Raw genomic sequence first — 69708 nt, 5'->3', positions numbered from 1 at the left:
GGCATATCACTAAGCACTTTCTCACTACATTTTTTGGCTGTGTATTCTTTCATGGCCTCTTTAACAACATTTTTGTCATTCTATGGAGAGAAAAGGAAGATAATTGAGTCATTCCTCTCTCTAATGGTAGATCAAAATTTGTTATCGCTGCTAGCTTAGAAAAGATCCAGTTTTCCAACTCCTTATTTTAGGATGATTGTCAAACGTGGGAAACTACCAAGCCTTTTGTTATGCGCCATAAGCGATCAAGGAACTTCACATTACCTTGTACTGTGACCAATATATCTCCTCATTTTTTTGATGCTGGACATCTATGACCAAAAGACTTCTGACACACTCAGGTTACTGTGCTTGTAATTCAGCACAGTGGGGACTAGGGGTATTCCTGGAAGGCTAGCCAAAACGGAAGTATACACACGAGCCACATAAACTCAAACTCAGTGTATTCCCTACTCCAAAATGCCTAAAAATGCTCACAGCCACTCCAATGCCTCCAGATAGGCAAAGTCACAGTGGAAAAAGACAGCGGTCTCTTTAAACCTGTTAAAGAGTTAAAATCTTTAAATCTGTTAAGAACAGATTTGGTTTAAAATATCTTAGTTTTGCTACTTATATATATTTTTTAAACTGTGATCGTGTGAACACGTTGCTAAGACCTCTTGCATGGCCATAGAAGAGGCCTAGCCTAGGTAAGTTTGAAAGCCCAGAAGAGGAAGCTCTCCTAAGCGTCGGGGTTATTTACCGTAAAGGTCCTTTAAAAGGCGGAGCCAAAGGGAGGTTGCCTGGAGGCTCGGGCTGAGCTGAATTTCTCGGGTCAAGGAGAGCAGTGGAGGCAGGGGGGCCTCGCCAGTCCGCATCACGGCGTGTGGCCGGCCCAGAGTAGCTTCCCAAAGATGAAACTGTGGCCTCTCTCAGCCAGACCCCACTCAGAGGTCCCCGCTGACCCATCCCCGCCCTCCTGCGACCCCTGCTCGGTTCCCAGAAAGGACAGCGACCTCCAACCAGCCCTCGCCCTCCGCAGGTCTCCGTCTCAGGTTTCAAAAGGAGCGCGCCCCCTTAGGCCCGCCCCTCACTTCCGGCCTGTAAACGCGTGGGTACCACCGATCTCGCGATAGCGCGTCTTCTCGCCGCTGGCTCTCACCCGGGGCAGCCTCGCCTACGTGTTGGTTGAGGTTGGCTGAGGTCGGCTGCTCTGTTGGCGCTTGGGATCGGGGCTTTTCCCCAGGCTCATTATGTGGCAGCATCGACTGGACTCTTAAGGCCACCGGCTCCTTTAAGTCCACCCGTCCCTGAAGGTTCCTATCAAGAGGCTAGGCGCAGGGAACCGCCTTCAACCCTGCGCCCACGGTCGTGTTGTGCTGCGCACGAGTGATAAGGACTCAGACATCCTAATGACTGTTCCAGGCTCCCACTGGGTGCGGGACACCGGGCTCCACACACGTCTTCTCAATGAATACCCACAATAACCCTGAGAGAAAGGCATGGTTTTTTAACCCTCGTTATACAATTGGGGAAACTGAGGCTCAAAAGAGTGAAGGAACCTGCTGAGGGTCACAGAAAAGGATGCGGCCGAAACTCGAAGTCAGTCTGGCTGCAGCTCTAAGGCCTCGTTACTGTCGTAGAGCAGTTTGTCAAGAGGTCCTTCGGTTCCTAGATTTCTAGAGGACGCTGGAGTTCATTGTGAAGTGCCGGGGCTTTGGGTCCACACAGATACAGGTGCATAGGAAAATCCAGGCACCTTCTTTGTTCTGTGACTTTAAACGACTTGCTTAACCTTTCTGGGGCTCATTTTTCTTCAACTGATGGATGGGGTTAATAATAATAGAATTATCGTGAGTGTTCAGTGCCTACTCCATAGTAAGCTCTCTTTAAATGGAAACTGCTGCTATTAAAAATCTTTTATCCTCTCACGTGTTATACAGTGTTCAAAGTGCAGGAGGTGCTTAATAAACCAGAGTGAATGGTGAATGAATGGAGGAAGAAATGTAAAGTCTGGCCAGACACCATGTGGTCCTTGCCTCCAGCCCCCTAATCTTATTTATTTATTTTTGAGACGAAGTTTTCGCTCTTATTGCCCAGGCTGTAGTGCAGTGGTGTGATCTCGGCTTACTGCAACCTCTGCCTGCCGGGTTCAGACGATTCTCCTGCCCCAGCCTCCTGGGTAGATGGGATTACAGGCACACACCACCATACCCAGCTACATTTTTTGTATTTTTTTACTAGAGATGGGGTTTCACCATGTTGGCCAGGCTGGTCTCGAACTCCTGACCACAGGTGATCCGCCCACCTCGGCCTCCCAAAAAGTGCTGGGATTACAGGCATTAGCCACCACACCTAGCCAGCCCCCTAATCTCTTACCCACTTCACTATGTAGTGCCACTTCAAAGGGCTTGAACTGGGAAATGACTGTTTCTCTTCTTCCCAAAACGGCTGTGTGTGTATGCATGTGCACGTGTTTTAACTTGGGTGTTTTTTTTTTTTTTTTTTAGGTAGAGTCTCACTCTGTCACCCAGGCTGGAGTGCAGTGGCACAATCTCGGCTCACTGCAAGCTCCGCCTTCTGGGTTCACGCCATTCTCCTGTCTCAGCCTCCCGAGTAGCTGGAACTACAGGCACCCGCCACCACGCCCGGCTAATTTTTTGTATTTTTAGTAGAGATGGGGTTGCACCGTGTTAGCCAGGATGGTCTCGATCTCCTAACCTCGTGATCCACCCGCCTTGGCCTCCCAAAGTGCTGGGATTACAGCCACCACACCCAGACTTAACTTGTTATTGAAGTAATGTACAGAAAAATACACAAATCCTGCGTGCAGAATTTTTAACACAATGAACAAAGTGGTGTAATCAGGTCCCTGAGGAAGAAACAAATCATTACCAGCTCCCCAAACCCTTCTCCTATTTCCCTCTATTCACTGCGTCTCCTGCAGGGATAACCACTATCATGCCATTTTATTTTATTTTATTTTATTTTATTTTTTATTTTAATTTAATTTTATTTTATTTTATTTTATTTTTTGGCAATGGAGTCTCACTTTGTCACCCAAGCTTAAGTGCAGTGGCATGATCATAGCTCACTGTAGCTTCGACCTCCTGGGTTGGGATTACAGGCCACTATCCTGCCTTCCAACTGCATAAGTTAACTTTGCCTGTTTTTGCAGATGCTACTGGGATCATACAGTGTGCTCTCATCTGGAACTTCCCACATCTCCACGTGCCCTCACCTTCAGTGAGAGTCTGAGAAGAAGCTGAGTGGGGTTGCTCCCCACATGGTCAGGGCTGCTGCCGATGCCACTCATCTCACTGTCACTTGCTGCCTCTCTGCCTGCCCCCTGGTCCGTGGTTCTCTGACATCTCTCTCTCGTTGAGGTGGGGAAGCATGTTCTGTTTCTCATTCTCAGCTCTTTCATAAGAAGTTCCCACAGCAGAGATGTCTGTACCCTAGTGAGCCTGTTTTTGCCATATACCCCAAATGTTTCCCTTTCCACCAGGAAGGCCCTGAGGCCTGAGGGAGTGAGGGTAGAGGTGCACCGAGCCCCGGTGGTCATGCGCAGCCTCACAACATTCCAAATGGCACTCCTCCCTCTGCCTTGTTCGGCAGACCCCTTCCCTGTCCAGTGAAACTTTTTTCTCACTCAGGGTGATGAGCTCTCTGGCCCCTGCTATTCCTCCCCTGCGGTCTGCCATTCACTACAGTCCCCCAGCCCACCAGACACTGGGGAACCCCAACTGTGGCCATGGTTTACTTCCTCTTCCAAGGATTTCTGATGCCATGCTGGTTAAAGAACATGGCTTAAGGGTCTAGGTATGTTACATATGAGGAGAGTAAGGCTCAGAGAAATTTAAGGAATTTTCCAAAACCATATAATTTATAAGTGATGAGAATTAGACCTCAGAAATGCCATTTGATGCAAGGATAGAAGGCTAAGTGTCTGCTAAAGGCCACCATTCAGTGAGACTAAAATGGGTGAGACGTCTAGGTACTTTACATATATTACATCTAGTCCTCAAAACAACTTCAGCAGATGAGTGTTTTTATTTCAATATAGCAGATACAGAAACTGAGGTCCAGAGAACTCAATGACTTTGCTTTAGGCCACAGGGATAGTGAGAGACTAAACTAGGATTCAACCCCTCCCGCCGCACAGGCTGACCCCAAAGCCTGGCTCTTTCCTCTGCACTGTGCCACGCTCACTGGAAGGATTTTGACAAGAGCAGATATGAGTGGACATGGAACTAAGACAGGACAGTTGGGGTACATTCCAGAGAGAGGGAAACATGGACCACAGAGGGGCTGTTTCCATTTTCTATTACTGAGTAACAAACCGCTCCAAAATTCAGTGGCTTAAAAATAACCGTTTACATCCCACAGTCCTGTGGGTTGACTACACTCAGCTGGGCAGTTCTCACGTGGGGTCTCTCAAGCAGTTCAGTCAGATGGTGGCTAACGATGGAGTCATCTGAAGGCTCAACTCGGCTGGATATCCAAGATGACTTTTTTTAAATTTATGTATTTATTTATTTATTTTTGAAGACACAGCCTCACTTCGTCACCCAGGCTGGACTGTAGCGGTGCAGTCTCAGTCACTGCAACCTCCACCTCCCAGGTTCAAGTGATTCTCATGCCTCAGCCTCCCGAGAAGCTGGGACTACAGGCATGTGCCACTATGTCTGGCTAATTTTTTGTATTTTTAGTAGAGATGGGGTTTCGCCATGTTGGCCAGGATAGTCTTGAACTCCTGGCCTCAAGTTATCCGCCTGCCTCGGCCTCCAAAGTGCTGAGATTACAGGTGTGAACCACTGAGCCCAGCCCCAAGATGACTTTTTAAAGTCACATGTCTGGCACCTCATCTGAATTGGCTGGAACTGAAGGGGCCTGCCCAGGCATTACTCTCTCTATACAGCCTTCCCATGTGGCTTGTTTCGCGTTCCTCATAGCATGGTGGTCTCAGGGTAGACAGACCTCATACACGGTGGCTGGCTTGCCCCAGAGTGAACATTCCGAGAGACTGAGGCAAAAACTGCAAAGCTTCCTATTCCCTCTCTTCAGCAGTCATGCAGCTTCGCTTCCACAGCACGCTCAGTGAAAAGGAAGCATGGACCGGCCCCTTCAAGGGGAGGGGACAATACACAGGTGTGAAGCATGATTCAAGGGGGACCATCTTTGGGGCCCAGCTATTACAGGGGCTGAGGCAGGAAGGGACAGCTCAGGGAACTGCACACAGTCATGCTTCAGTGGAACATGCTGTGCAAGTGAGAAAAAACTGGAGATGATCATTTGTGGCAGTGGTGGAGGGCTTCAATGCCCAGGAACCTGCATGTGGATACACAATGGAGTCTTTAGCTGCCCAGCATCTGAGCTCCCTTCATATGTTGGTGGAGCATCCCTAATGTGAGTCTTTGTGAGAAGTCAGATACTTGCTCCCCTGGCCCCTAGCAGGAAGATCACAGCCAAATCAATGCTCCCAGTCACGACTCTAAATCTTCAATAAGTGACCCAAGGAGGAAGAGGACTGTTTATAATTCATCCCAGAGGTGGCAGCAGGAAGTGCTCAGGGTGGTGGTAGCCATGTGGGAAGCAGCCCCCAAGCCCCTTAATCAGGCTGCACTTGGGACACGATTTAGCTAAAGTTCTAGCTGCTTAGCTTCTCTTGGCTCCTGCTTGCTTCCTGAGCCTGATTCTTGAGGCTTCCTGTCAATTCTTTGAGTTCCCTGATGTCATCCCAGTAAATTCCTCTTCTACTAAGTGAACCAGAGTCTGTTTCTGTTGTTTGCAATTAAGAACCCAAATTGGTACAAAGATCCATTGAGAGCTTTAGTCAGAGGAAATGACATGATCAGAGCACTTCGTGGGAGAGAAAAACAGAACAATAGGATAGGGATGGATTGAAGCGGAAGAAAGAGGAATGAGAGAGGCTAGTTGGAAGGCCATTGTGATGTTTGAGGTGTGTGGTGAACTAGAATATTGACCGTGTGAATGAAGTGGAAGAATAAGCAGATCTTGGCCACTGATTGAATATAGAAAAGAGAAGAGAAGGTGAGAGTCCAAGTTTACAGCAGTTTTGAGGTTCAGTGACTAAGAAAATGATGATGTGACAAAGAGAAACAAGCAAGTTAAGGAGAACTGGTTTGGAGGGGAAAGTCATTGATTCACTTATTCAACAAATATTAAATGCCTGGTCTGTGCAAGCACTGTGCTAGGCATTGAGAAAAGAGCAGTAAACAAAACAAAGTCTCAGCCCTTAGCAAATACATACATAAGATAATGAATCTGCATTAATAAAGCTTGAGCCGGGCATGGTGGCTCACGCCTGTAATCCCAGCACTTTGGAAGGCTGAGGTAGGTGGATCACTTGGGGTCAGAAGTTCAAGACCAGCCTGGCCAACATGGTGAAACCCCATCTCTACTAAAAATACAAAAAATGAGCTGGGCGTGGTGGCAGGCACCTGTAATCCCAGCCACTCAGGAGGCTGAGGCAGGAGAATTGCTTGAACCTGGGAGGCGGAGGAGTCGGAGGTTGCAGTTAGCCGAGATGGCACCATTGCACTCCAGCCTGGGTGACAGAGCAAGACTCTGTCTCAAAAATAAAATAAAATAAAATAAAAGCTTGAGTGGGTGGTGTCACAGACATACAGCAAAACATGTCTAGCTGGCAGCTGGAACTTCAAGAAAGATCACAGAAGACCAGGTGTGGTGGCTCACGCCTGTAATCCCAGCACTTTGGGAGGCCAAGATGGGTGGATCACCTGAGGTCAGGAATTCAAGACCAGCCTGGCCAACATGGCGAAAACCTGTCTCTACTAAAATACAAAAATTAGCCTGGCATGGTGGTGCACATCTGTAATACCAGCTACTCCGGAGGCTAAGGCAGGAGAATTGCTTGAACCCAGGAGGCAGAGGTTGCAGTAAGCTGAAATCACACCACTGCATTCCAGCTTGAGTGACAGAGTGAGACTCTGTCTCAAAAGAAAAAAAAGAAAGATCATAGGAAGAAGTTTGGGCCTGAAGACAGAAGTTAGTAGTCATTTCTATAGACATTTATTTATTCATTCATTCACTTATATTTATTGAGTTCCTACTATGTACTTAATACCATTCTTGGCATTAGAGATACAGCAAAAAACAAGACAGTCTCAGCTCTCATAGAGTTTCCATTATAGAGTGTGGAGGCAGAGCATAAAGAAATACACAAATATGGTCAAATATGTGATCTATACTATAAAGAAAAATAAAGCAAGGTAAAGGTAGGAGGAAGTTTGCTATGTTATACAGGATGTTCTGCCAAGGCTCCTCTTTTCTATGTTTATTTTGTGTGGGTTTTTTATTTTTCTTTTTTGAGACAGGGTCTTGCCCTGTCAATCAGGCTGGAGTACAGTGGCTTGATCATAGCTCACTGTAGAATTGAACTCCTGGGATCAAGTGATCCTCCAGCCTCAGCCTTTCAAAGCACTGGGATTCCAGGCACGACGCACCATACAAGGCCCCTCTCATAAGGAGATATTTCAGTGAGGTTCTGAATGAAGGAAGACAACATTCATTTGGTTATCTGGAGGAAACTTATTTCAGGCAGAGGGAGGAGGTGCAAAGGCCCTGAGGCAACACAGTGTTTGGATTGCTCAGAGAATTTACAGGAGGCCAGTGTGGCTGAAGTAAAGTGGATGAGAGAGAGTTGGAGGAGAAAATGAGGTGAAAGAGGTAGCAGGGAGCCAACCCTATCAGGCCTTGTAAGTCATGGTGACCTGTAAGTCTCAGCTCACTGCAACCTCCCCCTCCCGGGTTCAAGAGAGTCTCCTGCCTCAGCCTCCCAAGTAGCTGGGACTACTTGCACATCACCACGCCCGGCTAATTTGTACTTAGTACTTTGGCTCTTGTCCTGTTAAGATAGGAAGACTTTAGAGACTTTTGAGCAGAGGAGGCACATCACATGACTGACACTTTAGAAGGATCACTTGGGCTGCTGGGTATAGAACAGACTGCAGTTGTGTAATGGCAGAATCAAGGGGAGCAACTAGGAGACAGTTGTAGTCAATTAAGCCAAGAGATGATGATGGCTTGGACCAGGAAGGAATGATGGAGGAAGTGACATGTGATCAGACTTTAAATAGAAACTGATGGGGAACTAACACGATCTGCCAATGGGTTTGATGACTCTAGGATTTTTTTAATGGGAATAGCTGGAAGAGCATTTGCCATTTACTGAATAGAGAGGATTAAGAAGTACATCTAAAGCTCCAAGAATGGCCAGGTGCAGTGGCTCATGCCTGTAATCCCAGCATATTGGAAGGCTGAGGTGGGTGGATCACTAGAGCTCAGGAGTTCAAAACCAGCCTGGGCAACATAGCGAAACACCGTGTCTATAAAAAATACAAAAATTAGCCAGGAGTGATGGTGCACACCTGTAGTCTCAGCTACTTGGAGGACTAAGGCAGGAGAATTTCTTGAACCCAGGAAGTCAAGGCTGCAGTGAGCTGTGTCTGCAACAAATGCACTCCAGGCTGGGCAAAAAGTGAGACCCTGTCTTAAAATAAATAAATAAATAAATAAATCAAGCAAGCTCGCTCCAAGAATAGTGAAACTGTTTCCAGCCTTCTTGCCTGCCTGCTGGTCTTTCTTTTTGAATAATTTCACTCAAAAGCCATAATGTAGAGCCAAGCAAGACAAGGAACCCATGCAGAGGCAGAGGGGACATTGGGCTGGCATAGGTTATTAGAGCCCAAGATGGAAGAAGACAGTGTCTGCAAGAGGAGTGGAGGGAGCAGCAGCAGTGACGATAAACCAGTTACCTACAAAGGATTAGTCCAACAAGAAGAAAGAGAGAAGTTACAAAAATCGAAAAGGAGAAAACAAAAATAAGCCCTGTGGTGTTTGATTGGAATCAAAGGTGAACTCATTGTTTTTTACATGGAAAGATCAATAGATAGATAGATACATAGATAGATAGATAGATAGATAGATACATAGTAGACATAAATGTGTGTATAATAATACATATATTTCCTAGGACTGTCCACTGAGAGGTCTGGAAACAATGACACTCCAGAAACAATGACATTCCAGGAACAATGAGCACATCTAGCACCCAGATCTTGGCTTCTACACATCATTCTCTATTAGAAGAAAGAAGCATCCGTTGGAGCAATGGCTGATTCCAGAGCTGTGGCAGAGAAATTACAAGAGGAGCCTGGAACATCTCGCTGTGACAGAAAGTAAGCAAGTGCTCAAAGAATTATGGCAATAGAAACCAGCTTGGCAGCTGGACAAAATCTGGGAAATTGAGCATCAAAATAAATAATGAGGTAATGAGGAAAACATTCAACATCTGTAATATTGCTGTCAACGTTGCATAACCTACATCTAATCATGAGGAAACAACAAATAAGCCAAAATTAAGGGCCATTCTACAATATCACTGTACTATGCTTCTAAATTGTCCTGGTCATGAAAGCAAAGGAAAGACTTAGGAATCATCTCAGACAGAAGGAGACTGGAAAAGACGTGGCAACTAAATGCAATGAATAATCCTAGACTGGATCCTTTGGTTATAAAGGACAGCATTGGGCCAATTGATGAAAGTCCAGTAAGGTCTGGGGGTTATATAGAACTAATGTATTTCCTGATTGTGAGCATTGTGTTCGATTATGAAGGAGGATGTCCTCATTTGCAGGAAATATATATTAAAATATTAGGGAGTGGCCCGGCTCGGTGGCTCACGCTTGTAATCCCAGCACTTTGGGAGGCCGAGGTGGGCGGATCACGAGGTCAGGAGATCGAGACCATCCTGGCTAACACGGTGAAACCCCGTCTCTACTAAAAACATAAAAAAAAATTAGCCGGGCGTGGTGGCGGGCGCCTGTAGTCCCAGCTACTCAGGAGGTTGAGGCAGGAGAATGACGTGAACCCGGGAGGTGGAGCTTGCAGTGAGCCGAGATTGCACCACTGCACTCCAGCCTGGGAGACAGAGAAAGACTCCGTCTCAAATAAAATAAAATAAAATAAAATAAATTAGGGAGTAATAAGGCATCATGGAGGCAACTTACTCATAAGTGGTTCAGGAAAGGGGGAAGTTCTTTGTATATCATTGTAACTTTTCTATACCGTTGAAATTATTTCAAAAGAAAAAGACAAGGAAGGAGTGAATGAAATCCCTGAGGCAGTGGAGAATGAGAGGAGGTTGAGGCAGTGCAATATCAACCACTGACACCAAAAGGTTCCATATATGTAAGGAGAGGGCAGCTAATAATGTGTAATGTTGCAAAAAGACAGAAGAGAATTTTTTAAAAGGTATTAAACTTTCACAAATTTTCTACATTATTAATCACGGCAGCATCTTCAAACATGTGCAATGCAATGGAAAATAAACCCATTATTCCATTCACAGACAATGCTGAATGTGCATATGGATTTGGCTTCCACATGGAAGCAATTAACAACTTCTTGACTTCCCTGGGCCCTGGGATTCAGAGATTGGAAACTTGTTCTCACTACAAACCATTACACTTTTAAAAAGAAAATCACAATGACATAATTATATTAGCTCTTGTCAAGAGGCCAGGTCCGCCAATTCCTAGTTTTAAACGGGATCTTTTTAAAAATTTAGTGTATTCTGGCCAGGGGCAGTGGCTCAGTCTCTGTAACCCCAACACTTTGGGAGTTGGAGGCGGGAGGATAACTTGAGCCCAGGAGTTCAGAGCCAGCTTAAAAAACAAAGCGAGATTCCGCCTCTAAAAAAAAAAAAAAAGACTGTCGTGGTGGCATGCGCCTGTAGTCCTGTAGTCCCAACTACTCGGGAGGCTGAGGTGGGAGAATCTTGAGCTCTGGAGGTCAAGGCTGCAGCAAGCCTTGATTGCACCACTGCACTCGAGCCTAGGCGGCAGCAGGGCGAGACCCTGTCCCAAACAAAATTGCATAAATTGATTTAAATAAAATTTAGTGTAATCTAATGATATAATTTGATGCTCACATTTTGGGAGAAAATAATCTGTATATAGAATTATTAATGTGCCCAAGTAACACACGTTCATTATAGACAAATGGAAAATGCAGATAAACAGAGAACAAATTTTAAGCCACCTATACACCCACCATCCAAAAATAATTTGTTAGCATTTTGATGTCTATTTTAGATTTTTAAAATGCAAATCGCATGTATAATTTTTTGCCGTTAAAGAGGGACCCTGCCCTGTGCTATTTTGTATCTTGCATCTTCTCCTCCACCCCCCATCCATTTAGAGCAAACACGGTCTCAGGAACTAAATATACTTCAAACGCCTCATTTTTAAGGACGCGGCGAGGAATTCCATTGAGCAAACGGGCGGTGACTTATGTAATCATGTTCCTATTTAAGGACTTTTACGTTGGGCGCGGAGAGATAGTGCCGCAGAACCTGCGGGACGAAGCTGAGACAACTGGAAAAATGGGAGGTTGGTGGACAGCTAGCTAGGTCGCTGAGCTGGGTTTTAAGCACACAGGGACGGAGGAAAGAGGGCCAGCAAGGCCGCGGCCGGCGGAAAGCAATGGGCCCGTGAAGTCGGATTTCGGCGCCGTGCGAGGCAGAGGGCTTGTGGTTCCCGAGTCAAAGGGCAGCGGATGAGTTGAACCCGAGACCCACCCAATTAACTGGGGCTACGCGCCCCAAGGCCTGAAAGCTGATGCGCCGCCGCTTCTCACCAACAGAGGGCGCTGTGTCCTCAGCACTTCGCGGTGGGCGGCTCCCAGCTGCTGGCCAGATGTAGGCAGCTGGACCGCGGGAGGCGCGAAGCCCTACCCGAGCCCCTGCAGACCCGCAGGCGGAGGAGGGAGGGGCGAAGAAGGGACCGCAGGGGGCAAGGGTGGTGGCAGAGCACTCCACTGTCGCTGCTCTGCAGACTCCCGGATTGCCTTCCCCTGTAGGGCAGAAGAAGGGCGCGTCCACCCAGGCAGGACGTTTTCTGATACCCACCAAAGTGCAGTCTGGGCTGCCCGCGGCCCTAGGCTGCCTCAGCATGACCGAGAGGGGTCCACAGGGCGGGGCGCAGGGCCAGGAGAGACCCACGCGGCAGTCTGCAGCGGGAGAGAGCTGGACTTTAAGGCCTTGAACTTATGGAGAATCCAGCCCTTGACTCCAGATGTTTTAACATCCACACATACACACAGACCGTCTCTGAGCTCTTTCTGCTCTGGGTGCGGTGTGCATTGGAGGAGTGAGAAACTGAGGCACAGCAAGATGGAGTACTGAGCAGACCCTTTCTCCCCATATTGTCTGGGGAGGAGAAGCTGCGCTAGAATCAGAAGCTCCAGTGAAGGACCCCGGGGCCAGGGACAACCCCAGGGACCCCGCCCCCTTGACCTGCCCGCTGTCCCCACCGCTGGCCGCTCCCCAGGCTCCGGCTGGGGTAATCAGCTGCTGCGTGCTGCTGTAATTGGCGGCGCAGACCCGGCCTGGCGGAGGACGGGCGGGCGGCGCAGGGGCGGGCGAGGGGCTTAATTGCAGGGCTTTGGCCAGCAGTCTGGGCTGCAACTCCACTGGGGGGAAGGGAGCGGGCCCCTTAGCTCTTCAGGCCCGGCTTTGGAGGAAGCCAAAGGCCTTTGGGTAGGTAGCCGGGGATCCCTTCCGCGGAAACTGGGGTTTCGTGGGTTGGGGGGGGGTTGAACCCCAGCAAGGGTGAAAGGAGGAGGAGCGGGATGCCTCGGGAGAGCTGCGGGGGTGGTGGGGGCAGATTCCAAACTCCCCACCCAAACCCCAGAAGCCCTGGTTAGTCTAGTCCGAGACTCCTCCTTCATTCTGACCCCCCTCCCCTTTCTGCTGCCCCGGTTACCCCCCTTCTTGTATCCCCAGGGCGCTCCCACCCTGGGGAAGAATGTGCCCTCCTTGCGCACCCTTGCCATGGTAACGGCACACCCCCACCCCCGCGCACCGCAGCGGCCCGGCCTGGCCCCGCGGGCGGCGAGAAAAGGGGGGGCGGGCGCCTCCCAGCCCCGAGGACACACCTCGGCTGCCCTGGTTACCACAGTAACCGGGGGCATTCCAAAGTGCGCAGCCGCGAAGTGGCAAAGGGCTTCCTCACCATCCTATAGCCCCCAACCCACCAGCAGGGGTTAGCCGCTCCAGGGAGAGACCTCCTACGCGCCAACCCTAACTTCAAGGACAAGGTCCAGAGAGGAATCATGGGGTGTCCCAGCTTCCATACACCGCGAGTCTAGGGAGCAAAGGCATCTGGGGCCCTTGAAAGCCTGGCACCTGAAAAGGGATACCCCAGTCGCCAGCTTGTCCTCCTCCCCAACCGGAGCCCGAGGGAGGCGCTGGCAGCAGGAAGCCGGGGAAGGGCCCGGAGGAGTGCAGGCCCCACAGCCGAGCGGTGATTACAGGGACCTGTCGCTCCCGCCCCCAGCTCTCACTCTCATTAAGTCATTTTTTCCCCTGTTGGAAAGTCCCTGTGCCTTGAGCGCAGGGGCTGGGGCGACCGCAGGCAGCTGCCGGCAACCACATGAGAAGTGGGGGGAGGAGGAGAGAAGGGGGCTGTGACTACAGCCTGGCCACACTCCAACGTGGAAGGCCCCCTGCCGGGGGCTAGCTGGGGGCACATTAATTTGGGGGAAGTAGGGGGAGCTCCGGAATGACCCTGACCTTGTTTCTTACCCGCCGGGGCACTCCTACAACTCCAAGTCTACCTTTGAGTGCTTCTACCCTGGACCTTGGGTGACTGCAAAGCGGGATGCCTGCGTTCTGATCTCATCCCAGCCTGGCTGCCTCTCCCTGACCCTTAACCCCACCACTGCCTTCTAATCTGTCCACCACCCTCATTCTGTTAGTTCCCTTCCTCCTCCTACTTTTTCCTCCTGCAAGGAGGTAACCTAGCATCCATCAGGTGACAGGTGTTGGTGGCAGGGGAGGTCCTCTCCTTCTCTGAATGATCTCTACCCACCTTCTGTTCTCATTTCCAAGTCTCACCTCTGATCCTTCCCAGGCTGTTGGCAAGTTCTTCCTCCCGTCGAAACTGCACCCTCCCACTTTATTCCAGCCCATTTCCCCTATTTCCTGTCAGTTTATTGATCCCTGTCACACCCTTCATCCAGTATGCATAAGCTCAGTGCCGTTTGGGCCCCATTTTCCCACTCTCCATCACCTCCACATTTTCCTAATTTAGGTCCCTTATCAAGTCCCATACACCCCCTTTCAACTGTGGGCATCACCTTTGGTCCCAGAACTCGTCAGCTTCTGGGCTTCACAAGTTAGGCTAACACATATCAGATCACCTTGACTTATGTCATTAAAACATGTCCCCTCCCTACAACTCTGGGTCCAGCCTCCTGCCCCACCCAACCACCCACCCCTCTCTCTGCATTCGACACATGCTCTGCAGCATGGCTGCTCCTACCTTCTTATCCCAGTCCTGATCCTCTACCTCTCATCTTCAGTCTCCCCTCCCCCAGCTCGGTCCTCCTTAAGCCTTGAAGGCAGAGGAGCGTTAGGCAAGGGCTAATGTTGCAGTGGACACTGCTGGGCATGGCAGCACCCCCTCAACCCCAGGCCTCCATTTCCCCCACCTCTTCTCTCCTCCTCCCTGGGATGGGAGGGAGGAAGGGGGTGGAAAACCCAGCCCCCACAGCTCTCTCCTAGGTGATCAAGAGGAAAGGAATGAGGCAGGTGTGTCTGGCTGCTCCTGCCTACCCCTCCTCCTGGGGGACTCTCACCCGCCCGCCTGTGGGGCTGTCTTTTGGGGGATGGGGAAAGAAACCCTGTCCTCCAGAGAAGCAGCAGAGCTGAGCATTCGGAAGGCCCCACTGCCACAGGCATGCCTGTGAGCTGCTGGCATTTGGAGGGGAAGGAGATGAGGGGCAAGCTCATGGAGGCAAATCTCCCAACTGGTGGGCCTACTGGGGTGTATCACTAAGAGGCCCCCACTTCCTTCTCACTTCTACCCAGGGGTAGGGAGACATGGATGGGGTGGAAAATATGGAGGATTTGTGCTGGCTGATCATTGGGGAAAGGAACAAGTCTTCGTCCTTGCCTGGTTCATCAAGAGGGGTGCTATTCTAGGGTAAATTGAGGCAGCCAGTAGGATCCTCAAGTGTGAGCAGCAAGAGGCCTGGATGCAGTAGGTAAAGTGTTCTTTCCCTGAGATCCTGACCTCACTCCCCTCTCCACTGCCCTCCTCCTTGAGGGTCTGTTCCAGAAAAACATCAGATCCTAGAGCCAAAGAGAGTGCAACACTGGACCCAAACTGCTCAACAGTGTCCTCATACGGACATGAGGGTGGGGAAGGATTGCTGACCTGCTAAGGAGCACCCTGATATAGGGATCCGGGAGCACAAGAGGCCCAGGAAGAATGTGCCCCCTGCACCTTACTTACATACCCTGCCTGGACTCAGAGAGACCAGAATCCAGACAGTGAGTCTCCGGGCCCTCCTCCGCCACCCTTTTCCCAGCCGCGCCTCCTGGCCCCACCTGCTCCCCGGGGCGCTGGGCTGGGCTGAGCTGGGTCTTGCCCAGGATTACTCCTCTGAGTGCCTCCTGTCTCTGCAGACAGTTGCTGCTGGGCACGGCCACTCGTCCTGGCTTGTGGCAGAGGGCTCAGGCACAAGGTGGGCGGTTAGAGCTCTGGCACCAGAGCCCTTCTCGACATCTCCACTGCTTCCAACCAGTCCAAGCCCCATCTCTGATTTAGAAGATGGTTGTTATTCCTCACTAGCTTACCAGCTGTCACCCCATCCCCCTTCAGCCAGTTCCCCATCAGCGATCCATGTGAGACTTGGACCAGGACACTCCCCTGCTTAAGGATCTCAAGGTTCCCATTCCTCTTTAATAAAACCCCAACTCCTTACTTTGGCTTAGAAAGACACACGATGTGACCTTTGCCCACCCTCTGAACACCTCTCCTGCTAGTCTGTCCCTTGATTTCTTCACTGCAATCACAATGGCCCCTTTGCTGTTCCTCCAGCAGGCAGAGATCTTTCTCAGCTCACACTTTCTGCCTTCACATGGCCTCTGCCTGGAATGCCCTTACCCCATACTCTTTGCATGGCTTATGGTGCAGGTCCCAGCATGGGTATCACAACTCACAGAGGCCTTCCCTGAAAAAACAGTGGCTTTGTCTGAGGAGCCCCACTCCCCATAAATCCCCCTACACCCAGCAGCCTGCACGCAGCATTGTCTGAAATGACCTTGTTTGTATATTTACTTGTTTATTGCCCATGCCTCCCCCCAGCAAGAATGTAACCTCCAAGAGGACAAGTGTTGTGTCTCGCTTACTCACATCTGTGGCCCCAGTGCCTCGCATTGCCACCCCCACGCACCCCACCACCCCCAGAGTGCCGCAAAGAGAGTGCAAAATAAATATTTGTTAAATGAATGATGAGGGGAATGGTGGGGGAGGCTGTCTGGGCCCTTTATGGAATTACTTCAGCTCAGTTATGTCTATTTCTTTTTTTAATCCTCCTCTGTCTGCCCGTCAGCTTCCATTCATTCCCCACCTCCCATCTCCAGGGAAGGGGTGAAAGGATGGAGACAGACTGAGGGGTTGCCTGGCTGAGGCTTGTTTTAGGGTGTGGAGCAACCCCCAGCCCAACTGAACTGTCTGGGCTTGGGGGAGGGAGGAAGAACCCAGTCAGTCCTAGAGCCCACAGAAGTGAGTGGTGGGGTTCAGACAGGCCTTGGACTGTCCGGCGATCACAGACCTCAGAGCTGAGGGGTTCCTATAAGATCATGTGGTCCAATCTCTTCTCTCAAGAGCCAAGGCGATGCTGCCTTGCCAAGACCGTAAGCCTCAGAGGGCCAGGCTCCAGGAAGGGACCTCTATCAGGGCCCAGGGGACCCCGGGCCGCTCACTTGCAGACGCTGACCCACTCGGTGATGCGGCACTCTTCGCAGACCACGAAGCAGCACCAGTGGAAGCGGCAGTGGCAGCGCTCGCTGCGCGTCTGGCGCAGGATGTTGTGGCCACGGCCGCAGCACATGCTGCCGCAGCCATCCGAGCCGGCGCTGCTCTTGTTGCACAGGCGGCCCACGGTGCCCGCCGAGTCCAGGCGCGGCTCGCGCTCGCAGAAGTCGGGCGACTTTTCGAAGTAGACCAGGTCGGCGGGGCTGGCCCGTCGGCGCGGCCCGGGAGCGCCCGGAGCCGGCGAGGGTGCCCCCGCTGGGCCCGGCTCCAGCTGGCCGCTGTTGCGGTTGTGCGGCCGGATGAGCGTGGCGCGGTGGAAGCGGCTGCGCAGCAGCGCCCCCACGGTGCGGAACTCGGGCGTCACCTGCCAGCACGTCTTGAGCTGGCAGCTGCCTGACGTGCCGTGGCACTTACACTTCCGCCGCATGTTCTCCATCACTGCCTGCGGAGGGAGGCACCGTGAGGGGTGACACGGCGCCCAGCCCCACTCCCCTCCTCCCAGCGCTTAGCCTGGCCTGCTTCTGAAACCCACCCCCCATTATACAGAGGCAAACGCTGAGGCCCGGAGCGAGGGTCCCACAACCAGGCAGTCAGAAGAACTTCTGTACTTGCTCTTCTGCCTCTGCCTCTCCCACCCACCTCCCGCCAGGCCAGGCCCCGGGGGAATTCCCACCTTCCGGCTCCCCTCCTCTCCTGCCCGCCTTTCCAGCAGCTGCAGGGGGCCCTTGGGGCTGGAGGCTCTTGCTTCCTGAAGGGGGATCCCAAATAGGCAGGGAAATTCCCTCTCCTGCCACCCCTGGGGTAGGGGCCAGGAGCAGGAGGGTGCTGGCCCCGCTGTATCTCGCTCCAGGCTCTGTGTGTGTGTGTGTGTGTGTGTGTGTGTGTGTGTGTGTGTGTTTGTATGTGTGTGTGTGTGGTGGGGTGGGTGGGGGGCGTTCAGTGAGTTTCAGAAAGCCTTGGTCCCCCTCTCAGTCCTTCTCCCTCCCGCTCCCCCTACATCTCTTTGTAGAGAGCCAAAGGAGGGGGACAAGTGCTGGGGAAACTGCCCCCGATTATGCTGCCTGGGGCTCATTCTGCACTATGCTGAGACCCCTGGTTCCTCCTAGGAAAAGTCAGCGCCAGCAGGGGCCAAAGCTCTACCTGAATACAGAACGGAACCGGAGAGAGCCAGGCTCTCCTGCTCAGTGAAAGTGGAGAAGCTCTCAGGCCTCCAAGGGAGGTGGTTATGGGAACGCAACCTAGCCGCCCCCAACCCAGCTCACAACCTGCTCTAGAGTCTCCTCACTAAGAACCCTTTGACATTTTCACCAGAAACCCCGTAAGAAGTTGGCCACATCCCTTCCTTTCCCTCAGTCCACTCCGAAAACACACCCTGAGACAGGGACGGCAATGATCCAGGGCCCTTAAACTTGGGCAGTAGGGCCATAAGAGAGGGCGCCTTCCCCTCGAGGTCTGAAAGGGCTCCACAGCGTGCATGCGCAGCCTGTGCTGTCAGCACCACGTGGGAACCAGACCAATGCCTCCCCAGGCCAACAGCTCCAGAACATCTGCTTCCCACGGGCAGCAGCCATTAATTAACCAGTTTAACGAGGAGGAGGAGGAGGAGGCACCGTTGGTATGGGCTGGGATGGCGGTGAAGCTTGGGAAAAGAGCTGTACAGGGCAGGCTGGGTGGGAGCTGGACAAGACCCAAGGGTGTGTGCCTCAGTTTACCCCGCCTCTAAGTCAAGATGGGAATTGCTGAATCAGCTTTGTGCAGGAAGATGACCCATCGTGGGCTAAGAGGCCAAGAGAAAGGACAGTGAGATGGAGAAGGTGCCAGCCAGAGTGAGAGGAAGCCAGGTAAAAGGCCTCAACAGGCTGGGCAGAGTTAAGAGAAGGGATGATGGAGATGGAATGCTCAGGAAAGGACAGTGCTGAGCTACCATGAGAGCCAACAGGGCATCAGAATGTGGACTCAACGCTGTAGAACAAAAGAGCACAGGCTCAAAGGTCAACTGCCTGGGGATGAATCCTGCCTGGACCACCTTCTCACTAGTTGCATCATTTTGGGCAAGCTTCTTGGTCAATCCGTGCCTCAGTTTCCATATCTCAACATAAGGTTAATAACAGTGCCCACTTCATAGGTAGTTGTAAGGATTAAATAGGTTAATATGTAGGAAAGTGCTCAGGAGAGTGCCTAACACATAGTAAGCACTCAATAAATGCAGGCTATTACCACTTTCCTTTCTTCTGCTGCTTTTTTATGTATGTGTGTATGTATTTAATTTATTTTTAATGAATGACCTTTGAGGTAGTAGGAGCATTTGAGGACAGAGGATAAAGGAAGAAGGCACCATAACACAGTTCCCCAGTGGCCCCTAGGAACTTCACTTACACCCCTTCCTTTGCAGGAATCCCTCATTCTACACTTCACAGAAAGGCTGGGAGAGGAGATCACTGGATCATGGAACATTAGCATTGGGGGGAACCTTAGGGATGATCAAGCTCAACCTTCTCACTCTATAGGGGAGGAGTCAGATGGGAGCTCCAGGCCTAGACTCCTGAAGTCCTGACTGCACCCCTGTCCTTTCTCCTGGGTGATCACCCGAGGAAGTAGGAGAAGCAGGTTGCTCAGCAGGTGGAATGCTGATCCAGGGCAACAGGGCTTGTTTCTGCCCTGTATCCCCAGGCCTAGTCCAGTGCCTGGTGCACAGTGCATATTCAGTGCATGTTTGTTGAATTAGACAGGGTCAATGAGAAGATTGCCAAGGTGTGACATGCGGGAGCAACGTGGTCCTCAGAAGAGAGGTAGGCCCGGGCAAGGGGTAGGCCCTAGACAAAGAGATTTGAAGCAGACCCTGGGGTGGGGCTCTCACCTGCCTCCCAACTCGGTTGTTGTGAAGCCTCATTCTCGCGTGGATGTCTCTGTGAGGCTCCCGGGAGTCCAGAAAGTCCTTAGAGAAGCGTTCCCCGAAGCCCATGTCGGGGCTGCAGCCACCCCACTCCCAGGAGTCCTGCAGGCCTGGGCTGGCTGTGGGCAGGGCTGGGTGTTCCGGGACCCCATGGCTCAGGCCCTTACCACGCTGCAGTGCGTCCAGTTGTAAGCGGTGCAGCTTCCTTCGGAAGGCCTCCTCGTCCCCTCGCCGGGACGCATCACAGCCACAGGCCTTCAGTTTGCCCAGGGCACACGCATTGGACACGGCGTGCACCACACCAGCTGCCGCGATGGCGTAGGCAAAAGCGCTCTCTCGGAAACCTGTGGTTAAAGACCCAGAACACATGGACTCTGGAGGGGCCTTGACACCCCATTCTCCAGCCCACCTTTCTCATCATTCCAAGGAGAAACTGAAGCCCAGTATGCAGGAGAGTCTGGCACAAGGACACAGAGTCAAAGAAGGGCAGAAATCATGCCAGAAGCCAGTTCTTCTGCACACAGAACCTGGTGGGGTGGGAGGGAGGCTTCCCAATAGCCCTCTGCTTTTTGTATGCCCTTCTCCTGTTCTTTAACATCACCTTTAGCAAACTCAGAATTTGTGTGTCTACATCTCTACTGTAGAGCAGAAAGTATCTGGTAAACACATTCTTTTTACAATCAGGGACTTAATCTATTACCTCTCACGGTGGTATCTGCAATTGTAAAATAAGCCCACAGAATGAGGGCAACATTTAACCTAAAGAATTCGTTGCCAGTGATATTGCTGGTGGGAATGTAAACTAGTACAACCACTATGGAAAACAGTGTGGAGATTCCTCAAAGAACTAAAAGTAGAACTACCATTTGATCCAGTAATCCCACTACTGGGTATCTACCCAGAGGAAAAGAAGTCATTATACAAAAAAGATACTTGCACACGCATGTTTATAGCAGCACAATTTGTAATTGCAAAAATATGGTACCAGCCCAAATGCCCATCAACCAACAAGTGGATAAAGAAATTGCAGTATACATATGCCATGGAATACTCCTCAGCCATAAAAAGGAACAAAATAATGGCATTCACAGCAACCTGGATGGAATTTGAGACTATTATTTTAAGTGAAGTAACTCAGGAATGGAAAACCAAACATTGTATGTTCTCACTTATAAGTGGGAGCTAAGCTATGAGGATGCAAAGGCATAAGAATGACACAATGGACTTTGGGGACTTGGGGAAAGGGTGGGTGTGAGGTGACAGATCAAAGACTACACATTGGGTGCAGTGTACACTGCTTGGGTGATGGGTGCACCAAAATCTCAGAAATCACCACTAAAGAACTTATTCATGTAACCAAACACCATCTCTTCCCCAAAAACCTATTGAAATAAATAAATAAATAAATAAATAAATAAATAAATAAATAAAATGATATTTCATAAAATAAAATGTACACAATTTTGGAAAAAAAAGAATAAATTGTCAATGATGAAATTCCAGGCCTTAGGAGATGTCAATGGGCAGCAGAGTAAGTAAGAGGAGATGGTCACCTCCTAATGCTCCCTGCCCCAAGATAGCCTGCTGGGTGCGTGCCCATCTTAGGCATAGCATAGGATCCTCCCTAATGACCAGACTCCAGAGGCAAAGAAATGGGTCACCAGAGCTTCCCCTTCCTTGTCCACAGGACATCCCTGAAAGCCACTCAGAAATGGGCGCTACCCAGCCACCTTGCCTGTGACCCACCCAGGTCAGCTGCAGAGGCTGTTGGAGGTACGCTAGAGGGAAGCCCAGGGTCCTGCGTGGGGTCTGGCATGTAGTAGTGTTGAACATGGAGAAGGAAAGGCAAGCTGAGGCAGATACCTTCCACCAGATGTTCAGGAGGCACAGATTTTCCCTGACCAAGCCACTCTTGGGGGCCGCGGCTGGGCCGGCCTGGCCACTGGCTTGTCCACACTGCCTTCCTTCTTGGTGCTCCAACCTGAGCCATTCTCTGGAAACACCTGGACCTGTGGCAGGGGGAGGCCTACTTGCAAAGGAGGGTCCCATTCTCAGACATGCAAGCTATCTTTTGCTTATTCTGCATCTGAGAATGGACCAGCTAGGAACAAGTTCTGGTACAAGTCTCCGACCAGCCTCTGCACACCAGAGAGAGGGCAGGCAGCAAGAGAAGCCAGAGGCCTAGGCCAATCCCACCTTAATCCTCATCCACTGCATCACAGAGCCCTGTCCTCCCCTTCCTGCCAAAACAAACAAAAAAAACCAAAAACAAAAACAAAAAACAAAAAAACAAAAAATAACAGAAAGAAACAGAACAAACTGTTTAGTAGTTAAGAACTAATTCCTGAAACCAGTTTACTTCAAATCTTGGCTCTTCCACTTACTAGCTGCTAATAGCTATGTGACCTTGGCCAAGTGATTTAACCTCCCTGTGCCTCAGTTTCCTCATCTATAAAATAGAGCTATTATCTGCCTCATTGTTGTTCCAAGAATTAAATGAATTGGTAATTTTAAAGTGCTTAGAATAGTACCTTACTAATCGAGGAAGTATTACTGAAACATAAGCTATTGTTGAGAAGTTCTTTCTGCTATCTGACCTCACTCACTCCTGCTGCATTTTTTGGGCCATTGTTTTTTGCTTCACCCTGATCAGGGACAAAGCCCAGCAGCTCATGACCCATTTTAGAATAGGTCACTTGGTCCACCAGATGCCTATGAAGCAGACTGTCCCTCTCTCTTTCCAGCTCATGGCATCTCAGTACATTTTTCCATAAGGAGCTCAGCTATGAGCAGAGAAGAGGGGCTGGGGATGGGGCTGGAACCTTCTATGGGGATGCTGGGAATTAGCAGGAGCTGCAGAGGAGCAGAAACTGCCCTGGGGAAGTGGAACCTAACGGGAAGGAGGATGGAACCAAGCTCCTGGGAAGCACACCCTGCATTTATCCCTTGCCTTTTATCTGTGGAACTCCGAGCACTTCTCTTATTGCCGGGGAGTCATCAGCCTGCTCCTAGGACACAATGGCAATACTCAGACCTCCAGAGGCAGCCCAGGCCTCAGAAATCACCCACGCACACACACTGCCACCACTACCAAACACATACACATTATGCAAAAGGAGAAAACACGGGTCACAGAGGTTATGGAGCTGCATCCAGACCCAGCTCTCCCAGCTCCCAGGTCTGGCATCTTTCTGTTGTAGGACATGTGACTCCAAGGGAGTCCTGCTTCTGAGAAAGAAACCCAGGTAGCTCAGTTTCTAGTTCCTATTGACTTGTCTGTGCATGGCACCAGGAAAGAGGATGAGGCTGGTCCAGGGATGTGTACAGGGCCAACCACCATCTTCTAGGCCCTGTCACATTTAAGGGTAAGCCTGAGGAAACTGGAGAAATGTACCCCACTGCTGCAGAGAACACCCCTACCCCATGCAGCTAAAGACACCTTCCCTACACCACCCTGTGGCCTCTGACGGCTGTCATAGCCACGTGCAGAGGTGGCAAGGCAGGGCCTGTGTGGCCACCCTCTGCTGCAAGTATCCAGGCCTCATAGAAGCCCAGCCCACTGGGTCTGCCCCCAGCTCCTGTTCAGGGCCCCAGTTTCGGTTCTGGCCCCAACTGTCTGGGGCAGACACAGGCACTGTGCCATCTGGCCAGCTGGAGGGGGAGCGGGTGGGGCCATGGCCAGCTGGGCTGCCCGGAGCAGGGAGGCGGTGGTGGGGGGCGGTGGGGGGCGTCTCGTTAAGACACACAATTAGCCGCCCTGCCTTTGATCTGGGACAGGGACTGCCAGCATCTAAGTGGAGTCAGCTGCTGCTACAGGCCACAGCAGCCAACGGCTGGGAAGGGGCTGGGGGAGGAGGTTTGTAGGGTAGGGGAGGGTGGAGGAGAGAGGATTCAGGAGCCAATGGGAACTAGAAGGGGTTAGAGAAGCTTGAGCCCTACCCATTCAAGTCAAAGAGGGAGGGAAGGGGAGAGGTCTGGTCTCCATTCTCTCCATGCAAATAATCTGTGCATTGTTCATGTGCCTGGGCAGAGAGAGAGAGACTAGTGTGCATGTGGGAACATTTAGGCATGACACTGAATGGAGCCACACATATGCAAAAACAGGAGTAGGTGTTTGGTGTGTGTGTGTGCGCGCGCGCACGTATGCATATCAGTTTCCTTTCTTGGCATGCTCCCCCATTGCACCAGCTCACCTCTCTGGGTACACAGTGGGACTTAGTGTTGGCCTTCCAACTTGGGAGATAGTACAGAAGGGGATTGGGTGCAAACTTTAAAGTCAGCTGGCCTGCATTTGACTCCTAGATCTATGGCTCACTTTCAAGCTGTGACTAATGGCAAGTTATCCAGATTCTCTTAGCTTCATTTGTACAATTATAATAATAATAGGACCTACCACATGGGGACTGTTTGAGGGTCCTAAAGCATGGATAAAATGCTGTAGAGCAGTGCCTTACACACAGCAGGTGCTTAGTATATGTTGGCTAATTAATTGGGTATCATTAGAATAATTGAACCTTAGGTGATCCTGGGATATGAGTGCCCATGCCTTGGTTTCCCCATCTAAGCACCACCCCAATCCCTGGAGGCCTAGGCATAAAACCAAGAGGATAAATGTAAAAACGAGGTGGGAGAAAAATGGGCCAGGGCTGTGGAGAGCAGAGCCTGGAAACCCACACTGCTGGCTTCCCCTGGGCTGGGAGCACGGCTGCAGGGCCTCATGCCCTCTCTTTCCATCCATTCCAGATGGGTCTGGGCCTTAGGGAAGACAGTACCTAAACTGTGTGGGAGTTCCCAGGGCTTGCTGTGTGAATCTACCACATTTCCCTCCATCAAGCCTCTCCCTGACCTCTCCTCCCCTCTCACTCCAGTGCTGAGCCCAGCTCCCAGCAGCCCCCTCCTCAAATCTCCCTCCTGTCCTCATGTCCACAGTGAGAGAAGAAGGGGTTCTCTGTTCCTCACAGTGATTCACTCCCCTCTACCAGATGTTCTGCCCAGTACCCAGCCCAGGAACCAACCATCTAGGTTCTTAGCACAAAAAGCTGGGGCTACCAGTGCCATTGGCACTAAGGTCATTACTGCTTCTGGACTAGGTGAAGCAGCTAGCATGGGCTTGGTGCCCTCCCACAGCTTTTTCTGACCCTCTCTATTCCCACGGGAGGCCCCTGTCCCTGTCCCCCATGGCCTAGGCTCCAGCACCCCCCATCCCCTCTCCTTGGCTGGGCAAAGCCCTATTGCATGCCTCACCTTCTCAGGCTTGTCCACTTCAGATGCTCAAGCCCTCTTCCCCCTCCCTTTATCAAAACCCCATCCCTCCAGCCCAGCTCATTTCAGAGAAGGTGTCAGGACAATTAGATGATAGTAACAGCATTAAAGAAGGCCCAAGGGACCCAGGACCCCAACCCAATCAGTGTCTGAAGTTTAAACATGGCAGAATCCACATTTAAGAGGATCCTAACCCATTGATAACATGGGTCAGAAAAGGGGTCAGCACCCAGATATTCCACTTGGAGGAAACGGAGGTCACCTGACCCCACACAATGGACACCCATAACTTGGAAAGAAAGGAGATTCCTGGTGGAAGGAAGTAGACCAGGGGCTGGTTGTCACCGTGAGTGGCTTCACGGGATTCCAATTTGTCTAGTCCTCCAGAAGATGGGACAAGATGGACTGGGAAATGACTGCCCCCCAGGAGGATGAACCTGCAGGTGGAGTCAGGGGTGCAGTGGTGGCCAGTGGAGGAGAGGATTGGCAGATTTATTTCCAGAAGCCCAGAGTCCCTTCTGAGAAGTAGAAGGCAGAAGGTAGAAGGTAGAAGCAGAGGTAGAAATGAGGTGTGAGGTGTGGCAATGAGGGGCGTTGATAGGGAGCTGGGGAGCGGAAGCCACAGAGGTAGGCCAGTGTCCTGAGGCCAAGGGAAAGTGCCCAGCCACTGTCCCACTCCCTCCCCATGCTGAGCACCTCCCTGCCCTGGCTAGCCCCGGCAAGTCGTCCCCCTCCAGCCCTAACCTCCCCCCTCCACCCGTCCCCCCAGCTCACCTCGCGCTTATTAAACTGCAGGTGAACCCGGGAGCGCCTGGCACCCAGCCAGCCCTGCGCTGTTCTGCCGCTCTGAACTCTCCCCCAGGCTTCAAAGACCCCAAGGTCCTCCAGCAGGCCGCGCGGGCCTGACCCAGCGAGCCACTCAGGGCACCTGGATTCACTCGGTCTAGAGGGAACAGGAGGACAGAGGGGACACCAAGGCCGAGGAGAGGGATGCAGAGCTTGCTTTGCCTCACCCGCAGCGGCAGAAGTGAGAACCTCCGCCCCTATCCCAGTCCCCAGCGGGCAGAAACCAAAGCCAGGGCTACGGAGTCCTCATGGGGTACCCGAGGGCCCCGGAGGGAAACGCGGCTGCGGGGAGCGCGGGCGACCTAGAAACCCGAGGGTAGGAGCGGGCGCGCGGCGGCGGTGAGCGCCGGCCCGGCCCAGCCGGGGCATGAATGGTGCAGAGGCCTGTCACTTCGTGTCGGCGCGCAGGCGGCGGGACAGGGAGGAGCGTGCGGCCGGAGCTGGGCAGGACCTGGGGGTCCCGGGCAGCAGCTTCTGGAAGGCTGGAGGGGCCCGGGCTGCGGCGGGGCGGGAGGGGGCGGGAGAGCGGGGCAGGGAGGGGGTTGCCCTCTGAGAGCGGCGCGGCTGGGGCCGGGAGCCGTCTGCCACGGCCCGCGGGGATTAGTTCGCGGCTGCATGCCGCCACACGCGTCGGGCTGGGCTCGGCCGGGTAGAAACAGCGCCCGGGGCGCGCGGGGGAGGGAGGAGGGAGCGCGCGGGGGCGGGGCGGGGCGGGGCGGGGCGGGGCGGGCGGCCTGGGGCTGGGCTGGTGGAGGCTGGGGTGGCCCCTGACTTGGGGGCCCAGGGGATGCAAGCAGGGGTCCTGGTGAAAAGGGAAGGGCCGCGGCTTTCTGGGTTTTCCGAATTTGAGATACAGCCTGACTCCCCAAGAAGCCTCAAGTCCCAAGGCTACAAGGTGTATGTGTACCCCTCCCACTCCACCTCCACTGCAAATTGGACAAGACCTAAGGAGCTAGGGCTACAGGGTGCCCACAATGTCCCACACAAGCCACTGAGAGGAGAGATAGATACCCAGCTAGGCCCATCCCAGAGGCAGGGCCCCCATCCTTCCCAAAAGATATGAGTCAAGGCCTGGGATACCAGACCAGGAGGTGGGTGTGAGCAGAAGTGAGTGACAAAACCTCCTGCCATCCCCAGCCCAAGCCACTCTGGGATTGTCAGGGTGGGTCACCCAGAAGTCGGGGAGGAAGGACAGGGAATGGACTGCGGCTTCTCTGAGCTGTTAGGGGAAGAGGAGTTGACAGGACTACCAGGACTGCTGGCAGGAGCCACTGCACACAGGCACACACACACCCAGCACCTCTGATTCAGAGAGGGTTTTCCAGAGGCAGCAGGGATGACACACAGGCTGGTGGTGTCCCCCGCTGGGAAGAGCTTCTGCAGAAGGGCAGACTTTTTACCTGTCCAGGCTGCCTCCACCTGCACAATTGGGCAAAGTCCTCAACCCCTCCTCATGCTGATTCTGGGTTCTTCCTCATGGGCTCCTCATCCTAAATGTGGTTTACTAAGTAGAGGGTAAGTAGAGGCAAGCGACAGGTACAGATATTTCCTGGGTTTGAGATATGCAGTGTCAGTGATAGGGCAGGATGACCCAGGAGTCCAGTTCTCAGGCATGGAATCTGCCACCGTCAGCCTACACAGCCCAGTCTGGAGACACATTTGCCCCATTTCTCTGCCTCCATGGCCTGAGACCAGAAAGAGGAAGGAGAGCAGCACAGCCAACAGATGGGCGTGTGGGGATGGGAGGATGCCAGCTTGAGGCAGTGGGTTAGAAATGGCTGGTAATAGATTCTGAGGTGGAGATGCTGGATGGGGCAGGCAGGGGCAGGGGTGAGGGGCAGCTACCTCTGCTGAAGATGGGACTCTCATAGGGGATCTTGTTGCGAGTCTCCAGGCTTGAGCAGTTCCAGCGCTGGTCCCTGAATTGGTGTTGGCATTCGTGGATGGCGATCTGGATGCCCTGTATGGCTGAGGCAGCCACATCAGGGTGACGCACACATACTTCCGTCTGCCGCCGGCTCAGGCCTGGCAATGTTAGGCACACTGTGTTGGCATTGAGCACGGGCTCCGGGGGGAGGCGGAGGTCCAGAATGTCATTGGGTGCTGACCTGCAGACATATGGGATGGAGTGGGTATGTGTTTCGGGGGGACCAGGAGAGCCCCATCTAACAACACACTCTGTCCCAAAGGCCGTAATCACTCCCTCTTCCAACCTCTGCTTCTGAAGGTTGGGCCCATCAGTACACTCCTACACATTCCTCTCTCCTTGACCTCCTCACAATCATCCTGCCCAATGCAACTCACTCAGCTAGCTGCACACCCGCACAGGTAAACATGCAAATGCACACACATCCACCATGCTTGTGGCCACAGTATTTCCTATGCACATCCCCAGGCATAGATGCCCATACACACAGGGTTCCCCAGGAGCCCACTCCCACAGATATGTTCCAGTCACATTCACATAGACACACTTCTGCACACATTGTGGTGGACACACTAACCCAACCCCAGCACACTTACGCACATGCACGCTTTATCAGATACAATTACAGACACAGACACAGTCAAAGACACTCCCATTTACACATGTGTTCATCTTAACATACATTGACCCATGAGCTCTCACATGGCACACATGGGCACACATACAAACTGCTGTTTACCAACACAGTTTGCTGGGATCCTGGGCTCGATTGAACACACACACACACACACACACACAGCTCTTGCAGCTGCAGTCTCTCACTGACCCCACCTGGGCTACCCCCTTCCAGCCTCCCAACCCCTGCCCCTACCTGGGGCTGAGCTGCAGGGAGTGAGGCAGCTTGTGCTTACTCCTGGGGTGAGGCTGCATTCCCCCAACAGGGCAGGAACTCCAGACTGGCACTTGCTCCCCCGCAAACACACCTCCCCTCCTAGTTGCCATCATGCTCCTGGGCACAGCCTCGCCTCCCTGGACTGCCCTTATCCTGTCACCAGTCCAACCCCCTCCTATGAGGGAGCTCACTGCCTTTGGTTGGGCACCAGCACTTTCCTATGACCCTGTCCCTCCCTTCTTCCAGGGTCCTCTACCCCAGCAAGAGCATCAGAGGCCCCTGCCGGCCCGGGGTCCCAACTCTCTAGGAGGGCGGAGCATGAGGTGAGGGCTCACCTGGGCATGGCAGCAGCCAGCAGCAGTAGGAAGAACAGGAGCACCCAGAGCGCTGGCCGCGGCTGGGGCTGGGGTCGGAGCCGCAGCCAGGGGCGAGGGTGGGCGCTGCCCATGGCGCGCAGGCCCTGACGGGCTGGGAGTGGGGGGCTCACAGCCCGGTGGGACTGGAGAGCCAGGGGTGCCGGCGCATGATCGGCGGGGGGTCGGGGCGGCTGCGACACACAGCTCCGACTCGGGTCAGGGCTCCCGGAGCAGACGGCGCCCGCCTCCCCGCTCCATGGGGCAGCACCCCCGGGCACCGCCCTCGGGGGGGGCGGGGGGTGAAGAGCGGGCGAACCGGGCACCTCCTGGCACAGGGGTCCGGGGAATTTCCCGAGGCCCCCCCGCGACAACTCCCGGTGCCTCTCAAGGGTAAGGGGGGCCCGGAGGTGCAGCGGGCTGGGGACGGGAGGCTGGGGTGCCGGGGAGCCCTCCAGCGCAGCGCCGGGAGCCTGCGCTTCCGAGGGCGTGCGAGGCTGGCTGGCGGGGGCGGCGCTGTCTGTGTCGGGTCCCACTGCCTGGAGAGTAAGTGACTGTCCCGGCTCGGGGAGCTCTGCCGCCTTCCCTTTCCTCCTCCCACCCCCCCATTTAGTGTCTCAGGGCTCTACCCCACGTGACGTCACGCGGCGGGGCGTGGAGGCGTGTACGAGTCCCGAGGCCACTGCGTCCGCTGGGGACTGGGGGTGGGAGCGTCCCTGCTGAGGGCAAGAGAGGGAAAGGTGTTGGAGTCTGTGCGCGCGTGCACAGGAAGATGCCTGTGTGTGGAGCGCTCTGGGTTGTGTGGGGGATATGTGTTACCGCGAGGTGTGTGTGCCTGGCAGAGACGCAGCTGTTGGGGAGCGCCCCCATCCCACCCCAACACACACATCTGCAGGCGCTGGAGGGGAGGGGCTGGCCTCTGTGTTTCGCCTCCTCCGCCAGAGGAGGGACTTCCCCCAGGCCTGCCTGGTGTGAGGCAGGTGTGGGCTCCTGCAGAGGAGTTTGGCAGCCTCTGGCTTCTTCTCCCCTTTGCTGTGTGACCTTAAACAGGTGCCTGCTCCTCCTGCTCGCGGAGACCTCCTCTGCCCCTTTGCGGAATGCGGCTCATGGGGACCACCTTGTCTCCTCAGTGAGCCCCGGGAGGCAGCAGTGTCAGGCCCCCAGAAAATGCTTGCGTAGGAGCGCCCTGGGTGGCACGCCCTGGGAGGAGGCGTTAGAGAGACTTTTAACCCTATAAATGGCCGTTGAGATAGTTTATTTAGCTCCCCTTTATTTCACAAGAAAATATCGAGGCTCAAAGAGGTCACACAGCAAATCAGCGGAAGACCAAGAACCGAACGCAGCTCTCCTGATTCCCAGCGCAGCAGCTGCCGCCCCAACACTGAGTGTTACCTGCCTGTGCCCGCAGATACTCTCAGTCTTGTCCTGGCCCTCCCTGGCCCCACCTGCACATGGTCCTCTAGGAGCTCCCTAATACCAGCCTCCTGGCTCAGGTCTACTTCTCGCTGAGATCTTCCTGTCCCTCCACCCCAGCTGAACACTAGGCCCCTCCTCGATATAGTGCAAGTGTGCTGGGCCCAAGCAAGGGCCTGAGAGCCAGAGGGCAGGGGAAAGGCAGCTCTGCCTTCTGTTTCTGGTGCTAGCCTGGGTCCTGGTAGTGGATCCTGCTCCTGCCCTGTGCCCTTGGCATCCTCCTCTGTAAAATGGGCACAAGCCTTTACACAAACATGCCCCTCTCTCTGAAGAGAGCCCCTGCTGGCTTAGGAACAAAACTATGGGAGCCTCTGGGCTCAGAGACAAAAAAGGGCCCATTCCTGGAATTGCCCATCCCTGGGGAATTGAAGGAGGGGGTGGGGCCCTCCTTGTCCCCAGACTGTCAGGTGGTGGGGGCGGCCTGAGCAACAGCAGGCTGACGGCATACTCCCCCCTCCTTTCCCCCTCATCTCTGCCGGCAGCCACCGCAGCTGTCAGGAATTAAGGGCTTGAGGCTGCTGGGGGTGGGGGTGGGGCAGTGGGGGGGAGCAGTCTGGCTGGACTGCAGGAAAACAGCCAGGGGCAGCAAGCAGACTGCGTCAGCTAGAGCCTTATTTGACCCCAGCTGCCCCCTGCCCTCCCCACTCTCCCCACCATGCTGCAGAAACGGGGACAGCTTGGGACTAGCATTTGGGAAGGGTAAGCGGTAAGGGTAAGGGTGGGACCAGACTCAAGACAGGAGACAGGCACCAGCCCAGGATGAGAGAGGACACCAGCAAGCTGAAGAGTCATGTTCTCATTGGCTTTTGGGGAAACTGAGGCCCAGAAAGAATTAGGAACGTGACACAGGGAAGGGATTCATAATCAGCTTATAGATGTCCTTATTCCCCATCATGCACTCACACTAGCATTTCCCACGCTTGATGCAGCACAAGTATCCCCTGGGGTGGGCCATTGTGGGAATGCGGATTCCAGGCCCCATGAAGTTGAATCAGCCTTTCCAGGGAAAGGCCTGGGTGTCTGTCTTTCTAGCTAGCATCCCCAGTGATTCTGGTGGGGACTCCTTTTGGGAAATGCTGCTGACCTGCTTGAGGAGCTGATTTAGTTTCCTTTGGCATCTCTCTGATGAGGGGGGTCTCTTTGCTTCCCCACCTCCACTGTCCGTGAAATACAGAGGTGCAAAGGAGACAGAGAAAACCTTTTCTTAAAAAAAAAAAAAAAAAAAAAACTCAGGAGGCAAATAGTGATACTGAGGCTTGCACTCGGACATGGCTCTGCCCTGGTGTCAGGAGGGTCTAGGAGTGCCCAAGTCAGAGCACTTCTCAGTGAAGGGAGGGGAGGGTCTGTGTCGTTCCAGAGCCTTGGCATGTATGTAGGTGAGGCCCAGAGACTGTCTGCCCCTGGGATCCCAGCCCCAAATGACCCACACCATGGCCAAACCCCTATCAGCACCCCCTAGTCCCCACCCTGGCCCTGCCCTGGGCCCTGGCCCTCAGCCCAGCCCCAGCCCCCGCAGCCGCCGCCTAAGACCACAATTACAGGGGCCACTGGGGGGCGGGGGAGCACTGGGGATGAAAGGCAGCTTGGAGAATGGTTCCAGCTGTGGCAGCTCTGGAGAAGGTCACAGGGAGGAAGGGCCGGGGAAGCATGGGGGTGAGAACAGGTGGGACCCTCACAGCCCCAGCCTAGCCCAGTCCAGCCCCAGCCCAGTCCTGGTGCCCAGCTGGAGAAGTTTGTCTTGGTGAAGAAGAACGCCAAGGAGCCACAGACCAATAAGGGGGCTCTTCATCCCATTGTCCAGGCTTCAGGGGCCACCAACCCTCAGCAAGATAAGGGGGAATGGCTTGCTGCTCCAGTCTCCCCAAACTCCCAATATGTTTGGTCATTGAAAGGGAAGGGAAATGTTCGCCGAGCCTGTGGCCTCAGGCTGATCCTAGGCCTTCCACTCGGCCTCCTCACCCATCTGCCTGTGTTCTGCCTGTTCCTGATGTGGTCACACACACATCTGGGGTGCCTCTGTGCACTTCCCCCATCTCCCCAGTTCCACATGTCCCCTGCCATTCAGCCAGTAGGGGACTTTGATGGCTCAGACTGCCTGAGGCTGAGCAGCTGGATGAGCAGGGGTGGGTGGTGGTGGGAGCTCTACTTCCGGCCCCTTCCCAGGCAGCAGGGCAAGAGCACAGATCTATCTCTGGGCTCAAAGAAGATAAGGCTAGAAGTCCCAATGGTGCCTTCTGGTCATCACTCCCACCCTTCATAGAAGGCAGTGCCCAGACGCCTTCAGGGCTTGGTCACAGAAGATGGACCAGTAACATGTGGCCAGCAGTTTAAAGATGGAAGTGCATTCTCACAATGTGCTAAAAAGCAATCAGGGACCCCTATTAGGTGATACGAAGTGCTCAGATAGATTAACTGACTTGACCAAGGTCAAGCTAGCAAACAAGGCATTTTTCATTGTACCATACTACTTCCTCTGAATTGCTTTTAACCTGCCTAGAATGGTGCCAGTTCATGCCACTTCCCCAGCTCCCCTCCCTGGCATTGTGGAGGAAGATGTCCAGCATCATCCACCCTATCTCACCCCCTGCAGGACCCAGCAGTGGTAGAGACCGGGAGGCTGGCATCCCAGCCCTAGGTCTGGGCCAGCCCAGACGTCCCAGACAGTCTGGAAGCCTAGAAGCTTGACCCAAAGCTGTCTGTAGGTCTCCTTGCTTCCTTTCAGTCCTATCCTCTCCTGCCCACAACTCTGAGTTTCCCAGATGTCCTGCAGGTCCTGTCTGTCACTCCCTGTTAATAGAGAAGCTGGGCTCCGCATGCCCCCTGGTGGTCTCTGAGAGAAGTGCAGGAGTTTGGGTTTTGGATTTGTTTGGTTTTTTTGTTTGTTTGAAGATAAGAGCAGAGCTTTGGGGAAGGCAGATCTGTGAATATAAATCTTGCCCTCAGGGAGCTTCATTTCTCCTCTATGTGGACCATAATATATTTCCACTGTCTCCTTTGGTAAGTTAACAGAGTTTCCTTTGGTCGAGGAGTTCTAAGTCCAAATTCTCCATGACTTCCCTGAGGCCCAGACATTTGACCCAAGGGAGCCAAGAGGAGGCAGAAAGGAAAACCCTGGTGCCTCAATCTTCCCACTGCAGCCTGACACCCCTCCCCACTATGAGCCTTGAGGATTGAAGCAGGCTAGGCCACCGAGTGAATGCAGGGGCATTGCGGGGGAAGGACGGGGTCCTGGAAGCCACGGTGAGGGTCTGTCACATCCAGAATGAGCTCCCTTTCCTTCTGTTTCATTTGAAGAACTGTGCTTTGCTCCCTGTGCCTGCCCCACCCCCCTGTGGTTCTAGAGAGGCTGTCAGTCCCAGGCATGGTATTGACATTGTTGGTCAGGAATAGGCAAATGACCAAGCTGAACTAACCAAGGTCTTCCTTGGGACTTCTGTTGGAGACAACTGGGAAAGTCATTCTTCTGTTTTTGGATCTAAGACTGCATATAGAGCTGTCATGGAGAAAGTCTGCAGGAGGAGACAATGAGGACAGTATGCCAAGAGAGGCAGAGATAAGCAGAAACAATAGATGCAGAGGCGAGGGAGAGGGAAGGAGATGAGAAAGAAGCCTGTGACACCATGTGAGCCCCTGGGTTCAGCTGTACCTGAATTCAGACTAACCTCTGGACTTCCCTGGTATAAGAACCATTCATTATTTCTGTTTGGCCTCAGCTAAAAGTCAGGTATCTTCATTTGCAATCACGGCCTGCCCAATATCTGCAAAGCATCGTATGTCTATCCCCATTCTCACAGTAACTATCATTTATTAAACATGTGTTTGACAAATTATGTGTCATGAGCTATGCTAAAGGCTTTCATATCTCAAAAAAAAAAAAATCCTCCCAACAATCCTGTGAGGGTGTGGGACAGACTATGATGGCTGCAAATTATTTGCCACTCCTCCCATTGAGAGGTGGAATTAATTTTCCCTCCTTTTGAATTTTGCCTGACTCTGTGAACTGTTTTGACCAATACAGAGTTACAGTGATGCTATGTAACTTCCAAAGCTGGACTTGAGAAGACACTTACAGCTTCTGCCTTCAAGTTTGGTACACTCTCCTTTGAAAGTCAGTTTTGGCCGGGCGTGGTGGCTCACGCCTGTAATCCCAGCACTTTGGGAGGCCAAGGCAGGCGGATCACGAGGTCAGGAGATCAAGACCATCTTGGCTAACACGGTGAAACCCCATCTCTACTAAAAATACAAAAAACTTATCCGAGCATGGTGGTGGGTGCCTGTAGTCCCAGCTACTCGGGAGGCTGAGGCAGGAGAATGGCGTGAACCCAGGAGGCAGAACTTGCAGTGAGCCGAGATCACGCCACTGCACTCCAGCCTGGGCGACAGAGCGAGACTCCATCTCAAAAAAAAAAGAAAGTCAGTCTTATGTAAGAAGTCTGACTATCCTAAGGCTAACATGCAGTGAGGAAGCCCAAGTTAGCCACATGGAGAGAATGAGAGCACAAGAGAAGCTCGGTGCCCTAGACATATGAGTGGGGGCTTCTTGGACTGTCCAGCACAGCACAGTGGAGACTCCAGCAGAATGCAGCCATGTGAACCCAAGCCAATGGTTCTGCTATATAGAGCAGACCTACCGAGCTGAGTTCTGACCAATCATGACCTCAAAAATCCTCAGAAGTGATTACTTTGGGGTTGTTTGTTATGTAGCAATGGATAACTGAAACAGAGCGAAATCCCTTTGTATAAAGAAAATGAGGCTAATTTGGCCTCTGTTGTAAAGTTCTAAGCAGCAGCACCAACTGCAAACCCAGAGTGTCTGACCCCAAAGCTCATTTTTTGTCCTCCATACCTTGATGGGGGAGTCATTCCCCATTGCAGTATTTGGACTGGAGGAAAGTTGGAGGCTCTGGGTCCTGGAAGTTGGGCTATGCCCTCCCTCTTTCTCTCTGGAGGAAGATGAGAGCTCAAGCTTCAGCTCTGGAGAATCCAGAACTGCCCTCTGTCTCCTCACTTTCACCAGTAGCTTCCCAAGAAGAACCAGAAGGAAGGAAATATTGTTGGGTGCCAAGAGAAATGTTGGGACAAACTTGCTTCCTCTCCCTCTAAGTGTGATTAGAAATGCTGTTCTGGGCAGTCTTTTCAATGCGAATGGGAGTGAAGTTAGTTTTGATGGTAACAAAACCTGGTGAAGCTAATAACATGTGTTCATCACATACTACAGTTGATAAAGTGCTTTAATCCCATGGGCTTAGGCATCCCCAAAAGTCTACCCAGAAATTCCCCAGGGGTCACAGAAACAGACACAATCCCCTAAAAATTAAGACAAGGGCGAGTTTGAGACCTGAGCATACCATCAGAAGCTTCTGATGCCCCTGTCCCTTTAAAGATGAATTGCTAGTTCTTCTCTGGCTTGCAGATCCAGGCCCTAGATGTGTGACAGGAGTGAACAAGAAGAATGCCAAGGGGGGATAGCGAGTTTCCGGGAGAGGCCAACCTGGTCGGGAGATAGGGACTCAGGTGATAGCCCCTGAGGTGCTAGTTCTAGCAAAACCACTTTCTTCTGGAGACTGGCAGCCTGAAGATCGGTCTCCCCCCAAACTGTGGGTCCAGCCCTAGTGGTTTAAATATCTTTATTGATACTAACCTCACCCACTATCCCGTGGCCAGCAGTTCTGGGGAGCCCAGTATCCAGAGGCCTTTAGACTGGCTTTTTGGTTTCCTCCTAGAGGCCAAGGGGAGGGAGGGCCTGTACAGTGTCCTTTAAACGCTCCCCGAGGGCCTTTTCGGGGCCGTCTGGCGCCCTGGGCCTTCGTGGGTGGGCGTTCCTCTCAAGCCCCTCGCCTCACCATTTTCAGAGCCCTGGGAGTTGGGCTTTGGCAGGGAGAGGCTGGGCTCGAGCGGCGAGCGGTGCCCGGTGCCGGTGCCCGGTGCCGGTGCCCTGAGGTCCCGCAGGTGCGAGCCATCGCTGCGCGAAATCAGTCTAGTGGCCGGGCGGCGGGTCAGAGGCAGAGGCTGAGCTCCTTGCGCACACGGCAGCGGTGGCACTGTACTACGCAGCACCAGTGGAAGCGGCACAGGCAGTTCTCTTCGAGCTGCACGCTCTCCTGGCGGTGCCCGCGGCCGCAGCACAGCAGGTCGCAGCCGCTGAGGTCCGGGGCGCTGCTATTGCAGGCGCGACCGCGCGTGCCGGGGGAGCCGGTGCGTCGGTTGGGGGCGCAGAAGTCGGGCGAATCGGCGGCGTAGAGGAGGTCCGCTCGGCCCGGCGGCTTGAGCGTGCGGACGGCGGGCAGCAGGGCCTTGCCGTCGTTGGTGCCCATGACGCGTGAGGCGCCGTGGAAGCGCTCCAGCAGCCGCGCGCCCACCTCGCGAAACGGAGGCAGCTTCTGCCAGCAGGTGCGCAGCGCGCATGATCCCGACAGCCCGTGGCATTTGCACTCGGTGCGCGTGTGGCTCCGCACGGCCTGCGGGAAGCAGAGGGGCGGACGCATGTGGACAGATGGGGGGTGCAGGGAAGGGCCCAGCAGATGGACAGAAAATAAGATTGGGAATGGGAGGTGAAGGGAAGAGAGGAAAATGCAGACAAAAGGAGACCGCAAGTTCAGGAGGAGGAAATCAAGGAAAGGACAACTCGGAGGGGAGGAGCAGGAGGAATGGTGACGATGGAGGAGTATGATGATGACGAAGCGGGGAGACGGGGACAATATGCAGCGCAGAGATTCCAGGGTCCAAAGCCAGGGGGTGGGGGGAGAAAGCAGAATGGACCGCAGGGGTGAGATTCTCTCTGGAGGAGGGGGGAGGTGGCAGCTGTCGAGGCCTAGCCCTCCTGCCAACCTGGCCCCCTCCTTCCTACCCCTCACGGCCCCCAGGCCGGGCTGAGCAAAGACGCAGAGCCAGCCGCCTGGGCGTCTGTCTCCGTCACCCCTCCCCAACCCTCTTGGCAGGTATGTGGGCCTGTCCGGACATTCCTCTTCGGGCCCCCTCCTCCCCCTGCCCGATGCCTCAGGCCCGAACCCTAGAGGACACGGTATGTATGGCGATGTCCCTGGAGAACCCTAGAACTGAAGCATAGGGTGCAGGAGGGCCCGCTGGGAATGCAGTACTGAGAGTGGAACCCAGACGGCCTCTCCCCTATTCACTGTCTGAAGCAGGGTCTAAGATTCCCAAACCCACCAAGCATTGATGGTTCAGAAGACCCAAGAAGATCATTTCTGGAAGCTCAGAGTCCAGGGGCTAACCTGACCTGTGTCCCACTCCCACCTCCTGAGTCTGCCCTGCCCCCTCCTGGAACCATCACACGCAGACAACCTTCTTGCCCCTTAATGAGAGCTCCTGGGGCTCTCCTCATTACAGAGGGGAGAGGAGAGGCTGCCACGGCTCTGGGCAGGTGAGACCTGGGCTGGCGTTGCTGGGCAAGTGCCCAGAATTGGTCACAGCTGTCTCCCTCCAACCTCCACCTGACTCCCTCCAACCTCCACCAGGGTTGGTTCCTTGTCCTTCGCTCTTTTCCATTGCCCCTCAGTCCTGTTCTAACTCTTTCTAGGCCTCTCTCACTCCCCCTGGCTTCCCTGTACCAAGACCCCAGACCTTGCATTAGCTTCTATCCTGTCTTCCATCCCCACCTTTGTTTTATTCCCCTGCCCCTGCCTAGGCATCCAGATCTCCTACCCACTGCAAACTTTGCTTCACCTGTTCTGTCTTGAAGCTGTGCCCTCTCTGCCTGGGGTCACTAAAGACCCTCAGTCCTATTCCCTGAGTGTCCCTTCCCCCGTTCTGCCCACTGTACCGCCCAGCATCTGGCCTTCTTAGACCCCCACGTGACTCCTTCTTGGAAGCTGGACACCTCTCCCCCCACATGTCCATCCATGCTTGCAGCCCATCTTTCCGCCCGTGCCCACTCCCCTACACATTAACGCCCCCCTCCACCTACACACCCTCACTCCTGCCCACACTTCCTCAAGCACACTCCTGCGCGCACACTCACATTTCCGCACACACTCACTCCGTCCTGCCCGTACGCACCAGCCGGCCCGCCTCGTTGTTGTGCAGTTGCACCAACGCGCGGATGTCTCCGCGTCCCCGCTTGTGCCGCGCGTCCATAAAGAGCCTCGACTTCTCGTCCCCGAAGTCCACGTCGTCGCCGCAGCCTCCCCACTCCCAGGCGGCGCTGCCTTCCGGGGAGCCCGCGGGGCCAGGGGGTCCGGGGGTGCCGGGCAGGCCGGAGGGCCGGGGAGGGGCCCGCCCGCGGGGCGCCTGGCAGCCGCACTGCAGCAGCTCGCCCATAGAACAGGCCTGCGTGACAGCGTGGCTGGCGCCCGCCGCAGTAATAGCAAACACGAAGGCCGTCTCCCGAATGTCTGTGAATGCAGAGAGGTGCAATCAGCGCGGGCTGGGGCGGTCAGCTGGGGCCTGGGACCTGAAACCTGCGGCGGGAGGGCTGCCCCAGGGGCCTGGGAGGCAGGGTCCTTGCAGGGTCCTTGCAGGGTGCCCAGACACATGCGAGGGGGAAGTGGGGCTCAGGAAACTTCAGCGAACCAGTTCTCCTCTCCTCGGGTCCCACAGTGGGGAGAAAGCAGCCCCACTTCCGCCCCCTCACCACACTGACCCTGTTGCAGGATGCGTCCAAAGGCCTTGCTGTGGCTGGAGCAGTTCCAGCGGCGGAAGCGGAACTGGAACTGGCACTCTCGCACCCCGAGCCGGGCGCCCCGGGCTAGCTCTGCCACCACTTCCGGCTCAGCCTGGCACAACTCGGCCTGCCGCCCGGCCAGCCGCCGTGCCTTCCTGCAGATGCTGGTAGGGTCCATAACCAAGGGGCTGCCCACAGCCCTGGAAAGCAGAGAATCGCAGGTCAGGGGTGTAACCCAAAAAAGGTCTTGGGTGGAAGGGAGGGAGACCAGCCCCACTCAGCCCACAGCGGGAGCTGTGACATGCCCTCCCACCCTACCTCCAAACTGAACTTGAGATTGCCCTGTCTGGCTCTCCTGCTATTCCATGTCTGTGTCCCCTCTTAACTAGAGTCTAGTCTGATAATTGCTACAGAGCAAAGATTCAGTCTTATCTTCCTGCACACATCTTTGTAAATAAATCCTTATAGAAATTTTACTGAAGGCCGGGCGCAGTGGCTCACGCCTGTAATCCCAGCACTTTGGGAGGCCGAGGCGGGCAGATCACGAGGTCAGGAGATCGAGACCACCCTGGCTAACACGGTGAAACCCCGTCTCTACTAAAAATACAAAAAATTAGCCGGGCGAGGTGGCGGGCGCATGTAGTCCCAGCTACTCGGGAGGCTGAGGCAGGAGAATGGCGTGAACCCGGGAGACGGAGCTTGCAGTGAGCCGAGATCGCACCACCACTGCAGTCCAGCCTGGGCACAAAGCGAGACTCCGTCTAAAAAAAAAAAAAAAAAGAAAAGAAGGAAATTTTACTCAAGGTGAAGGCAGCTGGCACCAGGTAAGCCAAAGTTAAAACTCAAATTTCTAGCCCAAAAGGGTGACAAGGAAAAGAAATAACAGAAGAAAGATCAAGAAGGCCGTTAAGGAAAAGAAAGCATGTGTCGTCAAGAGACACCAAAGAAAAGTAAGCAGTATCAAGGAATGATATGGTCCTAGTGGACCACAAGCTGGATATGTGTCAGCTGAACAGCCCCGATGAAAGGCAAGAACAATCCCAGGAAGAGAGAATGCCACGAGATGTCTGAACGGCTAGGAAATGGAGCCTAGCTGAGAAAAGTCACACCCGCTCCATAGCCCAAGTTTCTCCTTCTGTAAAATGAGTGTGTTGGGCTTTCATCTCTAAGGTGGGCCCTCCTACCCTGATATCTTCTGTGTCCCTGAACTGGAGAGCAGGAGGAAGGAGCTGGGGACCAGGTCTCTGAAGCATTGTTGGAAAGTAGGTGACACTGACCCTTCTCCTGCTCCAGGATCTGTGGCTTTTTTTTTTTTTTTTTTTAATTGAGATGGAGTCTTGCTCTGTCACCCAGGCTGGAGTGCAGTGGCGGGATCCCAGCTCACTGCAACCTCGACTGCCCAGGTTCAAGCGATTCTCATGCCTCAGCCTCCCAAATAGCTGGGACTACAGGCATGCACCACCATGCCTGTCTAATATTTTTGTACTTTTAGTAGAGACAAGTTTCACCATGTTGGCCAGGCTGGTCTCAAACTCCTGACTTCAGGTGATCTGCCTGCCTCGGCTTCCCAAAGTGCTGGGATTACAGGCACGAGCCATCACACATGGCCAAGGATCTGTTGCCTTCTCTGAGCAGAATGGCAGAGAACCAAGCCCTGCGCATTGGGGTGACATCACTGCTGGGGGCAGGCAATGTTTGGCTTGGTAGGGGAAGACTTCATGGGAAGTCCCACGCACTTCCAGAAATCCCTCAACTCCTGGCCTTCATTCTGCCCGAGGAGAGGGCTGACATTTGGTTTTGGTACATCAGACCCCTGAAGGTTAATTCCTTAGGGATTCACACCTGGGGGAACCGCTTTCATCACATTGCTCCTATTTGAACACTTAGCTGGGATTCCCACCTCAAAGGAATGAGTAGAGCATTTAGGAGCAGAGGGTAATTAGAGACCACCCAAAAACTCTTCAGCAGAGGACAGAAAAAAAAAAACTGGGTGGGGGTAGGGGTCCCAGGAGAGAGAAAACATAGAGAATGGTGGTAGGTGGTGCCAGAGGTCAAGGTGGCCTACTTTTCAGTTTTGCTTTAGTGCATATCAGCCCCACTGTCCCCATTTGCTCCACAAGTACAGGCTGCCCAGGCATGTTCTGGCTCCACAACAATGAAATGTGATGGTCTTAAATAGAAGCAAGAGGAATTTAGGTCTTAAGGTAGAACTCTCAACACTAAAGACGGAGATGCTTGAAGAGGTGGTGCAGGAAGATGTGTAGTAAGCTCAGTCCTTTATGGTCTACAACACAAACACGTGTGTGTGCGCGTGCATTCTCATGCATGCATGCATGCGCACGCACACACACAAAATCAGGTTGCTGTGGTCATCCGTACCCAAGTAGCTCAGGAACCAGATGTCTCTCAATGGAGAGGCCACAGTCCACATCTTCCTTCCTGCGTGCTTAAGACCAGCCCAACACTGGCCCCCACCCTTTCCCAGCCTAGATAAGTAAAGCAATAGAGGGTGGGTCTGGGCACCCCAATGACCCAGTGACTTTTGAGAGTTGATCGGTCTCTATTGATTCATCAATCTATCTGTCCCTCCTCTGTCCATATATCCCACCTCATTATAAGAAGGTTTGGAGGCAGCTTCCAACATGGCTGTGCAGGGTCAGGAGATAAGACTATGAGCTTTTTGAGCATTAGGACTGCCTTATTTTCCTTTGCATCTCCTGGAAGACTTAGGTACTTAGCTTATATCCTCCCCCAACCCCAATTTTTATTACAAAAAAATTGCATAGTATGAATTCTGTGTTATATGTAATACCTGTAGTATATTATACAACGAGTGCCATTTAATATGTGGTTTTGAATGAGTAAATAAGCCATCTAAGAGAAAGTTCTCACTTGAGCCCAGACCCCTGTCCACATCTCATTTCATGACTCCTAATTCATTTCCTCAAACACACTCTTTTCCCCCACTGGGAATCAGGCAGGGAATGAGTCCTCTCTGCATTCGTCCAGCTCCTTATGTCTGGGGCTCCACCTGTGAGTCGGGGGCTCTGCAAGCTCATCTTCCCCACCCCCATTGCCCTTACTTCTAAGTTCCCCAGTCCCTCCTCCCCAACCCTGTCCTCTGCTAACTCCCTAGTTTCCCAGGGTTGACTGGCCTTATCTTCCCAAGGTTACTCTGCCCCATCCTTCTCCTCTCCCTCCTCCTCCCTTAAGAAGGCAGGAGGGAGTGGAGATGAGCAAGACAGAAAGACAAAAACCTCTTGACCTTCTCTGTTTCGCAGGGACTAGAGACAGGGGAGAATCATGAGGAGTATGGAGGCCAGGGACCTTCAGGAAGTAAGGCTGGGGCTGGGGGGCTGCCCCAGAGCCAGTTCCTGGTCTGGGTCTGGCTCCCCAGGCTGGCTGGCTGCCTGGGAACTAGACTTGTTTACAAGCTGGTCAGGGGGAGGGATGGGCAGTAGTAGCAGCTAGAATCCCAAGGGACCTGTTTGTTCCCTGCCCTCCTGTCCTTGCTCCCATCCTTAATACATAGGAAATGAAACTCCAGAAGGGGCGTGGCAGGGGGCATTGGGCAAAACACCAAGCTTCGCTTCCGATCTCTGGTTTCTGTCAACTCTGTGTGGGCTGAGCCACTCTGAGCAAGTCAGTCCCCTTTGTGGGCTTCAGAAAAACTGAGGAGTTAGCATGAGAGACTCACATACCCCCTATAACTTTGGCTTTTGACACCACATCAAGTAATAACTCCCCCATCCCCACTCACCTTTCACCTTCCTCGCTTTATGCTTCCTTAGGGAGTGAACTCTGCTTTTCAGGCCTTTGGGTCACATTGGCCTGGGATCAGCCCAGAGAAGATGTGCTCCTTTGGGAGAATTTGCATGTTTTGGGGCCTGAAGCACAGTGGTGGTAGGGAATACACAATATATAGGATCTGGGATCCTCATCAAACAGCCATTCCTGGGCATAGAAAAAAATGAGGCTAGCCCTAAAAGAAATCAGTATGTGGACAAGAAGGAGCGAGGCAATGGATGGTCATTCTAACCGGCTTGGCCTGCGCCAAGGTCTCTCTACCAAGGACCATGGTTTGTAGGATCAATTGCCTAGGGAGTTGGTATCAGGGGCCAGCCAGTCCCTATTGGCAACATCTGTAGACCTAAGCCCTGAAGGTCCTAGGTTTCTGGCCTAACCTACCTTTCCATCTCTTGAGTCAGAGGGCCAAGAACAATGTCAGAGATCACCCAGTTCAGCCCCACCCACTTCACCCTCGTTATGCAGATGAGCAAGACAGGAGGCGACTGACTCTGGCCACTGGTGGAGGGATCCCTATTGCAAGACACAGTAGATGAATATTTCAAACATAAACAGTGCTGGATGGAAATGGGCACGTGAGATATCAGAAGACTTTCAGTGGCCTCCCACACCATCCTCCACACAGCCCCGTACTCCTAGCAGGGTTGATTAACTCTGAATCTATTCCAGATAACATCGCTAAAATTCTGGACTCAGACCCACCCTAAGTCATCAAAATCTTAGCATCTCTCCAAACTCATCTCAGATCCCACTTGCCCTAAGGAGCCTCCCTGGGCCCCAGTCCCCACAGACCTTCCTCCATGCATCACCCGGGGTGCCTCTCATTTGGGGGTGTCTGTTATCCTGCCAGTGGTATAATTAATTTTTCATGTTTGCTTGTCTTATCTTTCCAACTAGGTAGAAAACTCATCAAAGACAATAAGCTCATGCATGGGCATTCATGGAGTACACTCAGGGTTTTTGGGATCCACCAGACTTGAGTTTGGATCTGGGCTCTGCCATTTGCTTGTTCTATGATGTTGAGTGAGTCCCTAGCATGTGAAGCTGGCACTTAGTCTTCATTAGATGGATGATGAGACTTAACCTCCTGAGCCTCAGTTTCTTCAACTGTCAAATGAAACTAGTAATACCCACCTCCCTCCCAGATTACAGATGCAGAGAACCTGTCCAGAGAGTGGGCTTCCTCCAACAACTGGTGTTTGTCTTCCCACCACACCCTTATTCATCTCTTGAGCCTGCCCTGTTCAGGACAAACTTTAGGGTGCAGGCAGCATTGTGGATTCCTGAGAACACCCTTTTCTCCAACTCTCTGCTATTTCTTCTCAGCCTGGATCCCTGTGTCTCCTCCTCCTCCATCCAGCTCTGCTCCTGGACCAAATGCACCCTCTAGGACCCTCCTCTGCCCCAGCAGGCACTCCTGGGTGGATCACTGAGGCCAAAGGGATCACAGCCCACTGGCTGCCCAACGCCCTCTGAAGGGTCTCCGAGCCAGCCTCCCTCTATTTCCCCGCCCCTACTCCCAAGGTCCCCACACTGACCCCACCTCCCACAAGCCAGCAGAGGGAGCCCTGAGCCCTGGGGCTGTGGGTGGGGGTTGCACAGGGGTGGGGGAGGTGGGTGGTGGAGAAGGGGCAGAAAAATGTTGCCTGACTGCTGCTGAGGCGGCTGGGCCCGGGCCTGTGCCCGCCCGCCTGTCCTGTCCTGCTCTGTCTAACTCGGTAATTACTGCTCCCCTCCCCCAGCCCCTACCCCCACCCAAACCACCACATCAAAGCCAGTGATGCCCAGCTCCATTAACCCCTGCCTCCCCACTGCCCCCCAGCCACCCCATTCCCCACCTCACCACCCCTAACCCAACTTGGTTCCCTCTGCCCTTCCTCACCATCTCTCCTCATCACTCTTGGGAGAGGTGGAGGCATTCCCTTCCCTGACAGACTTTGCTGTACAAAAGGGCTTCCTATTGGTCAGGGCTGCGGCAGGCAAAGGTGCCCCAGGAGACTGTCCTGGGCCCTCTGCTCGCCCATATTGGGGTGGGAGCACCTATCTGAAGGTGGGATGGGGGAGCAGGAGAGGCCTGTGGAAGATCCTGTGCCCCTTTCCTGATCCCCCACCCCCTCACAAGAATGAGGTACTGAGCCAGAGGTGGACTCTCAGTCCGGCTCTGAGCTGCCTGCATTCCGGGTGGCCAGGGGCAAGTCATCTTCTCACCGCCTGTCTGTGACCTTGCTGCCCTCACGTGTAAGTGAAAATATTGGACCTGATTATCTCTAAGTGCTTTCTAGATCTACTTTCTAGATTAAACAGAGGGCTCAGGAGCTGGAGGAACCAGCCAAAGAGGCCAAGGTGGAGAAGCCTCCCAGAGGCCTTTCTCTCCCTCAGCTCCTCTCCGGCAGTTCTGCAGAAGCACCCGAGGGAGTGCCTGGCCTAGGCAGGAAGGAGGGTGCAGGCTGTGGGTGCTTTCACTGACCCACAAAGGACAGGCGTCCTCCGGCCACCCTCCCGTCAGCCTGACCACACTGCCCTCGCCTCATCCCCTCCACAGTGGCATTTCTCCATCATAATGCACATTCTGGAACCCCCGCCCCCTTGCTGGGCCTGATGAGCAAACCTCCTGCTGACCTCTCCCCAACAACTCCTGGCTTCTGATGAGAACAGGGCAGGAGGGGGCTGCACCCCCCAGGAAATGTCTCAATGCCAGAACTCTGGTGGGCTCAGGGCATGCTCTGGCCTGGATTGGGCCAGCCTTCTTCTGCCCCTGCCCTTTTCTGCTCACAGCCCCATTGTCTCCCTCCAGGGGAAGCTGCCAAGGCGGGAGGCCTGGAGGGGGGAATGGATGGCCAACCCACCCCCTTCCGCACCCCACCCTGGAGCTTTGCAGGGGCCAGCAACAGGACTGCCCACGATGGGTCAGGGGCCCCAGATAAAGACAGGATGGGAAAGGGTGGTCAGGCCCAGCCTGGGTTGGGGGTGGCAGCTAGAAAACCTGAGTTCCACAGAGAAGCCGGGGTCCTTTCCCTGCCTCCCTGTGGGGCCAGATGAGGCTGTCCTAGGCCTCTGGCTCTTGTTTCCTTTTCCAGGAGGGGGGTGGGTGAAAGACAAGATGGGATGGGGGAAGGGAGTGACACTGGGTGGTGTTTTCCCTAGTGGAACAAGGGGAGGGTTAGTTTCTTTCATAGAAAATATAAAACAGGGCTGGGCGCGGTGGCTCACGCCTGTTATCCCAGCACTTTGGGAGGCTGAGGCACGCAGATGACTTTAGGTCAGGAGTTCGAGATCAGCCTGGCCAACATGGTGAAACCCTGTCTCTACTAAAAATACTAAAAAAAAAATTAGCTGGCATGGTGCCAGGCACCTGTAATCCCAGCTACTCGGGAGGCTGAGGTAGGAGAATCACTTGAACCCGGGTGGCAGAGGTTGCAGTGAGCTGAGATTGCACCACTGCACTCCAGCCTGGGTGACAGAGTAAGACTCTGTCTCAAAAAGAAAAAAAAGAAAAAAGAAAGGAAACGAAAAGAAAAGAAAAAACAGAAAGAGGAAAAAGGAAGAGAGAAGGAGATTGATTTGACCATTCTATGAGAGTGAGCTCTTTACTACATCCACTGGAGGTATAAATAATGATGGGTCAGATGTTGTAAAGAACTTCCTGGGAGTGGGCAAGACCGGAGCAGGGAGCAGAGCGGAAGCAGGGAACTGGTGACTGGGAAGCTCTCCCTCTCTGCCTCACTCCCAAGACAGGGTCTGTCAGGGCCACAGCATAGGCTGGATGACCTGGATGCAATGAGCCTGGCCAATGTCCTGGAATCTGGGATTCTGTAATTCACAAAGATATGATTACAAATGACAGAAAGACAGAGAGGCTAGGGGCAGAGTTTATTTTTATTGATTGAGACAGAGTCTTGCTCTGTCACCCAGGGTGGAGTGCAGTGGCATGGATCTCGGCTCACTGCAACCTCAGCCTCCCAGGTTCGAGTGATTCTTCTGCCTCAGCCTCCCAAGTAGCTGGGATTACAGGCACCTGCCACCACTCCTGGCTAATTTTTGTATTTTTAGTAGAGACGGGTTTTCACCATGTTGGCCAGGCTGGTCTCGAACTCCTGACCTCAAGTGATCTGCCCACCTCAGCCTTCCAAAGTAGTGGGATTTCAGGAGTGAGCCTCTGTGCCTGGCCTGGAGACAGAGTTTAGAAAGCATGCATCACATTGGAGTAAGGAGAGGGAGTGAAAAAGAAGGTGGGAGAGAAACTTCTCAGGAACCTGGAGCCAGGTCTCTGAGCCAATTCAAGGGCATGAGCCGTACTCCCCTTTCCTGACCAAGACAGTCGAGTCACTCAAAGATCCTGGGGTCCTCTCTGCTTCTAGCCTGGCTGCTGCTAGAATGTCAGAGTGGGATGCAGGAAGCTGCTGCAGCTGCTTTCCTGGCCAGCACTGGAGCTCTGACCTGGCCAGGATTCTCTGACAAGTAGGGAGGAGAAGGCCAGGGAAAGCAGGTCCTGGGCATCGGGGAACAGCCTAGAAGCCCCTACTGGGAAAGCTGCCACCTGAAGTGAGACTGGGGGTTTAGGGGAGTGGAAGAGCCTCAGGCCAGTGGGAATTATTGGTCCCGCTCATCAACCCAAACTTGACCTTGGAGGGCACTGGTAGAGTGGGGAGAGCTCAGGAGTGTAAGCAGAGTCAAAGATCCAGGGGAAGGGGGTCTGGGCTCAGACCAAAGAGAAGAAGTGTCAGAAATAGACAAGTGACCAGGCACAGTGGCTCATGCCTGTAAGCCTAGCACTTTGGGAGGCCAAGGTGAGTGGATTGCTTGAGGTCAGGAGTTTGAGAACAGCCTGACCAACATGGTGAAACCTCATCTCTACTAAAAATACAAAATTTTGCTGGGCATGGTGGTGGGCAACTCTAATCCCAGCTACTCAGGAGGCTGAGGCAGGAGAATCATTTGAGCCGGGAGGTGGAGGTTGTAGTGAGCCAATATTGCACCACTGCACTCCAGCCTGGGCGACACAACAAGACTCCGTCTCAAAAAAATAAAAAATAAAAAGTAAAAGAGGCTGGGCATGGTAATGCCATGGTAATGGCTTGGCCTGTAATCCCAGCACTTTGGGAGGCCGAGGCGGGCAGATCACTTGAGGTCAGGAGTTTGAGACCAGCCTGGCCAACGTGGTGAAACCTTGTCTCTACTAAAGATACAAAAACTAGCCAGGCATGGTGGTGGGTGCCTGTAGTCCCAGCTACTTGGGAAGCTGAAGCAGGAGAATCACTTGAACCCAGGAGACAGAGGTTGCCATGAGGCAAGATCGCACCACTGCACTCCAGTCTGGGCGACAGAACGAGACTCTGCTCTAAATAAATAAATAAATAAATAAAAATAGAAATAAAAAAAGAAAAACAAAATGAATAGACAGAGGAGAGTGAAGGGGCCAAGGCAGGGAGGAGAGGCTCATTCCCTCTGAGGCACATCTGAGCAAGGCAGTCAAACACCTTATCACTGGGACCCCTCACTCCTCACCCGGCACGCCCTGCAGCTGTGGCCATGAAGGCCTCTGTGTTCTCCCACACCTGCCTGTGTCACCTCCTCCCCCACTCCCTTCTTCCCAGCTTCAGGGTCAGTCTCTGAGGGACCAGGCCACTCTCCTTTGGCTTGGCTGCCACCCAGCAGTCCTTCCTGAACAAAGGAAGCCCCACAGATACAGAGCCCAGAAAGGTGAATCAGCCAGTCCAATGACACTCTGCAAGCCCATCTCCAGCACCAACACTCTTCTAGGCCTCAGGGCTCCTAAAGACAAGGTATCTGCCTTCCAGGAGCAGGGAAGAGAGACCTAAAGGACTGTTGTCAGCCAAATGCAGTAACTAGCATAGTTGCCCAATGTATGTGATACAGTGGGAGTGCAGAGAAGGCAATGGAAGGAGGACAAGGGGACAGCTTCAGGGAGAAAGTGATATTTTAACTGTAAGGATAAGAATGATTTAGACAGACAGGGAGGGAGGGGAAGGAAGACAATGGCCATCAGGGAGGGACCCCATCCCCACACCTTGAAAAAGGGCAAAGTTAGGCGTTCATGGGGAAAAGAGATTCCTTTACAATATTTTCCTTGGAACTCTGGATTTTAAATGTAAATGAATCCCCTTTTTCACTCCTGGGGACTCTGGCCAGGAGAAGCTGGGTGGTGAAGGGGGCACTGTACATAATGAGTACCTCCTAAGGTCCTATTATTCTACATGTCTTCCCACCTAACCTTCCCAGCAAGCCTGCCAGGTAGGGAGACTCTTACCCTATTTCCAGTTAAGACTGAGAGGTAGGGAAAGGAAGTGACTAGCCCAAGATCACAAACATAATGTTTAGATCTTAGATCTATCTGCTTCAAAGCTGCCACTGCATTATACTAAGCCGGATCAAAGGGCATATGTTCCCTAGATAGGACCTAGGTCGTCCTCGGTTCGCCCCTTCCGTTACACTCGCGTCGGACGGCTCTCCGCATCACGGAGGAGGGATTGCTGCCCGCCGCTCCCTGTGTGGGTATCCTACTCCCTATCTCTCCACAGCACGGGGATCTGCCTCTCTTCCAAATCTGGGGGGCGAGGGAGGAGCGGAGGGTCGGCATCCAGCCAATCACGTGGCAATATGCAAATAGACACGACCCTGCCTTCTTAGGATTGGCTAACCCGTCAGCGTTATTGTCCAAGTCTCTCCTCCCTAAACACTGAGCTATTCCGGGCGAGGGTTTGCGGCTCTGGAGACCTAGGGGGAAAAAAGTCCTCTGGATCTGGATCTCTGAGCCGTCCCGGCCGTGCACCCTCCTTCCTCGCCCCGGCCCCACCCCCACCCCCAAGGCTCGAAGCTCCCGCAACCTTCGCTGCCTAGGTGTCCCTTCTAGCTAGGGCCAAGCCTGGAAAGACGCCCCCGTCCCTTGGCTGGCCAGGCCCCTCTCCCTTCCCGCAGGACCCTCCCGGTCCCGTATCTCCTGGGCTGCACATATTTTTTCATTCATGACCCCCACGTCTGGAAGGGCCGGGCGCCTGGGTCCCGTTCCTTCCGCTCCTCCTTTTCCTTGCTCGGGGAGGACGAGGTAGAGAAAACCAGGGTCCTGACTCACTTTCCCCTTTATATTCCCTCTCTCGCCACTAAGGACCACTCCTCAGGAGCCCAGAGAGAAGCTGGTGGGTTGGTAGGCAAAGCAGGGTGGGGAAGGGGCAGTTGTGTGGTCCTCTCTGCCTTGTGGCGTCCCACCTTGTTCCGGTCTTCTCCAAATCCAGCCCCATACCCTGAATCCAGGGCTCTCCTCACACATTCTTTTCCTCGGATATGTGTCTTCCCGAAAGATCTTTCCTACCCACTCGCCTGTTCCTTGGTGAGCTGGGTGAGCGCATAACTTGGCGGGGGGTGGGAGAGAACCCGGGAGGAGGAAACACAACAGAATGTTCCCGGGGGTTAGGAACGTCGAAGTGGAGTTCAGAAATGCCCCCGGCCGAGGCCAGAAAGCTGGGCTCGGAGAGCAGGTAGGGCCGGGAGGCTGCGGAACACCCCAATCGGTCCTGGGTCCCGGGGTCCCCACCCTCCAGCGTCCAGAGCCGCGCCAGGACAGCCGGACTCACCACCACAGTCCGCCGACGTGCGCCGGGCACAGGAGCAGCAGCAGCAGCAGCCCGAGACGTGAGGGTGCGGGCGGCAGCATCGTGACCGCCCTACGGCCGCCCGGGTGGGCAGGGGGCGAGGCTGCGGGGCGAACCGCGGCGCGCGAGGGCCCGGGCTTCAGTGCGAGCGCGGCGAGCGCAACGGCGGCGGCCGGGAGGCGAGGGATCCGGCGGCGGCGGGGGGGCCCATCCCGGGCGAGGAGGGCGCGGCGGAGGCGGAGAGCGGACCGGGCAGCCAGCGCCTGTGTCTCCTGCGGAGCTCGCTCGGGAGAAGAAATCAGAGCCGGGGGCGGGGGTGGGAGGGGAGCGGGGCCGAGGCGGGGGCGGGGGGCAGGGGGCCGGAGGGAGGTGGCAGTTGCGACAGTCAGGCAGCGGGACTCTCGGGAGCGAGCCGTGCGCCCCGGGGCGGCTGGCGCGGAGCGCAGCGGAGGGCGGGAGCGGGGTGCCGGGGCGGGGCCCCAGCGCGCTTCGGGCTGTGGGACCCGCCCGCTTCGCCCCCTCGCCTCGCCTCTCCCGAACTTGGAGCCCCCCGCCGCTCGCGGCCGCCTGGAGTCGGGGGCAAGGAAGGGCGGGGAAGAAGAGTAGAGAGGGGTGAGGGGGGGAGAAAGAGGAGCTGAGGAATGGGGGACGGGCTGGAAGGGAGATGTTTGACAGGTTTGTTGACTGTAAAGAGAGAAAACTTCCCAGGAATGAGGGAGTTTGGGGCGGGGGGCGGTGCGGAGGGAGATGCTGGCGCGGAGGCAAGAGAGGAAGTTGGCCTGGGGCGCGGGGTGCTACGGCGAGGGTTGTCAAACTGGACCGCCCGACAGGCGGACGCTGGAGGGGTCATCTCTTTCCGTGTCCCTGTTCGGTGCCGCATGCCGCTTCCTCAGCCTCTCCTTGAAGAAGGGAGGAAGCCCTGGGCCTCCGCTCTCGCTCCCCAGCCATTCCTCCTCTCAAGCCCGCGTTCTAGGGCGGGGAGGTGGGGGAAATGAGAGGGCAAGAGTAGCCGCTCCAGGGCGTGCGCGCAAGCGCTGGCACGTGTAAGCGAGCGGGAGAATGGAGGTCGCAGACTTTCAAGAGATCGAGGGGTCAGAATTCGCTTCGGCCGGGCCTCGCGTGTCCAAGAGTCCCTGCCTCGAGTTCCTCCCCCAACCTGGCCCAGGTAGAAGGGGTGGGAGAGCCAGCTGCAGGTGAGATGGCGTTTATCAGATTTTCTAATGCCACAAAAATGTCTTTGATGCCCCTGGCCCCCTCCCCACGAGGGGGAGATCAAAGGCTCCGTGGGGAAGAGGGACAGCTCCATTCATCATGCCATTCGGCTGGCAGTGGGCAGCAGCCCCTGCCCCTTCCGCCCCCGACGTGCTCCGGGGTGCCGAGGGACAGGTGGTGTGGGACATTCTCCCTGCCATACCATCAACACCAACAGTCAACCTTTAAAGCTGTCCTGGAGTGGGGAGGACAGATCGAGTCCCTATGGCAGAAACGTCAGGCGCCCATAAGAAAGCTCCTGGTTGTTGGGAGAGAGGGGGACCTGAATGTGGGGACTGAGGTCACTTCCAAGAGAGTGGTGACTGAGGTCACTTCCAAACAACCTTGATGAGCAGAGAGAGAAGACAAGATCCTGAGTCGCCCAGAGAGGGGGAACAAGTAGATCAAGATGAGGCCAAGGGGCCAAGGGACGTGACCCCAGGGGAGGAGGCAGATGGGGAAGGAATGAGCAGACAGAGGTGAAAGAACTGGAGAAGTGTTGGCCTTGCCGGCAAGCAAGCTCCATGTCAGGGCCCTGGTGTCCAGGCTGCATCAGCTCAATCCCTTGCACTGGATACAGAGAGTTCTGGTGAAAGGGCTAGGACCTGCTAAAGAAGGGGAAGGGGGCGGGGGGCAGTGGCAAGAGTCCTAGAGAGAGGGTCTGGTCTAAGCACTGCCCTCTCCCATTTTAGCCTTTAACAGTATCCAAATGCCACGCACAGCCCCTGCACCTAGTAACTTTGTACACAGTTGCTGTTTCTACGGGGCAATGCCAATCTGGACAGTTCCTACAGGTCAATGCCAACTCTGGACACTACACATTCAAAGACATACCCAGGTTGGGTGCACACTCCAGTCATGTCGTACCAAATAGGCAGCTAGAGGGCTCTGGGGGTCCCTGGAGGCTGCAGGTGGCCAGTGGCCAGCCTCCTGGGAGCCACTGTCTGGGTTCCGAACCCCCTGCCCAGCCCTGCTCCCACCCTGCTACTGTTATTGCAGATTATGAAATGCTCTCCCTATCCTGCATTCTTCTCCGAGGCAAGAATTTTAATGTATTTGTCTTTGTCATCAGGGGACCTGGGCTCTGAGACCGCCCTGCCTCAGCCTGAGGAGGGAGCGCCCCAAATCTAGTCCTTGCTGCCTCCAGACCCAGCCTGTCTCCATTACCACCCCTCCCCCATGCCCTAGCCCTTCCCCTCGCCTCCCCTTCCTAAGACACAGTCTCTCTGTGGGGTGGATAAAAATGATGTTATTGAAACAACAGAATTGGGAGCAGTGGCAGGGAGCAGGGATCAGCTCAGGAAACTGGGGCGTTTGCCAAGAAGCCTTCTCCCCCGCAGGCGGCCTTTCTGCCCCCACCCCCCACCTTTCCTGCAAACATACACAGCTGGCCCCACCCCTCCTGCAGCACTCACTCTAGCCAGATCTTGCAGAATCTTTTGCCATCTCTGGACTCCCCAAGCCCTTGTCCCTCCCCCACACAGTCCCATTCCAGAATCAGTTGGCCCAGTAGTGCCTGCAGAGCATTGTAGGGTTGGGGGGTGGGGGGGAGGTGGGCCGGAATCTGTGACAGGCAGGACTCCTGGAGTCCCAATTCCTAGGGCTTCTGCCCCAAGAGCACCCTTCTGCTCACTCTCCTTTGCCCTCTCCGCATCCCCATCAAGGGGCTGGCTGGCATCTGGGCAGAGCCAGAGCGATGACTTCTGTTGTTTAGCCCCCAAACCTCCAAAGAGATGAATTCAGATGTTCCTGAGCCTTCAACCCACCACTATCACCTTAGAAGACTTACAAAGGAGCAGGGGCTGGAGAGGGGGTGGCAGGAGGTAACAGACCACGGTGCACAAAGATAGATCAAGATATGTGACGTACATGCCCCCTCACACACACCAATCACTGGGCACAGGCCTCCAGATAACCCCACAGAAACCACAGGACATCCTCCCTCCCCCAGACGGTGCTGTGATTTTTTTACCCACAGGTATGGACGGACACACAGATGGGCTGGCTCAGGCTGAAACACTTCACACACACACACACACACACACCACCTCTGCAGAGATATGCATGCAGAAGAACATTCACAAGAGACTGGAGTGGGAAGACAGCAGCCCAGAAATGGGTGGCCTGAATGGGGAGGTGACAGTCTGACCCCCCTCCCTATCCTCTAGGCCCTGCCCACCCCACCTTCCTTCATCGCTCCGCCTTAAATCCTGGGAAGCTGCTCATACTATGTCTAGGCCCTGTGCAAAAGAGAGACAGGGAAGGAGAGACTTGAGGTTGAGGAGGAAGGAGGCGCAGAGTGGGGGCAGTGGAGTAAGGGGGGAGAGGCAGCTGGAAATAGATAACATCAGAATCGCTGCGGGCGAAAGCAAAGCCCTCTGTCTCTGGCGGATTCTCTCTCACTGTCTTTCTGTGCCTTTTTACATCTCTCCCATGTCCATAATTCGGTCTCTATTTGTGTCTGTCTCTAAATCACTTTCTTTGTCGTTTCTTGGAATGGCTAAGGCTGCAGGAGCCTAGGAATTTGGGTCTGTGACCCTTCCCCTCCCAAGAACCTCCCTCTTTCCCTCCCTACTTCCCTCCTTCTGTCCCCAGAACTCCTATCTGTCCTTCCCTCTCTCTGTCCCCAGGAACTCCTATTCCTTCAGGGAGGTGACATGACTTGAGAATTCCTGAGAGCCCTGGGTTTCTGGGTCCCTGGAGAACAGAGAGAGGAAAGGCCAGCCCCTTAGAGAGATGGAGAAAGATAGAAAAAGAAAAGAGAGCGAGGAGAGAGGCTTATTTTCCTCTTCCTTCTGCATTACAGACAGCTCTACTCCCACGCCCGCAGCCCACCTGAAGTCAGGAAAGTGTGCTTTTCCAGAGCAAGTTCCCAGCTTTAGTCAAGGCAGGGATGAGAGAATCCCCTACACCAGGCCCCGGCTTCCCACAGAGCCCACCTGCCTCCCATCTTCCACCTCTTTCAAGCCTATCCATGCCCCCACCAGTCCGGGGAGCAAGAACCCAGGGGGAGCTTGAAACGGGGCAGGAGAGCACGGGCTAGGGAGGGAGGGGCTGCTGCTCGCCCACCACAACTGGGCTGGGGGAAAGCCAGGGAACATTTGTTTCCACTTAGCTTAGCCCCATGGGCCCAAGTGGGAGTGGTTGGCCCCAGGAGCCTCTCCAGCCATCCTGGCCCAGGCTGGCTCTTGTGGTACTGACGTGGGGTGGGCAAAGGGTCCTGGCCTGGTCTCAAGCATTCTAGGGAAGAGCCTCTGCCCTCCTCTCGTCTCACTGCTCCATTCTGCTCTTGGGACACCACCTGTCCCTGCTGCTTCAGCTCTCACTTCTGCGGGAAACGGGGCTCCTAAATCCAGGTCTCCGGAGCCAGCCTCCCTTTTGATGTCTTGTCTGGTGTCTCTCTCCCTGGGCAGCAGTCAGCAAATTTGTAATTGGACACTGATGTGCCAGGGTCCCAGCTGGGTAGCGGGGGGGGGGGAGATGGTGAGCAAAAGTGGACATAACTCCTACCCACATGGAGCTGACAGTCTTTAATCACATCATCTCTCAAGTAAAAGGAAAGCCAACAACCTTGACCATGCTGGGGAAAAGAAGGGAGGGGCCTGTAAGAGGCTGTGGGGTGAGGATTGACCAGGTCATGGGGGCGGGGAGGGCTTCTCTAAGGAGGGAACACTCTAGCTGAGATGTAAAATAAATAAGTTGGGGTTAACTGGGAGACACAGGGAGGGAAGAGCATTTCAGGCAGAAGGAGCAGCCTTTCCAAAAGTCCTGCAGGGAGGAGGAGGCGGGTGCGGTGGAGAGTGGAGGGGAGTGATGGAGGGAGAGTGGGGGAGTGGGCAAAAAGAGGTTGGAATGAGAGTGAGCAGCAGAGCCTGGTGGCAGATTAGGCTGGAGGGATTTGGGGGAAATCAGACCAAGAAAGGCCTTACAGGAATGGAAAAGAATTCTTTTTTCTTATTTTAAAAGCAATGGAAACATTACAGGACAAATTCATTGCAAGAGGGAAGGTAAAAGAGATGGAAGAGGATCTCTAGATTAATGAAGACCTAACAGATAGATAACTTTTTTAAAAAGCAGGCAAAGCTGAACTATAGTATTTAGGAGATGTATGTTGGAGTGACCAAAAAAAAAAGACACTTACCATAAAAGTCAGGAGAGTTGGCCTGGAGGTGGGGGAAGGAGGCAGTTCTATTTTGAGGGACACATGGAGAGGGATGGCTGTCAAGGTCGTCTCTTTTCATGACAGTTTGTTTCAAGGGTCCTCAAATGTACATTTGTTTTATGCTTTTTTCTGTATGTATTATTTCAACAATATGGGGTTAAAAAAAAAAAAAAAGCAATGGGAAGCCAAGCCAATGTAGAGATTTCACTAAGGTAGTTGGCAACATGGTCAATTTTATACTTTGAAAAGATGGCCCCGGCCACAGTGTGAAGAGGGGATTGGAGAGGAGCCACACAGAAGGGCAGTTAGGAGGCTTCTGTAGTGGTCCAGGTGAAAAATGGTGTGGCTTTGACCTAGGTGAATGGCAGAGGAGTATGGGAAGAGCAGACAGTTCTGACCTATGTCAAGGAAATCCCCAAATCCAGTGGATTTGGGGATGGGTTGGGAAAGGGGGTGAGAAAGGTGGAGGTGTGGAGGATGCCTTGGAGAGTTTTAACCTGATTAACTGGATGGATGCTGGTGTTGGTTGTCCCCACAGCAAGGAACACCGGAAGACGACCAGCATTAGGCAAGGTTGGGTGGAGGAGTCTGGGACTTGAGTTAAAGATGCTTCCAAAAACAGTCAAGAGGAACTGTCAAGTTGGCAGTTGGATAAATGGGTCTGGAGCTCAGAGGGAGGCCTGGGCTGAGTCATCTCGGTGTAGGGTGTAATTAACCTGAGATGGCCCAGGGGAGAGTACAGGCTGAGCGGAGCCTTGCTGAGGTGCAGTCTAATGGCTGGATGAAGAGAAAAGGCTGCAAAGGAGACAGAGGAGGGGCTTCATAGAAGCCAAGGAAAGAGAGGGCTTCAGGAAGAGGAAAGTGGGCGACCCTACCAGTCACTCCTGAGTCGGATGAAGACAATGCATCTGTAGAACACAGAAGGAAAAGCACTGAATTAGCTAAACCTCAGGCTAATTGTGCCGAAGCAGAGACAAGATCCTACCATTTTCTTGCTGTGAAACTTCCACAGGCACACTGGTGCTTGTAAAACAAAGTTTATACTTCTCGGCTTGGCATCATGCTTCCATCATAGTATGTCTTTCGCTTGTTTTCCCAGTCTCAACTTCCATTTTGTCTCCGGGAAGGATCCAGGCTCATAGCGGCTCTTGGTCAGACCCCAAACCCTGGCCTCCACTCCCTCCCCTCCACGCTCTGTTCACACTCCAACTCCCCAGCCAGCCCAGCCTAATCCCCACCCCCAGCAAGACCCCAGCGCTGTAGCTGGAGGCAACCTCTCCAATTACCAGTAACTCATAGCACTTTGAACCTGTTTCGTAGGAAATGCAGCATTTTCACGCCACTTGCTTATGAATGAGTGTTTTGGAGGGCATGAACTATGTCTGGCCTCTTCAGTGAACACTTCATCGACTTAGGTTCTTTTGAACTTGGGTAGAGTGAAAGATTCGCCACAGGGCAGGGCAAGGAAATGAAGACTCCGCATCCCCCAAACCAGGTCTTCTGAACTCAGGTGGGAAACTGGGGCACGGAAGCCCATTGGATTTCTCGATATCCCCTCTCCTGATGCACACACACACCCCCACCCTACCACTAAATCCACAGCGCCTTCTGAGGGAGCCTAAGTACAGGGTCACAGCGCCATCTCCTGGCGCCTCCTGGGATATCACACCTCAAGAGAAAACACTTTCTGAAAGTCTATTTCCCAGAGAAATGCAAAATTTAGAGGCCGGGTGCGGTAGCTCACACCTGCAATCCCAGCACATTGGGAGGCCAAGGCGGGTGGATCATCTGAGGCCAGAAGTTCGAGACCAGACTGACCAGCATGTCGAAACTCCGTCTCTACTGAAAATGCAAAAATTAGCCAGGTGTGTTGGCACATGCCTTATAGTCCGTTGTAGTCTCAGCTACTCAGGAGGCTGAGGCACAAGAATCGCTTGAACCCGGGAGGCGGAGATCGCGCCACTGCCTTCCAGTGTGAATGACAGAGCAAGACCTTGTCTCAAAATAAATAAAATAAAATAAAATAAAAAATAAAACAAAAACTAGAATCAGGAAGAACATCAACTTGTTAAACTAAAAACCTTTTAGAAGGTGTAAAACTCTAAGCTGACAGAGGTGTGGAAAAATGCACATGAAGCTATAAATTTGACCATGCTTTCTGGAGAGAAATGCCAACAAAACTGATGGACTGCTTTGCAGGATCTCACTTCTGGATGGATACCAGGAAGTTATTCAAGAGAAAAAAAATAAGCTACTCTATACATGAAACCACAGTTATAAATATATTTTCTATATTAAAGACGAACTTGAGGCTGAGGCAGGTGGATCACCTGAGGTCAGGAGTTCGAGACCAGCCTGGCCAACATGGCGAAACCCCGTCTCCACTAAAAATACAAAATAATAATAATAATAATAAATTAGCCAGGCATGGTGGTGCATGCCTGTAGGCCCAGCTACTTGGGAGACTGGGCCAGGATAATGGCTTGAACCCAGGAGGCAGAGGCTGCAGTGAGCCAAGATCGCGCCACTGCACTCCAGCCTGGGCGACAGAGCGAGACTCTGTCTCAAAAATAAGAGACACAAATAAAAAAATAAAGACGAGCTAGAAGGTCGGGCACAGTGGCTCATGCCTGCGATCCCAGCACTTTGGGAGGCTGCGGTGGGTGGATCACTTGAGGTCAGGAGTTCGAGACCAGCCTGGCCGACATGGGTGACCTCTCTCTACCAAAAAATACAAAAATTCGGCCGGGTGCGGTGGCTCATGCCTGTAATCCCAGCACTTTGGGAGGCTGAGGTGGGTGGATCACGAGGTCAAGAGATTGAGACCATCCTGGCCAACATGGTGAAACCCCATCTCTACTAAAAATACAAAAATTAGCTGGGCCTGGTGGTGCATGCTTGTAATCCCAGCTACTCAGGAGGCTGAGGTAGGAGAATCGCTTGAACCCAGGAGGCGGAGGTTGTAGTGAGCCAAGATTGTGCCACTGCACTGCAGACCAGGTGACAGAGTGAGACTCCATCTCAAAATAAAAAATAAAAAAAAATTACCCAGGCATGGTGGCACGCACCTGTAATCCCAGCTACTCAGGAGGCTGAGGCAGAAGAATCTCTTGAGCCTGGGAGGCAAAGGTTGCAGTGAGCCGAGATCATGCCACTGCACTCCAGCCTGGGCAACAGAGCGAGACTCCATTTCAAATAAATAAATAAATAAATAAGTGCTAGAAGCAGATGTAATGCCTACTTTGCAGTAAGGTATGGCTAAACCAAATTTGTTTTTATTATTATTATTATTATTTTACCAAGTTCCCAAGAGCTAGAAAATTATATATATATATAAAACATATATATGTATATATATATATGACTTGACCACACAATAAAATATTGTGCAGGCATCAAAATGACAAATATATTCATTTTACTGTAACAAGGAACAGTCTCTATAAAATAATGCCAAGTGACAAAAAGAGCACCCAAAATGTCGTTTTCACAACAAAGACTATGAAGTAGACACCATGAACAACAATAAGGATCAGGAGAGAATTTAAAACCTCCTAAATAGTTGACATTATTAAATGGTAAAAAGAACTTGGAGTTTTTTATTTGGTTATTGCTTGGTTTCTAGTTAGAAACAGCAGCTATTCTGTGAAAATAAAGTAAATAAGAGGGGAACTGATTAAGAAAATATCCAAAGCTCATGGGGCTGGGGACAGTCTGTTGGGAACAGTCAGAGTCAGAGGTTTCCCCTTTTGTCGCCCAGGCTGGAGTGCAATGGCGCGATCTCGGCTCACTGCAACCTCTACCTCCCGGGTTCGAGTGATTATCCTGCCTCAGCCTGCCGAGTAGCCGGGATTACAGACGTGCACCACCACGCCCGGCTAATTTTGTATTTTTAGTACAGATGGAGTTTCGCCATGTTGGCCAGGCTGGTCTCGAACTCCTGACCTCAGGCGATCCACCTGGCTCAGCCTCCCAAAGTGCTGGGATTACAGGCGTGAGCCACTACACCCAGCCCTTCCCAAGGTCTTTCTCCAAAGCACCTCTACCTCCTAGCACAAGGCCTGGTCCATATGTGCTTCATAAATGTCTATGGAGCCACTAAACAGAAGTGATGCAGTGCCTGAAATACCTACCATCTTCTTAATTACCATTCTTCTCTCAAAAGCCCTTCTGCAATTGCCCCTCAGCCTATGTAGTTATTTGCCCTGGTTCTATGCTGGCCAGATCATGGAGGGAGGCTGTCGCTGAACCCCACAGACTGACCTTCCTTCACCAAAAGTGAATCTAGGGCTGGCCAGAAGGTAGGTCCTGACGAGCAAGATCACTCTTACATTTTGGATTCATAATCAGAACAGTTTAATCAAAACTGATTGCATGCCTCTTATGTCCTGGCATATAAAAGGGGTAGATCAGGCTGGGCATGTTGGGTCACGCCTGTAATCCCAGCACTTTGGGAGGCCAAGGAGGGCAGATCACCTGAGGTCAGGAGTTTGAGACCAGACTGGACAACATGGCAAAACCCCGTCTCTACTAAAAATACAAAAATTAGCTGGGCGTTGACCAGGCGCGGTGGCTCACGCCTGTAATCCCAGCACTTTGGGAGGCCGAGGCGGGTAGATCACAAGGTCAAGAGATTGAGACCATCCTGGCCAACATGGTGAAACACCATCTCTACTAAAAATACAAAAATTAGCTGGGTGTGGTGGCGTGAACTTGTAGTCCCAGCTACTCGGGAGGCTGAGGCAGGAGAATCGCTTGAACCTGGGAGGCAGAGGTTGCAATGAGCCAAGATCACGCCACTGCACTCCAGCCTGGCAACAGAGGAAGATTCTGTCTCAAAAAAAAAAAAAAGAAAAGAAAAGAAAGAAAAGAAAAGAAAAGAAAAAAAATTAGCCGGGGGCATGGTGGCAGGAGTGTGTAATCCTAGCTACTTGGGAGGCTGAAGCAGGAGAATCGCTAGAACCCAGTAGATGGAGGTTGCAGTGAGCTGAGATTGCGCCACTGTACTCTAGCCTAGGCGACAGAGATAGACTCTGTCTCAAAATAATGAATAAATAAAATAAAATTTAAAAAACAGAAATAATAATAGGGGTAGATTACAGGCTGGGTTCTCCAAAAGTAGATGCTGAGAAGGAGACTGGGATGCAAGAGGTTTATTTGGAATCAACACCTGTTGGCAGAAAGGGAGGAAGCAGGACTAGGCAGACACACCTCCGCCAACCCAGGAGCCTTGAGCTCTGGAGGGAGTTTTGCCCGTTAAAGTGTCCCTTACTGAGTTGAAATGGCCAGGCCTTTGCACCTCACTTCACTCTGTCACTAGCTATGTGGGCAGCCCCTGCAGAGAAGGGGCTCTGCAGCTGAGGCCAACCTTGAAAGAGCTGACAGCTGGAGACCATCTGTTGACCACACTCCTGCAGATGGTCAGCACGTCCTTCCTTGCAGGGGAACCTGGGTGGCACTCTGTGTTTACTCTGGGATGTTTGGCAGATGAGGAAACTGAGGCCAAGATCATTATCATTGAATGGTATTATCATTCCAGCTTGTGCCTCTGCACATAGCTCCCCAACCCCCACCTGAGCACGCCCTCCTTGCCTATCCCACAGTGGTCCAGCACAACCTCCACCCCAACCCAAGGCCCCAGACACAGCCACCCCATCAAAAAGAGAATGTTACTAGATGGCCTATAAGTGATAAAAGGGAGCCACAAGTACCCAGCAGGGGCAATGACATCAAAGGCAGGACCCTTTAATGCTCCTTCTTCTCCACTCCTCCTCCTACCACCCTCCACTCCCCACCCCACTATCTCCCAGACTTATGGCCCACACATTCCTGGAACCTCCTGTATATCCAGGTCTGACACCCTGCCCATGCCTCTATCACAGCATGGTCCACCCACTGTACTCACATGTCTACCTCCCACCATCTCCGTCTGCCCCCACTGCATAGTGAGTCCCCCGATGGCACAGAATCTGGCCCATCATGATTTCTTTTATTTTTCTTTCTTTCTTTTTTTTTTGAGACAGAGTCTCACTCTGTCGCCCAGGCTGGAGTGTAGTGGCGTGATCTTGGTTTACTGCAACTGCAACCTCTGTCTCCCAGCTTCAAGCGATTCTCAGGCCTCAGCCTCCCAAGTAGCTGGGATTACAGGTGCCCGCCACCATGCCCAGCTAATTTTTGTGTTTTTCCTAGAGACAGGGTTTCATCATGTTGGCCAGGCTGGTCTTGAACTCCTGACCTCAGGCGATCTGCCCACCTTGGCCTCCCAAAGTGCTTGGATTACAGGCACGAGCCACCTCACCTGGCCCATGATTTCTTAACTATAGCTTTGCATCATCCTACTTTTAATTTTAGAAGGCAAGCAAGATCGTATCAGTTGGCTTTGGAAATAGAAAGTGATCGAATCAGCTCAACCTCTTAAGAACTATGGGGACTTGGGCAAGTAACTAGCCTGTCTGTGCCTCGATTTCCCACAAGGATAAGAATGCCTTCCCCGCAGAGCTGTAATGAGGATGTAACAGTGATGTGAAGACACCAAGCCACCGAGCAAGGCCAGTACTGAAAAATCCAGGTTCTCCTTCATAAATAATGGTGGGTTTTTTGGATTGGGTAATTTTTTTTTTAGTCAGAGTCTCACTCTGTCGCACAGGCTGGAGTGTAGTGGTGAGATCTTGGCTCACTGCAACCTCTGCCTCTCGGGTTCAAGCAATTCTCCTGCCTCAGCCTCTTGAGTATCTGGAATTACAAGCATGCGCCACCACATCCGGCTAAATTTTGTATTTTTGGTAGAGACGGGATTTCACCATGTTGGCCAGGCTGGTCTCGAGCTTCTGGCCTCAAGTGATGTGCCTGCCTCCGCCTCTCAAAGTGCTGGGATTACAGGCATGAGTCACCGCGCCCGGCCGGTAAATAATGGTTATTTTTTTAAGTGAAGAATTCAGAGTGAGGATCAAGTCTTCTCACACTAGGTGAGGTTAATGAGCACTCAAAGACAATTCTCAGGAAACCAGATGCACCTGTGCATCTTTACCCAGGGTAAGGATGACACATTTACTTGGAATTTCAGGTTTAAAATGAGACCATTTAAAGAAAAACACTAAGGAAATCATAGTCTGGCTGGGCACAGTGGCTCCCACCTGTAATCCCGCACTTTGGGAGGCTGAGGCAGGAAAATGGCTTGAGCCCAGGAGTTTGAGACCAGCCTGGGAAACATAGCGAGACCCCATCTCTAAAAAAAATTTTAAAATTAGTCAGGCATGGTGGTGCATGCTTGTGGTCCCAGCTAAGGAGGCTGAGGTGGGAGGATCGCTTGTGCCCAGAAGATCAAGGCTGCAATGAGCTATGATCAGACCATTGCGCTACAGCCTGGATGACAAAGTGAAGCATTATCTCAAAAAATAAAATAGGGCCTGGCGCGGTGGCTCATGCCTGTAATCCCAGCACTTTGGGAGGCAGAGGCGGGTGGATCACCTGAGGTCAGGAGTTCAAGACCAGCCTGGCCAACATGGTGAAACCCCATCTCTACTAAAAATACAAAAATTGGCTGGGTGCAATGGCTCAGGCCTGTAATCCCAGCATTTTGGGAGGCCGGGGCAGGTGGATCACCTGAGGTCAGGAGTTCGAGACCAGCCTGATCAACATGGTGAGATCCTGTCTCTACTAAAAATGCAAAAATTAGCCAGGCATGGTGGCACACGCCTGTAATCCCAGCTACTCAGGAGGCTGAGACAGGAGAATTGCCTGAACCCGGGAGGCAGAGGTTGCAGTGAGCCGAGATCACGCCATTGCACTCCAGCCTGGGCAACAAGAATGAAACTCTGTCTCAGGAAAAACATACACACACACACACACACACACACACACACTAGCTGGGTGTGGTGGTGGGCACCTGTAGTTGCAGCTACTCAGGAGGCTGAGATAGGAGAATCGCTTGAACCCGGGAGGCAGAGGTTGCAGTGAACCGAGATTGCGCCATTGCACTCCAGCCTGGGCGATAGAGTGAGACTCCGTCTCAGAAAAAATAAATTAAAATAAAATAAAATAAAATAAAATAATTATAGTAGTGCAGGTGGTACACAGATATGGGAAAAATACCTAAAAGGGCCTATGAATAACTGCATTTGGGGATGCGCGGCCTATGCCGAGGGCTATTAAACCCATCCATGTGTAGAGGGGAGGAATGAAGCATCCCAGAGGGGGCAGCAGGACCCACTGCTTCTGAGCACAGCAAAGGACGAGTTCAGCTGAGCATTTGCTTCTCCAATCCAGGAGTTTCCGCCTGAATAGGTAGAAAAGCATACCGCCCCAGTGGATGACATCTCTGTGCCTTCTCCATTCCCTCCAACAATGCTGTGCCGGAAACAGTGCTGGAAGAAGGGTCAGAAGGTCCAAATCCTGATCCTAGGAGATGATTTGCTTCGAGGGGTTGTTGTTGTTGCTATTGTTGTCGTTGTTGTTTGAGACAGGGTCTTACTCTGTCGCTCAGGCTGGAGTGCAGTGCTGCAATCCCGGCTGACTGCAACCTCCACCTCCTGGGCCCAAGCCATCCTCCCAACTCAGCCTTTCGAGTAGCTGGGGCTACAGGCGCGCTAACTTATTTATTTATTTTAGAGATGAGGTTTCACTATGTTGCCCAGGCTGATCACGAACTCCTGAGCTCAAGGGATCCGCCTGCCTCGGCCTCCCAAAGTGCCGGGATTACAGGCATGAACCACCGCTCCCGGCCTGCTTTGAGTTCTTGACCAACTCACTTCCCCACTTGCTGTCTCAGTTTCCCCATATGGCAGTGAAGAGCGGGAATGGTTGAGGGTAGTTCCGACCGTCTTTTAAGGATTGTCGTGAATCATCGAAGCCAGCAGAGGGTGCCAGAGCCTAAGGAGCAGATTTGAGTTACTCCAGACCTTCCAGCGGAGGGCGGAAAAGAGCTGAGATGAGACAGGAAAAGTGAGCATCAGACTGAGGTCCCCCAGGGCCTGACTGCAGGGACAGCGCTGCTCAGAAGATCTCGGCTTGGGGACAGGGCAAGAAGCCGGGTTCCAGGCCTCGTTTAGGGCAAAGCATTTTATCTCTCTGGGCTAGTAGCAATTAGAGCCTAAACCCTTGGTATTTAAAAAGTGACATTCCATTCCAGCACCACTTTCCCTTGGGGACTCTAGGGTGCGGGAGAGGGGACTTCTGGGAATAGGGGAGTGGGGGAAGAGCTTAAGATGAGACTTTGCCTTTCACTCTTTCTCTTTCTGCTTACAAAAGTGTTTTTAAATGCCTCTTGGGGAAAAGACATCTGGCATCATGCAAAACTATCGAATTTTACAGAAGACCCAAATACATCATTTTTACTTCTAAGTTCAAAATGAATTTGTAATTTCACAGTGTTTAAACAACACTGCCTGTTAGGGCGTTATTGGTACTAGCAAAACAGACAAAATTTTTTCAAAAAGCTAGAGGCAACCCGAATGCCCATCAATAGATAAATAATTACACATATCATAGCAAATACCGTAAATTGGCACATATAATGACACAGTCAAGACATGCTCTTCATGAGAAAACACGAACAGCATATCCAGGATAAATCCTATAAATGGGTACTTTTCTGGAAGAAAACATAAGAAACTGTTACAGATTACCTTGGGACTCTGAGAAAGTGGAGATTTATTCTTCAATTTTACACCTGGCTACATTGATTTGGAGTTTTCTAACAACGTACTGTTACTTTTGAAAGGTGGAAAAGAATTATCTGGTGGAAAGATTGTGGACCACGTTTTCCTGATGCTTAAAAAAATTTTTTAACAAGAATATTTTGTTGTTTTAAATGGGTAATAGATTATAAAGCTCAACAAATCATGGCAATATAACCAAACATAGATGGAGGAATCTTGCTCCCACATCATCCCCATACACTCTACTGTTTCCAGCCCTCTCCCAGCGGAACTCCCATTAGATCCTGTGGGTAAGCACTTTTATTGTTCACGTATCCTTTCAGTGTTTCTTTATGCAGAATCAAGCAAATACAAATGTCTTTTCTGGCTCCCCTTTCTTTCTTTTTTTTTTTTGTGAGACAGAGTCTCGCTCTGTCACACAGGCTGGAGTGCAGTGGCGCGATCTCGGCTCACTGCGATCTCCACCTCCCGGGCTCAAGCGATCCTCCCACCTCAGCCTCCCAAGTAGCTGGGACTACAGATGTGGACCACCGCGCCCGGCTAATTTTTGTATTTTTAGTAGAGACGGGTTTTCGCCATGTTGCCCAGGTTGGTCGTGAACTCCCGAGCTCAAACAATTCGCCCACCTCAGGCTTCCAAAGTGCTGAGATTACAGGCGTGAGCCAACGCGGCTGGCTTTTTTTTTTTTTTTTTTTTTTTTTTTTAACTTTTATGTTAAGTTCACAGGTAAAATGCAGGTTTGTTACATAGGTAAACTTGTATCATGGGGGTTTATTGTATAGATTATTTCATAACCCAGATACTAAGCCTAGTACCCATTAGTTATTTTTCCTGATTCTCTCCCTCCTCCCACTCTCCTCCCTCTAATGGGCCCCAGTGTGTGTTGTTCCCCTCTATGTGTCCATGTGTTCTCATCATTTATTTCCCACTTGTAAGTAAGAACATGTGGTATTTGGTTTCCTGTTCCTGTGTTAGTTTGCTAAAGATAATGGCCTCCAGCTCCATCCATGTTCCTGAAAAAGATATGATCTCGTTCTTTTTTTATGGCTGCATAGTATTCCATGGTGTATATGTACCACATTTTCTTTATCTGATCTACCACTGATGGGCATTTAGGTTGATTCTATGTCTTTGCTATTGTGAATAGTGCTGCAATGAACATATGCGTGCATGTGTCTTTATGGTGGAACAATTTATATTCCTTTGGTTTTATACCCAGTAATGGGATTGCTGGGTTGAATGATAGTTCTGTTTTTAGGTCTTTGAGGAATGGCCACACTGTTTTCCACAATGGTTGAACTAATTCACACACCCACCAGCAGTTCTGCCCGCCTTTTTTTTTTTTTTTGAGACCGAGTCTAGCTCTGTCACCCAGGCTGGAGTGCAGTGGCACAATCTCGGCTCACTGCAACCTCCATCTCCCAGGTTCACGTGATTCTCCTGCCTCAGCCTCCTGAGTAGCTGGGATTACAGGCACGTGCCACCATGCCTGGCTAATTTTTGTATTTTTAGTAGAGACAGGGTTTCACCATGTTGGTCAGGCTGGTCTTGAACTCCTGACCTCGTGATCCACCTGCCTTGGCCTTGCAAAGTGCTGTGATTACAGGCACGAGCCACTGTGCCCGGCCATGCCCACCCTTTCTTATGCAAATGTAGCATACTGTGTTACTGCTCCACACCTTACTTTTCCCACCTAACAATATGTCCTAGATATCTTTCTAGCTTACTAAAGAAACGTCTTTTCCCATCTCCCTCTTTTCTTCTTCTTCTTTTTTTTTTTTTGAGACAGAGTTTCACTCTGTTGCCCAGGCTGTAGTGCAATGGTGCAATCTCAGCTCACTGCAACCTCCACCTCTTGGGATCAAGCGATTCTCCTGCCTCAGCCTCCCAAGTAGCTGGGATTACAGGCATGTGCCACCATGCCCAGCTAATTTTGTATTTTTAGTAGAGACAGGGTTTCTCCATATTGGTTAGGCAGGTCTCGAATTCCCGACCTCAGGTGATCCGCCCACCCTGGCCTCCCAAAGTGCTGGGATTACAGGCATGAGCCACTGCGCTCAGCCTCCCATCTCCCTCTTTTCTAATGTAAGTATTTCATGCTATAAATTTCCCTCCTAGTAATGCTTTAGCCATGGTCCGCAGATTTTGGTATGTTGTGTTTTCATTTAATTCAGTTCAATGTAGTTTTTATTTCCCTTGAGTCTTAACCCATGGATTATTTAGAAGCATGTTGTTTAGTTATCAAGTGTTTGGAGATTTTCTTGCTATCTTTCTGTTAGTGGTTTCCATTGCAGTCAGAGGACCTACTTGTATGATTTCAATTCTTTTAAATTTGTTAAGGTTTGTCTTATGCCCCAGGATATGGTGTATCTGATATATATTTTGTAGACATTTGAAAAGAATGTATGTTCGCTGTTGTTGGGTGCCATGTTCTGTTGGTGTTGATTAGCTCCAGTTGGTCGACGGTGCTAGAGTTTTTCTATATTCTTCTATTTCTCTTTATTTATTCTATCAATTGTTGATGAAGGGGTGTTGGAGTCTCCAGCTAGAATTGTGGATTTGTCTATTTCTCTTTCCAGTTTGATCAATTTTTGCTTCACATGATTTGCTGCTCTGCTGTTTTATGTAAACACATTTAGAATTGCTGTGTCTTCTTGGTAGGTTGAATTGCTATATCTTCTTTGTAGAAAAGATTGGCCCTTTTATTAGTATGTAATATCCCTCTCTGTCCCTGGAATTTTTTTTCTCAAGACTACTTTGTATGATCTTTTTTTTTTTTTTTTTTTTTTTTTTTTTTTTTTTTGAGACTGAGTTTCGCTCTTGTTGCCCAGGCTGGAGTGCAATGGCGGGATCTCGGCTCACTGCAACCTCTACCTCCTGGGTTCAAGTGATTCTCCTGCCTCTGCCTCCCAAATAGCTGGGATTACAGGCATCCACCACCACGCCTAGCTAATTTTTTGTATTTTTAGTAGAGTCGGGGTTTCACTATGTTGGCCAGGCTGGTCTCAAACTCCTGACCTCAGGTGATCCACCCGCCTTGGCCTCCCAAAGTGCTGGGATTACAGGCATGAGCCACCGCACCTGGCCTTACTTTATATGATATTAATATAACCACTCCTCTTTTCTTTTTCCCCCATAAACTCAACCAAGTGGTACCTTCTTTCTTTTGATGAATGTATTTGCGTGATATATTTTTTCCATTCACTTACTTTCAATCTGCCTATATTTTTATATTTGAAGTGAATTTCTTGTTGACAATATAGAATTGATCATGTTTTTTATTCCACTCTACCAGTCTCTGTCTTTTAATTGATGTATTTAAACCATTTATGTCTAATGGCTTACCTGCCATTTTATTTTCTGTTTGTTTCCTCTGTTTTATCTTTCTGTTTTCTTTTCCTTGTTAGTTGCTAGAACACTTTTTTGTGGTGAAAAGTTAAGATATACATATATTTAGAATTAACCTGCTGGACTCAGTTTAGATTATCCCAATTTTGTTGGCAACATCCAAAGCATCATAATCAGGAGCCAGTCAAATATATGCCTTCTTCTCTCCATCAGACCTAATCAGGGTGTTGACCTTGGGCATATCAATGTCATAGAGCTTCTTCACAGCCCATGTGATCTGGTGCTTGTTGGCTTTAACATCCACAATGAACACAGTATGTTGTTGTCTTATATCTTCTTCATGGCAGACTCCATGGTCAGTAGAAACTTGAGGATAGCATAGTGGTCAAGCTTGTTTCTCCTTGGGGCACTCTTCTGAGGATACTTGGGTTGCCTCCAGAGTCTCAGTGTCTTGGGCCACTGGAAGGTGAGTGACGTGCTGATCTTCTTCTTTTTTTTTTTTTTTTGTGGCTGTGGACACCTTTCAACACTGCCTTCTTGGCCTTCAAAGCCTTCACTTTGGCTTTGGCTTTAGGAGCGGCAGGAGCTTTCTTCTTCGCTTTTGGCACCTTCTTGTGAAAAGGGGTTACTGGAACATTTATTTGGAAACCCATTTTGGTTTATCGGTAGTGTTTTGGAGTATATCTCTTTATGCTTTTTTAGTAATTGCTTTAGGTATTACAATATATAGACTTAAATTATCACAGTCTACTGGTTGA

General features: G+C 52.4%; 2 protein-coding genes across 5 annotated transcripts; both read right to left on the bottom strand.

The window, feature by feature from the left end:
- Window positions 1–16141: 16141 nt before the first annotated feature.
- On the bottom strand, window positions 16142–29157 carry WNT10A (Wnt family member 10A). Of its 4 annotated transcripts, none has more exons than XM_054478578.1 (5): window positions 29009–29157; window positions 27700–27962; window positions 19914–20090; window positions 19711–19788; window positions 16183–17291 (listed from the first exon to the last, which is right to left on the bottom strand). In XM_054478578.1, the coding sequence occupies exons 1-5, from the start codon at window positions 29119–29121 to the stop codon at window positions 16798–16800; spliced, it is 1125 nt and encodes a 374-aa protein (XP_054334553.1). In that variant the 5' UTR covers window positions 29122–29157; the 3' UTR covers window positions 16183–16797. The 4 variants fall into 4 exon arrangements, with proteins under 4 accessions (XP_054334552.1, XP_054334553.1, XP_054334554.1 ...); XM_054478579.1 differs by having other exon boundaries at window positions 19711–19767; XM_054478577.1 differs by having other exon boundaries at window positions 16142–17295; window positions 19711–20090.
- A 6445-nt stretch (window positions 29158–35602) lies between these two features.
- Window positions 35603–50828, bottom strand: WNT6 (Wnt family member 6). Its single transcript, XM_054478576.1, has 4 exons — window positions 50516–50828; window positions 39099–39319; window positions 38516–38850; window positions 35603–36957 (listed from the first exon to the last, which is right to left on the bottom strand). The coding sequence occupies exons 1-4, from the start codon at window positions 50593–50595 to the stop codon at window positions 36496–36498; spliced, it is 1098 nt and encodes a 365-aa protein (XP_054334551.1). The 5' UTR covers window positions 50596–50828; the 3' UTR covers window positions 35603–36495.
- Between the last annotated feature and the right edge of the window lie 18880 nt (window positions 50829–69708).

Source organism: Pongo pygmaeus, chromosome 11 (genome assembly GCF_028885625.2).
Source record: "Pongo pygmaeus isolate AG05252 chromosome 11, NHGRI_mPonPyg2-v2.0_pri, whole genome shotgun sequence".
NCBI classification, from domain to species: Eukaryota; Metazoa; Chordata; class Mammalia; order Primates; family Hominidae; genus Pongo; species Pongo pygmaeus.
Note: the sequence above shows the minus strand (reverse complement) of the source record. Positions and strands in the feature narration are given on the sequence as shown.

Excerpts from the sequence above, each read along its gene's own strand:
- WNT10A (XM_054478577.1), bottom strand. The coding sequence starts at position 29,121 with ATGGGCAGCGCCCACCCTCGCCCCTGGCTGCGGCTCCGACCCCAGCCC. Across the intron at positions 27,963-29,008 it reads CTGGCTGCTGCCATGCCCAG|GTCAGCACCCAATGACATTC; the intron begins GTGAGCCCTCAC and ends ATATGTCTGCAG. Across the intron at positions 20,091-27,699 it reads GAGTCCCATCTTCAGCAGAG|GTTTCCGAGAGAGCGCTTTT; the intron begins GTAGCTGCCCCT and ends CTTTAACCACAG.
- WNT6 (XM_054478576.1), bottom strand. The coding sequence starts at position 50,595 with ATGCTGCCGCCCGCACCCTCACGTCTCGGGCTGCTGCTGCTGCTGCTC. Across the intron at positions 39,320-50,515 it reads CACGTCGGCGGACTGTGGTG|GGCTGTGGGCAGCCCCTTGG; the intron begins GTGAGTCCGGCT and ends TCTGCTTTCCAG. Across the intron at positions 38,851-39,098 it reads TGGACGCATCCTGCAACAGG|ACATTCGGGAGACGGCCTTC; the intron begins GTCAGTGTGGTG and ends CTGCATTCACAG.